The sequence below is a fragment of the Cenococcum geophilum genome (assembly GCF_001692895.1).
Source record: "Cenococcum geophilum 1.58 unplaced genomic scaffold K441scaffold_28, whole genome shotgun sequence".
In the NCBI taxonomy this organism is placed as follows: Eukaryota; Fungi; Ascomycota; class Dothideomycetes; order Gloniales; family Gloniaceae; genus Cenococcum; species Cenococcum geophilum.
This window is the reverse complement of record NW_027137586.1, coordinates 815988-877482: the sequence shown is the minus strand read 5'-3', so window position 1 is coordinate 877482 and position 61495 is coordinate 815988. Positions and strand designations below refer to the sequence as shown.

Here is a 61495-nt window from a genome sequence, read left to right as displayed (position 1 = left end):
AGGCTTACAACGCCACCGCGGCCCAACACCTTAGGAGTAAAGACATTAGAGTTACTCTAAAGGACTAATAGGTAAAGGAACGAGCTATAAGGGTAGGGGATAGGCTAGGAGAACGTATTAGTATAAAAGTACTCCGTAAGGATTACCTAGTTAAAGTCCTAGCGGTCCTTATAAGCCTTAGGGTAGAAAAGGGACGCTAGGTAGATAACATAGTAATTATATAGGAGATAGTAAGACAAACGGAACGCCTTATACTAGGACTTGAGATCACCTAAATCCAATGGCTTTAATAGGAAAATGTAAATTAAGTAAATAATAAGAATAATGAGAGGATATAAGGGTCGCTAAAGACTCGCTAGGGAGACGCTAGACAAACGTATAGCTCCCTTATTATTAGTATACATACACTAGAAATATAAAAACTTCTTATCTAAAAAGGAATAATTATAAACGGCCTTATATATAATACAACGCTCTATAACCACAGACTATGCCTAGAATAATACTATTACTGTATATAATGGGGACATACCTAATCTATATACGCAGTATAGGTATGCTGCGGCCACTATATAGGCCCCTACGATATAAGATACTGCTTAAATTAAGACTAAATAAAATGCGTAAACTGCCACCGAAGTATATATAAGGCGTAGGAAAAAGAAGACTGTATTAAATATAGGAGACGGAAGGTAAGGGCTTAATAGCTGCGGGAATAACTGCACGCGAGGTTATACGAATGAAAATAACAGGCAATAAGCTAGGGGGGCGTAGGTGCCTTTTTATCGTTTCCTACCTTTAATACTAGGGGGCTAGGCTAGCTATCCCAAGCCTTAACGGGCTAGAAGCAATGCCGCGTGATATTACTAGACTGTATAGGGATATAAGGGAGAGGACGCCCTATAGGAAGACCCTTATAGACAGCTATAGCAAGCTTAAGACCAGGATAATTAAGAATTAGACTTAACGCGGCAAATATAATATTTACAGCCGACTCTTAAAGGGCGTATAGCTAACTAGTAAGAATAGGGGAAGAACCGGAGATAATAACAGATTTAGATATAGAAGCGCTAGTAGGAATATAAGACATAGGAATAGAAAGCTCTATATAAAATAAGTAGTAACTAGGGTGTAGATATAAGAGATAGAAGTTCTAAATATCCTAGAGAAAGTGGAAATAGAAGAAGTAAGGAATAATAGAGAGGCGAAGGACCCTTACTAGGGGTCCACCATCTTTTCATTATATAGTATAACTATAGTAATATAAACTACTGTCTTGTAAGGCCCTTACTAGATAGTCTAGACCTAGAGAAATACTATATCCTTGCTATATAAGAGCCGTACTATAATACCTACATATAATCGATATACTACCCCTAAGGATTTTAGCTTCTATACGAACTAAAAGCAGCTATACGCGTGTGCTTTATAATTAGTAAGACTATTAGCCTATCCTTATAGTTATAGCAGGCAGTTAATCTAGATATTATAGTTATAATAATCTAGATATATAGAGGACTGGTATAAATTATTAATATATATAACCCTAGGGTTAAAGGGGTCCTATAAACAGAGAATATTATATTAGTAATAAGCTTACTTAAAACCGAAGGCATAGAGTTTATCCTATTAGGAGATATAAACCTCTACCACCTATAGTGGGGTGGTATTTACGTTGCTGCTAAATAATAGGTAGAGTGCCTACTAAAAGCTATAAACACCTAGGGCCTTAAGCTAACCACCCCCCCTAGAGCAATTATATAGTAATAAGGATCCGCTAAAAGTATAATTGACCTTATATTTATAGACGAAGGCCTATACTAGAGACTTAAAAGGTGTAACCCTAAAGAAGAATAAGCACTTACTTTAGACTATATCCCCATCCAGATATAGCTAGATTTGGATATTAAGGTATAACTAAATAGCAAAAGATACGCAATAAGGATGCTTAAGGTAGATAGCTTCCTTAATATAGTTAAATAATAACTTTAAGACCTAGAAGAAATCCACCCAATACTAAATAAGCGAGGCTTATTAGCTACCCCTAAGGAGATTAACCGAAGACTAGAAAGGATCTAGGTAGCAATTAAAAATAGGTTAAAAGAGTACTGCCCAGTCTTAAAACCGGGCCCCTACGCGCGATATATATAGTCCGTATAATACGCAGTTCTTATAGCTAGCCAACGACAAGCAAGAAGGAAATACTTAAGCAGCTACGACCCTAAAGATAAGAGACGATATAAAGACATAAGAAACTAGTTAAAGAATACCCTAAAAAAGAAGTAAGGAATAACTAGAGACAATTTATAAACAAGTATACTTCTAACCTAAGCCTCCCCTATAATAAGGGCCTGTGGGCTATAGTGAAATGGGTAAAGAAAAAGGTAGGGCGATTAGTAGAAGACCTACACTTACTACCCCTATGAAGAGTAGGGGAATTATAGGCCACTAATAATAATAATGAGAAGGTAAAGATCCTTATAGAAAGGTTCTTCCCCTAACTAGCTTTAGTAGACCTTAGTAATATTATAGGTGAAATACTGGTAACTTGCCTGCGGGTTAACAGCGATATAATAATAGAGGAAATGGCTAGAACTATTAGCCGCCTTTTAAACAATATAGCACTAGGACTAGATGGGATTCTAAATAAGGCCCTAAAGACCTATAGACCACTTATAGCACCCTAGCTTATAGATGTAGCTAAAGTATGCTTTACTATAGGCTACTACCCGCGACTTAGAAGATCTATAACAATAGTTGTCCTATAAAAAGAAGGCAAAGTAGATTACTTAATCCTAGGAAGCTACCGCCTTATTGCCTTAGAAAACACCCTTAGCAAGATCTTAGAAAAGGTAATAGCGGACCGTATAGTAGATATAGCTAAGGAATACGCCCTACTACTATAGAGCTAAATAGGGGCAAGAAAGAACCGCTTAATACTATTAGTACTTACGCTACTCGCTGCCACTATTAAATCCGCATAGGCGATGTAAAGGGACTTTATAATATTAATGCTTAGTCTAAATATTAGTGGCGCCTATAACAATATACCCTATAAGCGTCTTCTATATATCCTTAAGGTAAAAGGCTTCCTAGAATAGATTATATAATTTGTTTAAGGGTTTATAGGTTAGAAAGAAATATTACTAGTCTTTAGCGGATACCAGAGCCCCCCTATCGCAGTTGTAATAGGAATACTATAAGGATTACCCCTCTCGCCTATACTCTTCCTTTTCTTTATAAGCAATCTGCTTAACTTCTTTAAGGAAGGGGCGATCTAGGGGATAGGCTTCGTTAATAATATAAACCTAATTATATANGGGCCAACAGCCGTAGAGAATTGTAGAATACTAAAGAAAGCTTATAATACCTATATAGAATAGGCAAGACGATATAGAGTCTAATTCTTACCAGAGAAATACCAGCTAATTTATTTTATAAGAAAACGTAACTAATCTGCAGATCTTTAGCATATAATTCGCATTTAAGGCTTTAGGGGTTAACTAGTTTAGGGCCTAAGGGTACTAGGAGTATAGGTAGACAGTAAGCTCTAGTGGAGCGTATATGCGGCGTAAGCGGCCTATAAGGGCTAAGTATAGTATATTGTATTATCTAGGATTGTTAACTCTATATAGGGTCTATACTTTTAGAGGTTACGCCTACTACATATAGTAGTTGTCCAGCTAACCATAATGTATAGGTCTAGTATTTAGGCCATTGGAGAATCTAAGAAAGGCCCCCTAAAGTCGCTCCTTAAACTACTCTAAAAGGTCTAAATAGCCTGCCTTTAGAGTATAATAGGCGTATATAAGTGAACGGCTATAGTACTGCTTAAGAAGGAAGCTAATATTCCCCCCCTATAACTATATATTAAAGCCACTGTAATATAAAGGGCGTAAAATAAATATAACTCTAATGTTATAAAGTATATTAAGATACGCCTAAATAAACTATAGAGGGACCTTAGGGCGCCCTATAGGAGAATAAACTAATAACCCTAAAGTAGGGAAGATATATTGGAGAAATAAGTAAAGAAAGTAGAAGAAGAATAGTACTGCTTTAGGGCCCAGGCCTATATAGAGGAAGGGAGACGCGTAAGAGGCTAGTAAAGATAATAGTAAGAGAGAGAAAGGAGCTAAAGTAGAGTATAAAAGAATGCTAGGAAACCATCCACTATAATATAATACTAGTTAGACTAACGCTGAAGAGGTGTATAGGAGTTAAAGGTATAGAGGCTAACTAAGGTAAGAGGAACCTAAGCCGTAGCATGGTTAACGCTATAGGGGGTAAATACTTTAGGGCTCTAAGAAGGCCTAATAAAGGTAGAAAATATAATAGCAATACTCTTAAGAATAGGAATAATAGGACTAAAAGACTGGCTCTACTAGGTGGGTGTCCTAGTAGGTAGCCTAAGATGTAAATATGGCTGGCTAAGACAGACACTAAAACATATAATACTGTTATGCCCCTTACGCACTAACTAAGAAGTAATGCTCTTAGTAGCTGGCACAGAGAACTATAATATACTGCTTTTAATATAAAAAGGCCTTAAGGCGGTTACCTAGTGGCTTATTAGCTAAAATATACTAAACTAGTTTTAGGTTATAAGGGAAATAGTAATAAAGGGCGGGGGGGGGCGAGCAACGGGCGCCCCCTAATGACTCTACAGTAGTAGAGTAAAGTGTGCGATACTAGTGCGTCCGTAGGCTTGTTACGGCAGCAGTGGTTCCTAAGGAGGTCAAAAAGTAAGGTAGTAGAAGCACTATAGGTGACTTGCAGGCGCCCCGCAGGCGCCTTATAGGCGAGTCCTAAAAGGCAAGGAGATGGATTACGGGGTTTTCTCAAATAGAGTTTTCTCCCTATATGTACATAAGGAGTAGTCCGCGTGGGCCTAATAGGGATCCAAATCGGACGTTAAGCAATGAATTATTATTATTACCCTAATAGATTCTGTACTAGTGGAAGCGGTAACAGCAATAGTAGCACTTAGCGTGCTAGTAATTGGGAAAAAAGGTAGAGGAGTAGCGGCAGAGCGGGTGCCTCTATGGCTGTGTATACTACTATAAGTGGGAGTCTTAATAGGGGGGGGGGTCTTAGTGGGGGAAAGGCGTAGTGGTGTGGGCGGGGATGGTGTAAGTACGAAGCTATACGGATATTAACAATATCCGTATTATTAAGATGCGGATATTATACCTTCTTAGTAGGTATTCTAGCTGGACTACTAGTAGAAGCTAATTACGTATGTTTTTTGCGCTAAGGTATAACTAGCTCTAAATTTAGCAAGCTTTTTTATATACGTGTTAGCTAACAGAATAATAGTATACTATTAGCGTATACCATTCTATATAACCTACTACCAAAATAATATCTTAAGTACGTACCTCTAAAATAAGGCTTAGAGTTCTGCTTGTAAACGCGATATTTATAGATATGCTTCTTGCATAGAGCGTATAGCGGATTGCGCAGCTTACTAAAGCTACCCTTAATATTCTAAACGTGTGTCAATATCTACTAACGACTTTCCTTTATACTTTCCCAAACACTAGCTTTTAGGGTGTACTATTTATTTGCTAATAGTACTTAGATAGGAAGGCGCTTATTTATATTAGGAGTATTATAGAGATTATAAGGGCTGTGGAAATTATAAGGGCTGCGGAGATTATAAGAGTCAACGTTATTAAGGTCTTTATCTTTATTGATATTTAAAGATTTACTATCTAAAGGAACCTTATATATAGTGTTTGGGTTACTATAAAAGGTAAATTAGTAAACAAGACGCTAAAATAGTATAACTAATATATATAATTTAATAGCTATCTTAAGCTTTATATTTATATCAGCAGCCTTTTTAGCCTACTTTTTAAGAAAAGAAGATAAATAAGCCTTATTAAGCCTCTTTTTAGAAGTATTAGGCAGCGGTAGTAGGGAGGTAAATAGTGAAGTAGTAGATGGTAAAGTAGCCTATAGTAAAGATATAGGCAGTAGAAAGGCATCTAGTAAAAAGGTAAATGGGTTTTTAGCGGATTTCGCTTTATCCTTATTATTATCATCTACTAAACCTTATAAAGAGCGCTTTGGTATATATTTCCTAAAATTATATTAGCTATAGGTATAATTTAGTATTAAAAGGCTTACTCTTTAGAAATAGAATCTAAAGGCTTAGTAAGAGCAGCTATAGCGTGCTTAACAGTATTAAGCTCCTTATTATTAATATCGCGTATATTAAGTTCCTTAACTACTTAGTTACTGTTATTCGCATTAATATTATTTATAGATGTAAATACAGGCATTGTAGATAGTAGTATTTTAAAGGATAGTATATAAAATAACAATAATAAAGTTCGCGGTGCGGTGCTATAAGGTAGAAGGTTAGTAGATGAAGAAGAGGTAAAGAGGTGCTAAGGTTAATTAAAGGTGAATATCTACGCTACTAATTTTATTAAATTAGCTTACTAACGAATAATCGCTGCTATAGTGACTTACCTTAGTAAACATTAACGGTGCGGATATATAAATATCTCTATCTTAGCTTATATGGATATCCTTATCCTAGCCTATATAGATATTATAATATTAATTAAGTATATCTATTAAATATAAAGTAAAAACTTAATTCCTGTATACGCAGTAGCAGAGAGGTAAGAGCTACTATTTTATTACTCTAAACCTATAATAATAGCTAACCTATATTTACTTAAATTCTATATTTAGCAACCCAGTATTATATATAAGTGTAGTAATACTATGCATTATAAACGCAAGTTTATCCTTTATCTTACTTAGAAAATCTTTAAGCTTACTTAACTAGCGATCTATAGCCTAAGCATCTTTTGCTATTTTAGTTACCCGTTTATAAACTATATTAACGTATATAGAAATAGTAATTGCTAAATACGCCCTAATATTTTCTATAGTAGTAGGAGCGGTAGTAGTACTAGAGGCAGTACTATATGTGCTAAGAATTAGTAAAAGAGTAGAAGGAGTAGTAGCAGAATAGGTGCCTTTATGGCTGCGTATATTACTATAAGTAGGAGTTTTAGGGGAAGGGGAGGTCTTTAGAGGGGGGATAGTATGGGTATAAAGCTATGCGGATATTATACCTTTTTAGTAGGTATTTTAGCTAGACTACTAGCAGAAGCTAATTGCGTATTATTAGCGACTTAGTTAATTAAGGCATAAGTACGGTAAGAGGGACGCGTAAGCCTATATAATTAGTAGTTTATAAATAAAGATCTAAAGCTAAAGAAAGGAAAGGAGATAGAGGGCGGCGCTGCTTAACGTTATATACGATCCTCTAGTTACGTGACGGTAACTATCTATAACTGTATAAAACTATCTATAACTATTTGCGACTGTCCGCTATAATCTACCAATATCTATTAGCTATAATTTACCAGTTTCCACCAGTGCTATAATATTACCCCCCTCTCTAAAAAAGCCTGCCCTTAGGCTTTATACGTCTATATTATATCTATAGGATATTCTTATCTTTATACTTAATAGGCAGCTTATTATCTTTACTATTTTAGCACTCTATTTACTTATTAAGGTACTTTAGGGGTTTAGGTTTATTAGGGTAATAACTATAGAATTTCTAAAGCTTATAGGGACTACCTATAAAGTTCTATATAGGGTACTAAGTAGGGTCTAGGTTGTACCCTTTCTAACTAATATAATATTTTAACGTTCCCCTTATAAGCTTATAGGCTAGTATTTTTTTAATTTCCTATTTATCGTCGCTATTAACTTAAATTAGTAGGGGAGGTTTATTCTTTTATCTAGGTAATAGGTTATTTATAGCTTTCTGTAGTTTATCTGGAGAGAAAATAGGGTAAACTTTAATTAAATCTAGGAGCTTTACTGTTGGAATGTTAGTTATATGACGTGGTTATAAGACTACGAAGCGAGACTAGCTAATCTGACCTTGGAGCAAACCCCTATTTCTAGACATTATTAACTACCAACTTTAATACCGTATACGTACTACTATAAGTGATATTCGTGCACGTTAATAAAGCGAGTATACTAACACTAATTAGTAGACGTATAGATTAGGAAATATGTAATAGCAAAGCTCGAAACTACGTATTAGCTTAACTGCTAACGCGTTAAATCGCAGAGCTATCGCCCTATTTTAGTTAAAGGAGAAAACCATGTTACCCTTAAAGCTCGAGACCATGTATTAGCTTGCTGATGCGTTAGATCGCCTAGAGAATCATATCTTTACTTAGAGAGAGCTACGTTATCCTTAAAGCTCGAAACCACGTATTAGCTTAACTGTTAACGCGTTAGATCGCCTAGGGGACCCTTAAAGCTTAAAACTATGTATCAACTTAACTATTAACGCGTTAGATCGCCTAAAGGACCATATCTTTGCTAAGAATTATCTACATTTTCTAAGAACTGTAGATTTGTTAATAGGATACGTATATACCTTTACATCCTTACCTTAAACCTTAACTTCTTTGAACTGACGACTACCCTTATATATAAAGACACGACAATATAGAAATTGACTAGAAGGAAAGAATTACTAAATACGGCTACGGAATTGACTTAGAGACGGCTATGGATAATGACCTAATGGAGTATATGGAGACTAAGATGTACCTATATACACGATCTAACCTTATAGACTTTGTATTATGGATAGTATTTTAGGAAGACTTTAAGAACTTTATACCAGAGACCTTTAAATAAGTATAATCTAATACTAAAATGGGAATCCGTTAATACCTAGTTAAGAGAGGAGTATATTGTTAAGTAAGATAAGAGATACTCCCTTAGTAAGGTGCTAACGGACGTTGCTAATAAAGAGGAGTTTTATAAATGGACGGATAAGGAGCTTATTGCGGCCCTTGCAGAGGTAAAACTAATAATTATGATAACTCTGTAAGACTAACTTAATTCAACCTTAGATAAGCTTGCTATATCTTTAGCCCCACTATTAGCTACTCTACTAACTCCACTAGCTATCCTAGCTGCCGTACTACTAGCTACTCTGGTTGCTGCACCGCTAGCTACTCCGATTATTACCCCCGCTACCCCTACTACCCTTCTTGGTCCTTAATCCTCTAATTATAACTAAATTTACGCTTTTATTAACTAACTGCTATAGCTAAGAGAGTAGTAGCCGTAGTAGCTATATATATATATACTACCTAAACTAGCCGTGCCTAGTATAGAGTAAGGACCTAGATGTAGTAAGGAGGTAGCTATAATTATGAAGATCTATATAGACGACTAAAAGTACAATGGAGTTAATAATAGCTTTGACTTTAAGCTAACCATCTTCTATAATATCTGTAAGAGATCTGGCTTACTACTAGAAGGCTACATAGTGGCATTCCCTAGTATGCTAAAAGGGCTTGCTTAGGACCACTACTATAATAGTAACCTTAAGTTAAGACCTTTTACGGAAGCCTGTAATTACATATAATAGTTCTTTAAAGGGCTAGAATACTACTATAAGAACCTTATAGAGTGGAACAGTATAACCCTTTAAGGAGTTATGGACAAGAACCCTAATAAGTTAATTTATTAGAACTTCTAACTACTTATAGATAAATTGCTAAAGTAACGTTATAGACTATACCTAGACTTTTATACAAACCGTATTTTTATAAATAAGTTAGTTACCGCTTGCTAGGGAGTACTAGTATGCTATATTGCTATCTCTAACCCTTTAAAAGACCTCTCTTAGTTAATTAGTAAGCTATAATCCTCTATTATTGTGTAGGAAAAAGAACACCCCCTATAGGCCTTAATGAGATCGTCTTACTAAGCCTTTTTTATAGATTGACGTTACTATTGAAATAACTAAAATTGAGATCGAAACACTAATCGCTACGGTAGCAATCGCCCCTATAGAACTAACGGCAGACTAAAGGCTAAGTGCTACGTCTATAAGAAGGAGGACTGCCGTTTATAAAAATATATAGAGGAGGAGCGTAATTGATCTAGAGACGACTATAAGAGACGTTTTATTAATATTAAGGGCCGCAATAAGGGCAGCTTTAATAACTACTTTAAATAATACGTCGCCGCCTGTAAAAGAGATAAAGAGAATAACTTAGACTTTAAAGCCTATATATAAGACGCTAACGACTCTAGGAGTAATGCTAGAGAACCTAATAATAGTTCTGCTTATATTACCACCTTTAGAACACTTACTATAGAGGAAGTAACCTTTATAAGTGTAGAGCTAGCTAATAAGGCTTGTATATACCTACTTACGGCTTTAGAACTTACTACGGAGTCTGCTATAAAACCTTATATAGAGACTAACCCATTCGCCTATAATACGACTATAACTATAGCGTCACGATATACCTTAACGGTCTTTATGGGAATTATAATTGATATAGGTGTTTCGCGTAAGTCTATAGCTGGTTACGGCTAATTTTAAGCCCTATAGGCCGTAGATAAGTTTATAAGTCTTAACACGTTAACTAAGGGCTAAGTAACTATCTAATTTGGGATTGGAGCCTCTACGTCTATTAGAACTATAGACGTTAATAGCCCTATAGGTAAGGTATAATTCTATATTATTAAAGCAGATACTCCTTTCCTACTTTACTTAGTAGATATAGATAGACTTTATATTAAATACGATAACCTAAAGGATGTTATTATTACTTATACTAAAAAGGTGCTAGTAGTTAGATGATTTGGCTACCCGTTTCTTATATGGAGCTTTTCTTTATAGTCTTATCTAGTTAAGTCCTTTAACATAAACCCTTGCTACTTAACTAATATAGAGCTACGACGTCTATACCGTTAATTTAGTTACCCGTTAGTTAATAGACTGTAAAAGCTTCTTAATAAGACTGGCTACGGCTATAATACTAATAGATCCGCTATTAAAGAGCTAACTAGACTCTGCTACTACTGCTAGAAGTTTAGTAGATCTCTAAGTAGATTTCGCTTTACCTTATAAGACGACGTTAATTTTAACTACAATATTATTGTCGACATTATGTATATTAACGGCTCCCCCCTACTATATATAGTTGACGAAGTAACTCGATTTTAAACTGGTAGATAGCTATGAGATATTAGCGCTAAGTATACTTAGGACGTTCTACAAATATGCTAAATTAATAGCTATTTAGGACTACTAGACTTAATCACTACAGATGCTAGGAAGAACTTTATTAGTAAGGAGTTTAAGTACTACGCTGTTACTATAGGAGTAACTATAAAGTTAGCTCTAGTCGAATTACATAATTCTATTAGAATGGTAGAGCGCTACTATAGTCCACTACGACGAGCCTACCAAATTATTATATCTGAAATCCCTGAAATTAGTAAGGAGATAGCCTTATAAATGGCTTTTAAAGCTATTAATAATACGGCTAGCCTAGAAGGCCTAGTCCCTACACTCCTAGTCTTTAGAGCCTACCCCTAAATAGTTAAATTAGACGCACTATTACCTTTAGTTGTATAGCGAGCTGTAGCTATTAAGAAAGTAATGGTGGAAATCTAGAAGCTATAAGCTAAACGATAGATTGCTAATGCTCTTAATACGCGAAATGGATAACGAACTGACGCTATTTACGGCCTCCTACCTAGTTTACCTGTCTTAGTTTGGAGAGAAGGCAATACTGGCTAAAGCGGTTATTGGGACGGGCTATATATGCTACTTACCATTAACGGTAAGACCTATACCGTGAAGCTACTAAATGGGCCTACAACCTTCCGCTCTACGGTTGTAAAACCTTACCTATTAGACCTATAAGACTTAGTTAAACCATAAGAGTCTATTAAATTAGCTGAACTAGTACCTATACTAGCTAAACCTTAATTATTACCTAAAGCTAAATTATAGCTACCGCTAAAGCGAGGCAGAGGTCGCCCCCGTAAATACCTATTACTTACGGCTGTCGCAGATACGGCTGTTACGGACGCTATAATAGACATAAATGCCCTTACGGGTGATATTATAGATATAGCTAATATCGCTATCTACTTGTAGGATAACGATACCGCAGATATGGCTAACACTACTATTTACTTATAGAACGATGGTAATACCTAGTTCAGCGCTTTACGGCAAAAGGAGGTTATAGGCCTACTTAAGAAAGGCGTCTTTAAGATTATTAAGCTATATAATATGCTAAAGGGGGTTAGACTCTTTAATTTACGGTTTGTTAATAAGATTAAGAATAAGGGAACTAATAAAGCCTTTAAGAAATTATAACTTATTGTATAGGCCTATAATAATTTAAAGAAAGAGCTAGTTTTTACTTAGTTACTAATAATTTAACAAGTTAGCCAGCGGCTGATTCTCTATATCGCTGCTATATTACCATAGATATAACTCTACCTCCGAGATATCTTATAAGCCTATGTCTAGTCTACTATAAACCTAAACCGCGAGTTCTATGTATAACCACTATATAAGCTAAATAAATAATTGGGAACTAATAAGGACTCCGTTCTAAAGGTTATAAAGCTACTTTATAGAGTGCCTAAAGCTAGAAACTACTGGTTTAAGACCTACTATTTATACTACGTTAATTAGCTGCAAATGGGCCAGTCTACGTATAACCCTTACTTGCTTTATAGCAATAAACCTTTTAGAATCATCGGCTTATAGATTAATAATACGCTGTTCCTTATAGATGACACCTTTATAGAGGCTAAATAAAGCGAACTATATAAGGCTGAATTTATAGCTAAGGAGCGAGAGTAACTAACTACTAATATACCAGTTAAGTTTAATGGAGGACTTATTTAATTAGTATAAGACAAGAGTATTACGCTGACGTAAAAGCGCTAGTATAAGAACCTTAGTGTGGTTAATACTACGCTGGTAGATAGTACTAGCTCTAGAGGAATTACGCGCGGCCTACTTACGCTAAAGGACTAGTATATTGCTTAACGCGCTAGAGGAGCCTATATTGCCTTAGTCTATTAACTAGAGGCTTTATTTAACTTATTCTTTACTACCTAAGTAACTAATCCTAAAGAGGTAGACGTAAAGGAGTTAAATAAGCGCCTAAGTTAGTAGATTTAGAACTTATATAGAGGTCTTAAGTTTATTAAATTAGAGGCTAAGACCCTATAGCTCTTAGTCTTTATGGACGCTTCCTTTACCAATAATAAGGACCTCTCTTTATAAATTGGCTACGTTATTATACTAGCTAACGCAACTAAGAAGGCCAATATTATCTATTGGAGCTTAATTAAGTGTAAAAGAGTTACTAGAAGCGTTCTGGCTTCTAAACTCTACAGAATAGCTTATAGCTTTAATATCACCGTCGCTATTAAGTCTATGGTAGATAAGGTCCTATAGATTAACCTCCCGCTTATACTTTATACCGATTCTAAGTCGCTATATAACTATCTTATATAACTCGAAACCACATAAGAGAAGCGATTAATAATTAATGTAATGTGCCTACGATAAGCTTATAAATATTAGTAGATTACGGAGGTTAAATAGATTAATAGTGAAGCTAACCCTGCGGACGCGATGACTAAGGGGAAGCCTTATATCGCCCTATAGTAACTTATTAATACGAACTAAGTTAATATATAGGCTGTAGGTTGGGTAGAGCGTAAGGAGTAATAGAAGGTGGTTTTTGGGTCGTAACGGTGCTAGGGTACGCTACCCGCTATATTCTACGGACCCTAAATTTAACTAGCTAATTAGGATTTTCTATCCCTAGGATAGAAAATTGCTATTAGCTCGCTTACTACTAGCGCCTTAGCGGCCCTCGCAATATGTTAACTTGCTACCCCTAACAATTCTTCCCCTTCTTTTTCTTAGCTTAGTGTCCCCGTAATATAGTATTCTACAAGCTTTAGTTTAGAGGTATTAGTATAAGCCATAATACTGGTTATATAATTACGGACCTATAAGAGGAGCGTGGAAACTATTACGTATTAATTAGATCTTTAGCTATTACATATATACTACAAATAGTCTAGAAATAGACTTAGCTTTAGAGTATAGATTAGCCTTCTTCTTAGAGTTGCTTTAGTGTCGGAATGTTAGTTATGTAATATGGTTATAAGACCACGAAGTAAGACTAGCTAATCTAACCTTGGAGTAAACCCCTATTTCTAGACATTATTAACTACCAACTTTAACACCGCATACGTACCACTACAAGTGATATTCGTGCACGTTAATAAAGCGAGTATACCGACATTTACTTTATACGCATTGCCTATCTTTTTAAGAACCTTATATGGTCCTACTATTTAATAGTTTAGCTTATAGCTAGGTTGTTCTATCTTTTGGTTCTTTATTATAACCTAAACTATATCTCCTACGGCAAAGTTAAGCTCTCGCCTATACTTATTTGCCTACTATTATATTAAATTTTAGGCCTTTTCTAGATTTGTACGGGCTACCGTCTAGGCTTCTTTTAAGCACTTGGCGTACTACTAGGCTTCCTTATAAAATAGTTTTTCGCGTATAGTCTAGGGTCCTTCTAGTCTTTCCCAGCCAAAGCTTATATAGGGTAAGTAGCCCATTTCTAGCTAAATAGGGGCAAATCCTATAGAGCTATAAGGTAGGGTCGCTTGTGCGTAGTCTATTAGAGGTAATAGTTTAGCTTAGTTATCTTAGAAGTAGTTAATAAAGGGCCGAAGTCTCTAGTCTAAGTATTAATTTATAATTTCCGTCTAACTATCTATCTGGGGGTAGTATACTATAAAAAGCTTTAGCTTAATACCTAAGATCTAGGTAAACTTATTCTAGAAAGCCGAAATAAATTACGGCCTATAATTAGATATAATAGTATCTAGTAATCTGTAAATTTAGTAAACGTAATAGATATATAGTTAGGCCGCCTCTTTAGTATTAATATTTTTATAATAGGGGATTAAGAACAGGCGCTTGCTAAAGTAATTAACTAGGATTATAACTATATCGTATCCGTTACGGTCCGTAGGTAGTTTATAAAAGTCTATAAAGATATACTGCTAGGGGCGTTCTAGTATTAGGAGTGGTTTTAATAGTCCTGGGGTCTTATCTTATAGAATTATAGATCTATAGTAGTCGTTACAGTTCTGTATATAGCGGTCAATATCTATAACTATTTTAGGCTAGTAGTAGCGGTCGCCAATAATCTTATAGGTCTTACTTTTTCTAGGGTAGGCCGTAGAGACCTAGGTATAAGCTTCGGTAATAAGCTAGGTCCGTAAGTTCTATTCCTTAGCTACTACTAGCCATTCCTAGTGCTTAAGTAGTCCGTTTTTAAGGGACTATAGGCTAGTAATATTCTTTGCCTTTTTACAGTACTCCTATAGAGAGGGGGTTATTTAATTAGCCTATAGTAGTTTATTAATAAGGTTAAGTTTAGAGGAGTTAATAAAATATATCTCGGCGCCTAAGGAGTCTATACTTAGTTTTACCCATATTTAGGGGTTAAGGTATTCTAGTTATAGTAGCGTCTAAATCTATAATAAGATCTTTATAGCCGTTTAGTTATCTAGGTCTTACTTACGCCTTATAAAAGTGTCCGTACGGTTTATAGCGCCTAGTCTATATATAATTAAGAAGTTAAACTAAGATAGGGTATTTGTTTAGCGTACCTACCGGGCTATAAGGGCCTTAGTTATTATAAAGTATTCTAGGGCCTTATAATCTAAAACTACCTTAATCGGCTTAGGGGTCCCTTTTAGCTATATACGCTAGTGCTAAAAGCTAGAAATAATAGCCACTATTTCTTTATTATAGATATAGTAGTTTAGCTTAGCATCTATTATAGTCTTTAAATAGTATATAATAGGGTGCCACTTTCCGTCCGGTTACTTCTGGGGGAAAACACTAGCTATTACGCTATTTAAGGCATTAGTTTTTAGCATTAAGGGCCGTTCTAGGTTAAAATAGGCAAGTAGGGGAGCCAATACTAGCTATTTCTTAAGCTTATTAAAGGCCTGCCTATATATAGCGTTAAAGTAGAAGGGCTAGTCTTTTCTAGTAAGATAGTTAAGAGGCTAGGTAATCCTACTATAGTTTTTAATAAAGCGTTAGTAGAAGTTATAAAAACCTAAAAATAATTATACCCCCTCTATAGTCTATAGGGGTGCCTACTAGTTAATTACGGCCGTCTTCTCTAGGTTAGTTTTAATTCCGTTTATACTAATAATAAAACCTAGGTATTTTATATACTTAATACTAAACTCTAACTTCTTAATATTAACCTAGAGGCTAGCCTTGCGGAGCCGTTATAGGACTTTATAGACGTACTCCTTATATTTTAGCTTATTCTTAGAGTAGATTATAATATTATCTAAATAGGCCGTATAGAAGTTATTAAGGTAGTTAAAGAGTATATTGTTTATATACCGCTAGTACATAGCTAGTCCATTAGTTAGTCTAAAAGGGAGTACCTTATATTTATACGTTCCGTAATAGGTCCGAAATATAATAAAATCTTTAAACCTAGAGTTTATCCTAATTTAGTAAAAGGCTTAGTGAATATTAAGCTTTATAAAGACCTTAGCTCTACTTATTCGGGCTAAAGTCTTATTAAGTAGGGGCAGCGGATAGCGGTCCTTGCGGGTTATATTATTTAGCTTATAGTAGTTAATATAGAAGCAGAGTTCTTTATTTAGCTTTTTAATAAAGAAAATAGGCAAGGTAAAAGGGGCTTAGCTAGGTTTAATAAAGCCCTTATTTAGGTTATTAATAAAATACTACTTTATAGCCTACAATTTAGTAATAAACTACTTATAGAGGGGGCTAAAGCTAAGGGTATTTTCCTTACCCTGCTTAATCTTAATCTTATAGTTACATAATTAGTAAGGTAAAAGTATATTAGACGCTGCTTTAAAAAATACGTTCTTAAATTTCTAGTATTAATAGGGCAGCTTTTATTTTACTAGTTCCTTATCTATAAGCTCGCTTTCTTATCCACTAAGCTTGCTTCCCTTTTCCTTAATTATTTAATTAATTTCGTATAAGCTTATTATAAAGGTAATGATATTAGACTAAACTAAGTTCTAGTAGAATCCTACGGCACTAATATAGTAGATATTAACTAGTAGGAGGTCCGCTGGTTTCCTTATAGCTATTTTCTAGACCGTATTTTATAGTTTAGGGTTTATAATCTTTCTTAGCTCCTATTCTATTTTTTATAGATTATCCCTCTAATTTATTAGTTTAGTATAATGTTTAACATCCCTTACTATTTTTTAAGGCTATATAGGGCCTAAGCTCTCTATAGGGGGCTTTTTTAGGTCACTACTAACTTTCTAGGTCTTTAATGTGGGTAGCGTAATATAGGTAGTCTGGGGGCGACGTAATATATAGATCCGTTATAAATTAAGCTATATATTTTTCTTAAAGGCCTAGTCTTTATATACAGTATCGGCCTAGTAAATAGTATTAATCTAGGGCTATATAAGGTTTTCTATTATAATACTAATTTCTTTTATAAAGGAAGGGGTTAGGGGTAGGGTTTTAGGCTAAATAAGCCGTCTACTTTATACGTCGAGCTGTAAGCCTAAATAGGCTAGCTATTTTCGCCTTAAGATTATATTATAGCTACCTAGGTCCGTAATAAGGAGGGGGATATTATACTACCTTCGTCTATTAATATAGAGGTAAATCCGTAAGATAGTTATAATGGGTAGCCCTATTTGCCTATTATACCCACGAATAGGAATTAGTTTAGGCAGTTCTTTAATAGGTGTATTTAAAAAGTTAGCCAGCTTTATAGTATACTAGGTGTCTATTAAGGCAAAGGCATTTACTTTAGAGTTAGCTAAAGTAGATATCACGGAACCCCACCGCAGGGGCCTCCATAGGAGAGCCCCGTGCTCTCGCGTACACCTCGCGTACAGCTTATGTCAGCTACGCGTAGGTATATCACCTCCTTACGCCCTCGACCCTTACGATCGATCGCGTAACGTCTTGTAGACTCCTTNAATACATACGTCTTNTAGCCACTGCCCCGTCCCNTGACATTACGTTGCGCCTTTTTACCACCGACACCTAGCCTACGACCAATTCTACGTCTCTGTAATACTATAGGCGCTGCTAGAAGCAGCGTGCCTATAAGTTACCTTACTTTATACTTCTAAGGAACCCATAATAGTAAGATAATATTTCTTACTAGCTACTATATTAAACCTAAAGAACAATCCAATACCTATACTTAACCTACAACGCCAATTAATCCTAGGAGAATTTAATTTATTAGCCCTAGCCTTAACCCCTAAGGAGATGGACACTAATAATATCTTATCTTTTATTAACTATATAACTACGGATAAGCAAGCGGAAGGGCTACTACCTATTAAAATTGAAATACGAGACGCTAAGACGTTTATAAAAATGGTAGCATAAGAACCTAATAAATACTACCGCCTTCTATAGAACTACTACCTAAAGCTTATATAAGCCGAGATGCGTACTACCTAAGATTGCGATATTATCTAAGACCTATAAGCTTATAAGGCGCTCGCCGATAACACGTGTTAAGAAACTAAAGATAACCTCTATGTATCTAAACGCAACATCTAACAGTTAAAGAAGGCTAAGATTATACTTATTGCTACGGTCACTAAAAGAGAAGGCATAATTAAATACCTATAATCTTAGCTTAATAAGCATATTTGTAATAACGCTAGATACCTCTCTACTATATATAACGCCACTTAAGTCTCTACGCCCCTGGCAACTTTACCTACTTAACACTTAATAGAGAGTTAGCGCTAAGTAGCCTTACCTAATAGAAACCCCTACTAAAGCAACGACGAAAGCTATAACGACCAAATTTAAGCTACTACCGTAGGGTCTAATGCACGTTACCCTAATCCCCTAGTTTTTTAGGGAGACTGTAAAGAATATAGCCACTAAAAGATGTAAATCCGCAAGAAACTAACTTAGAGCGCCTGTCTTTTTCCTACGGAAGATACTAAGATTAGCTATATTATTAGGCGAATAAAGGGTATACTATTTAATAGACTCTTCGCCTAATAGGAGACTAATAGCCCCTAGAAGTAGTAGTCCCACTAAGAAGTCCTTAATAATCTTAACCTAATATACCGCGACCATAACCTACTAGCCACCAACTAAGCTAAACTACGTGCCCTAAAGATAAGCCCTACTAAATTATTTAACGAGTTCTATATTAAATTCCAGGAATATACTAGAGCCCTCGCCCGAGACGATACTAAAGACTAAAAAGATCTCCTTAAAAAAGTCACTTATCGCCTTAGTTACGCAGCCGCCAGCTATAACTATAATAATGTTTATAATATAGTAGTAGCTATATAGAAGATTAAACGACGACTAAATTAGATCGCTACTATAAACCCTTACCCAAAGACCTCCCTATAGAAGCCCTTCGGACCTACTAAACCACTAACACCTACTACCCTAAGCAACACTACTGGTCCTAATATCGACCTTTCTATACTAACCTTCCCGCAGAAGCTACTAGACGGAGAACGCGAGCTACTCTAGAAGCTAAAGCGTTGCTATAGATGTTGTTAAGAAGGCTATTATAGCTATAGCCTAAACTGCCTAATAGCTAGGTTTAGCAGCTGCCGCCTAATACCTAACCTAGTACCTTAAACACTAAATACGTCGCTATATGCCACTACCGTATAAGACGAAGACGTAGCAATAGCGGTAGAGTTAGATACGGAAACGGAAAACGCCAAGTCCTAGCCCTAAGTCGTAGGTTAGGACACCCTAATAATAAGGGGATCTATATATCGGCCTGCTTAATAGATAACTTAGTAAAGATAAATAGACGGAAATAGATAGTTTTACCCGTAATAGGAACTACTACTAAAAAATAATATAAAAGCCGTTCTATAATTAATTGCGGAGCTATTAATAAATTTATAGATACCTAATTTATACGCACTTATAACCTACTTACCTTACCCCTTACTAAAGCCCGCGCCCTATAACTCGCTAACAGTAGTTATACCGTATAGAAGATTACCTATATAGCATAACTCTACCTAGATATAAATAGGCACCAGGAAGAACTCTAGGCTTATATTACACTACTTACTAACTACCCTATTATCCTTAGAATAAACTAGCTCGAATAATATAACCCCACCATTAACTGGAAAAAGAGAGAAGTAACCTTTAACTCTAAATACTATAGAGAGACCTACCTAGGACATGGCCTAGCCGCCTCTATCTACTCCCCAGAATACCAACCTAAGGAACCCCTTATTACCCTACCTATAACCAACTGCCACTATATAAGTGCCGCGGCCTTTTACCGCATAGCATATAGGAAAGGCTAGACCATTACTATAGCCTTCTAATTACGACTATATAAGCTTAATAAAGAACAGGACTACGTCCTCTATAGTAATAGAATAGATATAGTTAACCTTTTAGAAAACAATGCCCCCGCAGAACTCTACGGACTTTCACCTTTAGACTTTAAGAAGTTTATAAAGCTTAAAAAAGGACTTACTAATAAGGAACTCCGCAAGCTCCTCCCTAAGAGGTACTATAACTTTATTAACGTGTGCTTATAAAAGAGCGTAGATATACTCCCCTTACATTAACCTAATAACCATGCCATTAATATCAAATAAGGAAAAACGCCACCCTATAAAAGACCCTACCTAATATCAAAAGATAAACTTCTAGTTATTAAAAAGTATATCAACAAACACCTCGATAAAGGGTTTATTCGCCCTAGCATATCCCTAGCAGCCGCCCCTATTCTCCTTACTAAGAAGCTAAGAGGAGGTATTTAATTCTACATTAACTATAGAGGACTTAACGCTATCACGATTAAGAATTAATACCCCATACCACTTATACATAAGACTCTTAAGCGGCTTAGCTAAGTCAAAATCTATACCAAGCTTAATATTATCGCCGCCTTTAACCGCCTTTAAATACAAGAAGGTAACGAATAAAAAACTATATTCGCATCGCGCTTTAGCTAATTTAAATATACTGTTATGCCCTTTAGCGTATATAATGGCCCAGGCAGCTTCTAAAGCTATATTAATAACGCCTTATAGGACTACCTCGATAACTTCTACTCTGCGTACCTAGACGATATACTTATTTATAGTAATAACCCTTCTAAGCATACCGAGCATATTTAAAAGGTCCTATAGCGCCTTAGGGACGTAAGACTTTATATTAATTTAAAGAAGTGCGAATTCTTAGTTATAGAAGTAAAATACCTTAAACTAATCGTTACTACTAAGGGTGTCCGTATAGACCCTAAGAAGGTACACATAATTACCGAATAGCAAACCCCTAACTGCATTAAAGACGTATAAGCTTTCCTCAGTTTCGCTAACTTCTATCAAAAATTTATATACAACTTCTCGGGTGTTATAGTACTACTTATAGTAATAATGCGAACGAAGGGCCTTTCCGTAAAAGGAAGAAAAATATATTTACGTTTTATCTAGACGCCTAAATGTAAGAAGGCGTTCTAAGACCTTAAAGATGCTTTTACTAAAGCATCTATCCTAGCTTACTTTATACTAGGACAACAACTCTATCTTAAGACTAACTCCTTAGACCACGTTAACGCAGGCGTTCTTTCCTAGATGGGTAATAACAGTCTCCTCTACCTAGTTGTATTCTATTTATCTAAGCTTATACTATAAGAATATAACTACAAGATCTATAATAAGGAACTTCTCGCGATTATATAAGTGTTTAAGGAATTCTAACCGGAACTCTTCTTAGCAGAACCTAACTAGCCAACTAAAGTCCTTACGGATCATTGCAACCTTAAGTACTTTATAACTATAAAATAGCTAAACTAACGCTAAGTACGCTAGAACGAGTTCCTCTCTAGTTTTAACTTTAAAATTGTATATAGGCTAGGAGTATAAGGTACTAAGCCTAATAGCCTAATACGCCGCTTATAAGACCTTCCTTAGTCTAAAGATAACCCCCGTAACTAGTTCCAACAATAAACAATCCTAAAAGCATGGAATTTGGCCCTAGGTATGCTACCTATAATAGAGCTAACTATACCTTAGCTCTANACTATAGAACTAGAATTACCTCCCAAAATTAACGAGCTTATTACTACGGCATATAACACCTCTATTGACCTATTACTGCATTAACTTATTACCATAAAGACTGTCGGCGCTCATACGCTGCTAACTAAACTCCGAAGCTTAGGCTAGATTAATATAACAGCCTTAGAAGTAAAAGAGAATAGGCTCTATTATAGAGGCTATTTATTTGTCCCTAACTTAAAAAATCTATAACGGTAACTAATCTAAATAGCCCACGACCTCTAATTAAGCGGCTACTTAGGCAGAGGAGGAACCTATAAGCTTCTTAGCCGATACTACTTCTGGCCTAAAATAATAGACTTAGTTAAACGCTTTATAGGCGCCTGCTACGGTTATAAGCGCGCTAAGGCCTTTAATATAAAGTACTAAGGACTACTATACCCTCTACTAGTACCTATATAACGATGGGCAGATATTACTATAGATTTCGTTATTAACCTACTACCCTATAAGCGATATAGCTATACCTATAAGAATATCTTTATAATAATATACCGACTTATAAAAGAGCGCCACTACGTCCTAACTAAAGGTGTAGCCGTTAGCGACGTTACTAATGCCTTCCTTCGCGAAATCTACCGATTATATAGGTTACCTAACTTAATTACGTCCGATTAAGGCATATAGTTTGGCTCTAATATATAGAGATAAATCTGCTAACGCCTTGGCATCTTTATTAAGATGTCTATATCCTTTTACTATAAAACTGCTAGGTAACCAGAAAACGCTAATGCTAGTATAAAAGCGTACCTACGACAGGTAGTTGCCTATAGTTAAGATAACTAGGTAGATTACCTCCTATTAGGTAAATTCGCAGCAAATAACTATGTCTTAACTACTATAGGACTTACCCCGTTCTTTGTGAATAAGGGATATTACCCCCGATCCGGTATAGAACCACTAGAACCTATTAATAAGAAACTGCTATATAGAAAACGCCTTAAGATACTACTTGCCGACTAGTATACAGACTATATAAAAAATCTACTTAACTACTATAAGGGAGAAATGGCCTGGGCTTAAGTAAAGTAGGCCTACTTCGCCGACTGTTATAGAACGCCACCACCAGAGATGCGTATTGGCGACTGGGTATAGCTAAATATATATAATATCTCTACGCAGAGGCCTATAAAGTCACTTAATTATAAGAACCTCGGCCCCTATTTAATTAAATAAGTTATTAATAGGGGAGCCGTATATAAGCTAGAGCTCCCACTTACCCTAGCCACCCGTGGGATATAGCCTATATTTCATCTATAGCTACTATACCTTTACTAGCCTAACCCCTTACTGGGGTAGATATAGCCTAAACCCCTACTAGTACTAATCTAAGATAAGAACAAAGATAAGAACTATAAGGAGTGGACTATTAAACGAATTATTAACTCTAAATACTTTGGTAAAGGTAGAGGACGACGGCTCTACTATAGAGCTATATATATAGGATTCGATATAGACTAGCCAGAATGGCAACTATAGGAAGACTTTAAAAATGTAAAGGATCTAATTAGCGACTTTTATTACGCAAACCTATAGAAACCGGGCCTAAGTAGAGATTTTATACCTAATCCTCTATAGAAGCCCTTATAGAGTTAAACCGTTATATATTACTACGTAAGGGTAAATTGCCGTTAAATTGCCGTTAGATTGCGGTAAAGTGTAATTACGTAACCGGAATATTATTAAGATGTCTAGGAACTTTAACCGGCAGTTAAAGTTGTCTAATTAGTTGAATTTTTAAATGCCAAGCCTTATTATATAACGTTGTTTTAAGCCTTTAGTAATACCCCCCTTTTCTTCTTTTTTATACCCTAAGTGTCCCTTCTATATGTATATAGTAACTATAGTGTCGCCGGAGCTCCGCCTCTATAGGAGGGGGGGTAGTGTTACGGAACCCTACCGCAGGGGCCTCCATAGGAGAGCCCCGTGCTCTTGCGTATACCTCGCGTACAGCTTATGTTAGCTACGCGTAGGTATATCACCTCCTTACGCCCTCGACCCTTACGATCGATCGCGTAACGTCTTGTAGACTCCTTGAATACATACGTCTTATAGCCACTGCCCCGTCCCGTGACAGTAGAGGTTAAAACTTAGTATCTATTGCGGAATAAAGTATAAGGGATAGTGCAGTTTCTTTTACTAACTAGCCGACCTAAATTAATATCTAATATATTGATCCCTTTTAACCCTAAAGAAAAGTCTTTCTTTAAGGTTCCTCTTTTCTAACTCCGCGCTATCCTCCTAGATTAACAAAACCTTATCCGCTTTTACGCCTGTTAGGTAATCCTTTATATAGTAACCTTTCTAACTATAAGAGAAGCAAGCTCCTTAATTACTAAGGGCCTATATATAGGGGTTGCTATATATAGGCCGAGCATTCGCTAGACCTATAGTAGGACTAGCCGCACGGCTAGTTGCTAAATTGGTAGCGGGCTATACGGGCGGTGCTGCGGGGGTTGCTAATTGTGCTAGTGGCGTAAGGAGGCTGGTAAGCCAGCCTCTTAATATTATACTATATAGCTACCAGCCTTCCCTAGATAGATAAATCAAGTCAAGCATTACATTTTTATAGTCGACTTACCAGAGTAAGTGGCGCCATATGGGATCGCCGGACCGGTGGTCGTGTTCATAGCTACAATGCTGGCAAGTTCCGGCGTAGCAATCTGGATGCCTGTGGCCAGCATCTGGAACGGCGTATCGCCGTCGTCTGGCACGACGAGTCCGTTGAGGCCAGGACGTGCAATTCCATCCATAGGGTCTTAGGTGAGGTAGTCTTCTCCATATAGGAAGGTCGCTGTGAAGCTAGGTTCGAACTAGTCGGCGCAGTGCGTTAGTCTAGCTCTATGTACAGATAAACGCCGAACTTGACCGAAGTTAGTCTGCCGGATGGCATAGCAACTTTGCACAATGAGCTTGGATTGGTACTTCTTGCTGATGCATCACGCGGAATTGTTTGGAGAGTGGACACTCAACCGTGGCTATTCAGTAGCGATATAAGATAAAAAATTCCTGCCAGTGAGTTCGGGAATCCCGCTAGGAGTGGATAGTATTCACATCCCCAATGGTATCTTGTATTATGCCAACCCCAGGAAAGGCATTCTCGGTCGAGTTCCTATAACTGTCAATGGGAGTGCCCGTGGCCTAGCCCAACTGTTTGCAAACATGACTGACCCTGACAATTTTGTTCTGGCGGAGGATGGCATAGCATATGTGGCAGGGGCCAATACCCTCTATCGGGTGAACCAAAATGAGTCTGAGAATATTCTTGTGACATTGCGCTCGAAGGGGCTACGTCCACTCAGTTTGGAAGAACCCGGATGGACCATGGCGTGTCGTATGTTGGCACAAATGGAGGTATACTGGCACCTGTAAATGGCGAAATCCACGGAGGGCAACTTATAGCCACAAATGTTGGTCTCTTCCGGTAGAACAATGAGTCGCGAATGCCACTTCGTTCTGGTGGGCTTGACTTGAGCGCCTACAGTTTCTTAGCTGGCTAGTACAGCCAGAAGTCTCAATCAAGGCTTGCAAATCTCAGGACAGCTCAAAGGTTGTGTTGTAGGTCATATAGCCATGTNCCTACTAGCTATGCATTCATTCAATGTGCGAAATCAGGGTGCTGCCAGCGGAGGCATGTTGGTCTTCAAGACATCAAACAAGTAGACCTAGAAAAGCCAATGTGAAAAAAAGGTATTGGGAAGATAAAGTTGGCCTTGGGTTGGTACCTAAATGTATGTTCTACGAACTGCTTGAAGCTTGAGTTCTCTCATCCCCGCTCGGCCCGAAATCCTCCTTTTGATCTTAACGCCGTTATGATGAAAAGCGCTGGCAGAAGGGGAAGCATGCAGAACACCCTGCTCGAGGAAATTGAAAAATGATATCGATAGCTGTCCATGTTTCTATATTGGCTGTATATGCCAAGAGCTATCTTAACCAGCTCTAAGAACGATCTTTAATCTCAGCATCACATTCCCTGTCAAGATGAACACGATATGTTCAACGCCAGCAAATGCACCTGATATCAAACGCCCACAATGCCATCATTCGCACCCCAAATCATTCCGTACCAACTTACTCTCTCACCCCGTTTCATCCCACAATCTCGTACCAGTCAGGTGTAACAACAAACTTTCCCCTAACCTGCCCAAACCCTAGCACTTCGCCCTCGTCGCCAGGCCCCACTCGCTCCTCAGGCGGCGTGATCCTTGTAACAACCGTGTCCTGCAGGAAATGCGGACTCATGCCCATGCATAGCTCCAGGCTCGTGCCGCCCCAGCTCAGCGTTGCGCGGCCCGATTCATGGACGCGGAGCTTACCTACGCGACCTGACGCCAGGCTGGGCTCCGAAGAGGTTGACAGCGGATCTTTAAGGGTGGGCTTGGCTTCACCGTCCTCGATTTTGACGGGAGTCTGGTCAGTTGCTGTGATTATGGGATCGGCTTCGTCCGGCAGCTCTTTCTTGACGGTTGGAAGTAGTAGGTCTGGCACGATGGGCGGGAGTTGGAATAGGTAGACGCGGTCGGCCTTCATGTCGACTGTCTGTGGTTGGCCTTCTTTCATGGCTGTGTCGCCATCTGCGTCTTCTGTGGCTGTAGTGGGTGCAGCGACCGTAGGAGTGTCGGTTTGGCCGAGCTCGCGTCTGATCTCGCTCAGGTCGAATTGATGGCGCGCCCATTCCTGTCGCTCTTCTTCGGTTTGGAGAGAAGGAGTTGAGTCGCGCATGCTCGATCTGCGGCGCTGTCGGCCTTTCCCTTTGTGGAGGCTCTTCTTTCCAGGTTCTGCGGAAGAAAGAGGTTGTTTTAAGGCCTCATTCTGGGTGGAGTCTCCCGCACCAACAGCGACTTCCTCGGGAACCGTGATTGCGCCGTCTTCATCAACCGGCTCATCTTTGATCTTAACCACTCCCTCCTGATCATCTGTCTCCTGCCACATACCCTTGTAAGGCCGACGGACTTCTGTGATCTCGATATCCTTAATCTTTGCCTTGCCTTTGCGAGTGACAGCCTCAACCGCTTCGGCTGTTGAAGAACCTCCATTCTTTTCGGCTTGTTTCAATATCTTGGCAGATGCTGCGGAACTGGCTTCCGTATTGATACCGATGACACGGTCATGGTGCTCTCTTCGAGAAATGCGAATAGGAATCAGTGCAGGCGGATTCCGTTCTTTTTGCCTACTTGCAGAGCCTTCTTCAGCATCGTCATCGTCGTCAGAAATCTCAAGTATGTTGTCGACATCTTTCCGCGGCCCTAACGTGACCTCGTCTTCGTCAGAAGAGATGTAACCTCCGTCTTGCACCTCCTTCTTGACGTAAATCCCTAAAGACCTATTCAAGTCGTCATCTTCATCTCGTTTGGTATTTGGCTCCTTCTTAACCCGCGCTCCCCCAGATCCTGATCCGCCCCCAGAGAAAATAGATTGACTTTGATTTGTTCGTCTCGTAGGATCTAGGCACAAAATGTCAGTAATGTAGTTTTAATCAGAATCTTTACCAAGCAAACATACCATTCGTGACCTTCCCAAGTGAGAACGGCCCGCTAACCGGCACATCTCCCATATACCCACCCCTCCCTCTCCCGCCCCGATCCCCTCTCCCCCTTCCTCCCGCGCCTCTATAAAGCCCTCTATTCGTCTTTCGGATCTCCGCCTCCCGCTCTGCTCTCCGCTCTCGCTCCCGCTCCAGCGCTTCCTGCTGCAGCGCATCCCGCTCCTCCTTGCTCCGCCGTCCTTTAAACACCGGCTGGCGCGACAGCGGCTTCCGGCCGCGCGCAGCCGCAGCTCCACGCGTTGCTGGCGATTCCGAGCGCGAGCTGGGCGCTGAGGTGCCCTTCAGGGAATCCAGGCGCTGGACAGCGGGTCTGGTGGAGGTGGAGGCGGAGGCGGAAGCAGAGGTAGCGAGCGGCTGGTCCGCTTGCCCGGCAGAAGCCTGTAGCTGCGCGTCAGGCATGTCATGGTCTGCGTTCAAAGACTCATTGCCCTGCTTGGGGTCTGCTGCGGAAGCAGCGTCTGGGACTGCTTCTGGGTTTTCTGCGGGAGGGGCAGACAGCTCTGACTCCGCTGCTTTTTGGGCCTGGCGCTCAGGAGCCTTCGCGCCACCTCGGCCGCTTCCTCTTGGTCGTCCTCTGGGGGCCATGGTGGTAGTAATCACCTCTCGTGTTATCGGTTTGGAATGTAAGGCTCGGCCATTGCAGTGGACGGGGTTGCATATCAATTTGTCGACCTCTGAATTTCTCTTATCGATAACCCTGGCGATTAATCGGCATTTCGGAGAAATTATTTCTCCAGACATCACTGTCGGTAGACTATGCATGAACTGGTGGTGGAGGGGTAGTGGATAGTTATTGAAACATGAAGTAATTCATTCTAGTTTAATTACCAAAGTAACTAACGACTGAGACCTAGATATCCCAGTCTCCATCCAATTCAGCCTAAGAATATAATCTGATCATCAAGACCAGTCCCACCAAAGTCAATTCGAAATGTGGTATGCCGCCAATAAAGGGAATCCCGCACCGCCCATGCTCGCTGTAACGTACGTAGGAAATGCAGGCTTTGCTCCGAAAACGCCAGCCACCCAAGACTCGTAACAAGCAGCATGACATGATGGAGGGATACCTGGCCTCGAAGGGAAAAGAGACAAACACTATGAAAGAACAAAAATAAGACAGGAGGGTAATAGGCGGGTAATAGGCGGGTAGAGGAAAATCATAGATGACAGGGCCGCCGATTTTAGTTGGGTTAGGGGGGTTTAATAGGCGGAGGCTGTCTTGCTCAGCCTTCCACGAGAGTTTTGGGGTTCTTCCCCAGAATCTCTAGACAACGACGAGCTAGACTTACTACCTCGCCTTCGCCATTGTCTTCGTCATCGGATTCTATGTTACGGTCTGCGATGTCCGTGACCATTTGCACAATCTCCTCTGATTTTGAAATTAGACTCAATAGCCGGGAGTCTTCAGACTCGAGCAGTTGTAGCAGCGTCCAAATGGCAATGTGTTGAAACGTAGGGTCACCACTTGCTAAAAAGCGTCTGAGATAGCCGTGGATGCCACCTGATGGTTCTGTCCAGTTTTGGAGGAAAATGGTGTAATCATTCACTAGTCAACGTTAGAGCCACCCTGGCCTAGCAAACGGGACGTTCTTACCTTTCGATGACAGATTACCTAATGCCGCTGCACTGTTCCCTTGCACCTCAATACTGTCCGACTCTGTGAGAGGGATCAAAACGTCGAACACCCCAAGGTTGAGGAGGTGAGGTTTCAATTCGTCGCTCAATGCAAGGACAGCAATTGCGGCTGTCATCTCTGACTGAACCGGCAGCCGTACGTTCAAAACGAGCTGCTTGCATTTTTGCACCGCTCCGGCTTCCAGAACTAGCTGTTTGTTCCGGTCAGAGCTTGCAGCTAGATTCCTGAGGGTGGAAATTGCGTGGCATTGGATCTCGTCGTTCTCGGTCGAACCTAATAAGTCAACTAAAGGGCGAAGAAATCCGGCGTCGATGATTGGAGATTCGTTTGCGGGATGAATAGAAATATTTCGGATGCAGGCGACTGCGGAAAGTATAAGAGGAAGGTATGACGATTGTAATAGTCGAAGAAGAGACGGCAACCCTCGAGCACGGACAATTTCGAGCTGGTATCGTTCGTCGGAGGCTAAGTTCCTTAACGCTAAGGCAGCCTGGCATTGTACTTTTGGTGAGGATGAATCCATCAAATGAACAAGTGATGTAACGAGGCGTCCTTCCGTTTGAGCCAACTTTGTGCGGTTACTAGCATCGACAGCGATATTGCTAAGCGCAGTGGTGCAATAGTACTGTACATCAACATCAGGAGATGTGAGCAGCTGAACAAGAACCGGAATGGCTCCAGCGTTGACAAGTTGCTGTCGGTTATCATCTACAAGGCCTATCAGTAAAACGCAGCCTAGTCACAAGGAGTTATTTTGGGTCGTACCGGAGTGCGTCATATTCAGTAGCGCCCCGGTTGCGTTCCTTTGTACCCGCATGTCCTTTGATTTTGCTAGCCTAGTCAACGGGAGCAATGCTCCTGATCTGGCGATCTTGGCCTTGTTGTCTTCGTGTGTTGCAAGATTGGTGATACACCCAACCGCATTGCATTGTACTTCGACATTCGGCGAATTCATTTGTTTGATGAGGGGGTTGAGACCCCCCAATGCGACGATGGCAACCTTGTTTTCCGCTGCAAGAAGTCAGTAGAGTTTCCTGGGCTTCCACATTGTTCACATACTATTGACTGCTAGGTTGCCGAGTGCCGCGCAGGCAGCCCGCTGTACCTCGATATCCGGATTTTGCAGAAGGAACAAGATCGGTTCAAGGGTATCTCGGTCGACTTCTCTCACATCTAAAGTATTGGGCCAATTAGTGGTGGAAAGTATTTCTTGGAGACGGGGTGGCTTACCTCTCTCGGTGATTTCGGCAAACGTCAAGCTAGCGCTGCGTTGTAAATCGATGTTGTCCGAGTATACTAATGTGCTCAATGCTCGAAGAGGTTCTCCAGAGAAAAAGTCGGTCTCAGCCCTCTGGAAAGGTATGTGAGTTCTGTTTGTTCATGTAGCAGATGTGGTTGGGGGCCATACGTTCTCCAGGAACCCTAACAGGTCTGCAACAGCTTCCCGCTCGCTGTCTGCAAGCACCGGATCGTACAAACTATCTTTTGAGCGACCTGTCGACACCAGAGTTAGTCCTGAATGGAGAATCAGTAGGAAGGCTCATACTGCCACAGCAGGACGCAAAAAGTCTTGAGCAAAGGCCTGCGAAGCCCATCCTGGGACGTCAAGGCCTACCGGCCACCCGAACTTGGAGCTCTGGCGGTCAAGAGCAGAGGCCGAGGGTGGATACGGTAAAGGAGACGATATTGGCGTGACCAGAGGATCCGGGATCGCAACGGTATGGATACAGGGTTGGGGTGGTGATAAAATGCGATGTCGTGGCCAACAGAGACGGCGAGTGCTGCATCACTTTGGAGACGGTATCTTGGCGGGAAGCTCGACTCTGAAGTCAATCCGGTTCCGGCATAGCGCCGTCACCGAAAACTCGAGCTCTCTGGAACGGGCAGTCACGGGCAGTCACGGGAGAGTCGCTCGACAACGTAAGGATGGGCTCACCGATGCAACAAGCTGCTACTGCGCCTTGCGACAAGGAATTGAGAGGGAGTTCCTGGCGCAGCGCGTGCGTAGGTACCTAGTAGGCCATGTACACAGCCATGTACACAGGTATATGACATATTCACGCCCTTGGACAGTGGACCACGGTACGGCACGGCGCGCGCTGTTCTGTCGGTTGTTGTTCAAGCAAAACGCCATGCAGGCTTGCAGCTGCCTCGCTGTCGGCTCTGCTTTCCTACCAAATAAGACGCAGATGATGCAGCTCCGTTCGACCTTGACGCGACTAGGGATTCCTTCTTCTCTTTGCGCGGAGGATCGAGTCGTTTTGTCTTGTCTCGCAGTCCCTCAGACCGAGATCTCCTGACCCTGCATAAGGTGCATAACGGTGAAAGTGGATAGCAGGATGGCAAGTCATGCTGGCCTGGGCAGGGCACATTGGAGATGGCCACCAGCGCTTATCATCTGGCAGTCATCACCCCACCTGGCCTGAAAATTGGGCCAAGTCGCATACGGGGGGGAGCCCTGGAGGGAAGAGATATAGGCAGGTGGCCGGCAGTTGCAAGCCTCATCTGCTCTGTCTGGCCCTTCTACGTGCATGTACCTTTGCAAAGCCTTCCTACTTGTACAAAATGCCTGCGTCCACGTCGCCGTCCCTTACGTCAGGCCCGGAGCGAAGCGCCTCCTCCACCAGGGCGCTGATTCGCCTGCAGGGCCCTAGGTGCACTCGTGCTATTGGTTATGGCGAGGGCTTGATAGGCTGTCAACGAGCCCGCCAGAAAGCAAAGTTGGGCAAACTGGGCAAATTGGCAGAGTTTTTCTTCCATACGTGCATCGCTAAAATATAGGCTTTCTCCACACCCTGCAGCCCACCTTGCGCGTGGGGGAAGGCGTCAGCGTGCATCCATCGCCTACGTTTTAATCAAAAGGACCCTTGATCCACTCCGATCACACTCCCCGCCCAATATCCAGCTTGCATCGTCATTCATCTTCCCTCCACATATGCAATTCGTCCCCAGCACTCACCGCCACTGACTGTCCACTCGAGAGGGCTGCGGCCAAGCAGCCGCTGCGCTGGTTACCCAGCGTTCCAACTTCCACGATTCCATTACCCTCTCCGCTTACGCACATACCCCACGGCGCGACCAGAAGAAAAGCCTAGTTGCCAGCACCTTGAGCTCCGCAACTATCGTGAACTCCCCTAACCGGTCATATGGCCCCATCCACCGAGTCCCCTCATGTGTTCCAGAAACTTAAGCTCAACACCAGAACGCCACACAAGCCCGTTTCCTCGAGCTTTGCTTCGATACCACGCTGTGAATTTCAGCGGGAGGGGGATTCTTCCTCGGCTTTGACCACGCCTGAGCTTGCCGAGTCCCATTCACTCAACCACAGTCAAAATAGCAGATACGGAAAGCATGGGAATGGAGAGGAAGCTGTGGAGGGACAGCAGCAGGCGCAGTCCTATGGCTCTGCTGCTGCCTCCAGTTTCAACGACATCGAGAATACTTTTCGCAAACGCCGACCCTCCATAAGCTTCGACCAGAAAGTTACACTCGACTGTGGAAACCGTCACTCTATCGAAGAACCTTTACCAAAATCAGGAGTGCCACCAACTCTACCTGAAATAGATGGCGAAGATTATTCGGACAACGGTTCATATTTCGTACAGGCTCTTGATCGAAGGAAAGAGGCTACACACCGCGTTGGAGCATCTCGTTATTCGTTGTTACGAACTACCGTCGATGGACCAGCCGCAGATCCAAGCTACGGCGACCACGAAAACGTTGCTTCCTTGACTTCTGGGGCCACTGCTTCTCCTCCACTAGAAGAAGTTCGAACACCACTGGAAGCATCTGCGGATTATCTACTCTCCCCACTACCAGCATCTTCGCCTATAGAGTTCCCTTCCTCGCTATTTCGACGGAACGGCTCCCAGCGATCTAAAGGCTTCCGTGAGTTAAGCAGCGACGGGAGTGTGCGAAAGATGAGCCGCCGGTCCTCTGCCCGTTCTGGACGTTCTCTCTCATCCATGTCTCCTGCCAGTGCCTTCCTCTCTCATTTCAATTCCCGAGATGAAGCAACCAAACCTGTGGAGCCGGATGACGAGGGACAAGAAATCGGCGACCACAGCCAGTATATTATTGGCAAGCAAATAGGCTATGGGGGATTCAGTGTTGTAAAAGAGGCATCCACGTTCGAAAATAATGTGAAGGTTACGTACGCAGTCAAAATTGTGCGGAAGGAGCTAGCAGGGAAGCAGGAAATTGAGAACGAGGCGCTGCAAACTCAATTTGAGCATGAGGTCGAGGTGTGGCGGTATCTCAAACATCCGTACATTCTTCCGCTTTTGCGAGTGTACAATACCGACTTTGCCACCTTTTGCATAACAAAGCTGAACGCTGGTGGTACTCTCTTCGACGTCGTTCGCAATGCTCGCCAAGCAAAACTAAAGGGAGTTGCGCCACGCCTTGCCAAACGCTATGTGTACCAGCTTGCGTCGGCGGTTCGCTATCTTCATAACGATATTACTCTTGTCCATCGCGATATCAAGCTCGAAAACTGTCTAGTGGACATGTCCGGGCCAAACGCCAAGACTGAAGGGGGTAACATCCTGCTCTGCGATTTCGGTATGGCAGATTACATTGTCAGTGACCATCGCGATACCCCTGAACCACATTCTGGAGGACCAAATCAGAACATTGGTCCGTCAGACACCAGCACGTGCATTGCAGGAAGTTTGCAATATGCTGCGCCTGAGCTTTTCAACACTGCAGGTTCTATCTTTTCCACCGCAGCAGATATCTGGGCATTTGGTGTTGTTGTTTACGCTATTATTACAGGAGAACTTCCATTCAACGCTGGGCTTGATTCGAAGACCACCAGGAAAATCCTCGAAGGTGACTGGGATGTTGGGCTGCTCCGTAAAGGACAGGCCGCCAGAGAAAGCCCAGACGATGTAGTTGACCTCGTCAGAGGTTGTCTCGCAATGGATCCAGCAAGGCGCTGGACCATCACTGAGATTCTTAAGTGCCGATGGCTGGAAGGTTGTCAGGAACTCTACGAACATATTGAGCGTCCATGGATTTCTTAAACGTTTTTGAATACCCGGCGCCCGGGCGAACTAATTCTTCTTCTGACTTGTTTGATTTATTCATTTCCGGGAGCGTTCGCTGGCGAGATCCGGTAATTTTGTTTGGCATCTGTGAGACTCGTTCGTTGAATGTGTTTCTTGCGAATACCTTTCTCCCCTGTCTCACACGGTTAAGTCTATTGCGTTGGAGTTTTCATGAAATCTGAGCGCATTTTCAGTCACGATCTAACGCTGTATCATAAGTCAAAGTCCAGCCTTTATCTCATTAGCAAATAACTTCCAATTTCCTTCATCTATTCCATGGGTTTAACGCGGGCAATCCTCTCTCCCTTATGAGTGTCTTTTCTTTTTTTAACCAGAGGGTGTATTAATAGAATCTCCATCAAAAGATCGATACCGATATACTAAATATCGTAATTCATAGTATAACCAGGTAATTTACCGAACCTCGTGTGCTTCATGAGTAGTACTTCGTTAATCGGCATGATATATCTAAGCTTAACGGCCGCAGCGCAAAATGGCTCCAAAGACCCGGGCGACGACTGCAGAAAGGAAGGAAGGGAAGAGAAAGAAAAAGAAACAGACCTCTTTTACGGACGACCCGAATCCTTTCTCTCCGCTATCACAGCCTCCTTTGCAGCCTCCTTTACACCATCATTCTCCAACTCTACACCCCCCTGAATCGCCGCTCCCGCCATGCCAGCTGCATCTCCTTTACTAATACCTTCGCCATCGCCATCGCCATCGCCATCGCCTTTATCATCGCCACCGTCCTCCAGCTTTAGAACGATATCCTCCCGCATAAGCTCGTATACAGATACCAACTAGCCCCATTAATATCTCTCCCCAACGAAACTCACCGCCGCCAGCTTTCACCGTCTAGTCTTAAGTAACTCCAAGGATATTACAGAGTGCGCTTTCTATAGGGTACGGGTATCAACTAGGATGACAGAGACTACCCCATTAAGGAGTTAATAGGGGACTATATGGGCGACTGCTTGTGGTTAGAACTTGGAGCCGACTTCTATAACTATCTTATACTATTCGCACCCCTAAGCACCCCTTAGCCTAAGCCTAAGCCTACGCCTACGCCAGATACCTCAAATACCTCAGAAACTGTTTCCGAGCCGCATACCTCGGCCATCGCCGAAACGTAAACCACCACTTCAATTACCTCAATCGCTTCAATCGCCTTACCTACCACCCATCTCTACAACCACGTACATACGCCTCAGTACTAGCATCATCCCCCCTACAACCGGTTCGACCTCGACCTCGCCGGAAACTACTAGGTCTAGTACTTACAGTTCAAGACCTTATGGCACGATTTCGTGGTAAACCGTCTCCATTCCAACAACTACAACCACACCACTACCACTACTAGCAGCCTAGTCGGTTGCACAATTCCTATTATATGTACTACTAGCGTTTATAGATAGGATAGGGATAGCTACTAGAGGGTAGCTAATAGTAGAAGATATATATTAGTGAGCAAAAGGATAGAAATAAATGGTAAATAGGATAAGAATGGGCGTTAGAATTTCGTTTTCCTACTGCTACTACTTCCTAATAGTTATAGTAACCTAGTATTCCACTAGGGAGCTGTAAACCCCTAGCGTAGAGGTTTATAAACTAATAGGATATAGCCACTAGTACATGTTAAGCTGCCTAGGAAGGGTTCATGTAAATAGAACTGTAGTGCCATAGCCTAGAGGCTCATGCGCAGTATTGTATGTAGTATAATACAACGGATATAAAATAAAAACAATAAAATATCTAAGCTTAATCCGCCAAGCCTTAAATCTTACTCTCTTCAGTTGTGTTTTCAACAGGGGCTATATTATGATCCCGAATAAGCATAGCATTCGGAAAGTCGGACGATCAGGAGCTTATGGTGGAACTTAGACGTGGCAAACTAGCTGGACGGCTGCTGGTGGGCTGCCAGTGGCTGCCGGATGGCTGACATGGATGGGGTGCACTGACCGCCTCCAAGGGCCAAAAGTCCGAGAAAGGACACTGCTAGGAAACGACGTGACAGCCACCATCAGCTGTTCGCGTTGGACTGCATGCACCCCAAACCCTCGACGCCTTATGGACCACCCCTAATTTAGCTCCACAGACGGTGTCGCTTATCTTTTTCGCCAGGCTCCTTCAGGAACAACAACCTCGAAGATCTTCTGCAGAGCATCCGTCCTTGGTCTGCTTGCTTCCACTACGATATCGGCTGCACCGTAAGAGCTCAGCCTCGGTCTCCCAGGCTTCTAAGTGGTCACGTGGCCCATGGCATATTGGCATATTGGTATGTTGACTTGTATGCCTCAGCTGGCCCTCTACGATCCTACTTGATGAAATCACAGAGCCCGATCACACGCTGGGACAACACATCACCCCCAGATTCTGGTCAGAGCCCTTCCGATGAAGAGAAATCCATGAATCAGAATAAGACTACATCGTTTGCGGCTACATGCTATGGCATATTGAAAATGGTGAAGTTGGATCTCATCAGTACTCAATTTCGCTTCCAATTATACAGCTTAGAATGAAATTTTCGTCTTCTGCTTCCTCAACCCTAACAAAAACTACTCTGAGACATTTCTGTAAAAGGACCTGACATCCTTTCCGCCCCTGCCAATACTTATACTCCGTCTACGGGCCATTTCATGCCGTCAATGATAATCGAGACGGTGTCTCATCGACCCCCTCATTTTAATTTGAGAAATACTTCGCTGATTTCACCCATGGCGATGCTTGCGCTCATGTGGGTTAGAATAGATATGTCCAAGTAAAGGCTCAGAAACCTCTCTGATGAGCCCACTTGCCAGCTATCGGATGCAGAGCAAGGTTTTCACCCCATGCTAAGCTTACCCCAATACCGCAATGCACCATGCTACAGCGTGCCTGCGCCATGTGGCAGCCGCAAGAGTGAATTCTTGCAGTGAACCCTTGAAATTTTGTGGAAATACTATAGATTCTACCTTCGTGCTGCCATCAGGTGGCCCATTCACTCATTCAGCTCGGCACTCCGATAGTCCCAGAATGCATTCACCCAAATACCACCCAAGTAAGATCGGCATATGTATAAAGTTCACCTGCCCAGGTTTGTGGATACGGTCAATCTATCCTCCAATTTTTTGCAATCCACCCTGATTAATCATGGAGCTCCCTTACTTTAGTTTCCTGGTCGTCTTTCTTATTACCCTATGTAGGGCTACATCAACCTTCTCACCTGCTCGGCCTCCGTCTCTCCCGTTGGCGGTTAAATCTCCATACTTGAGCACCTGGCTAGCTGCTGGCAGTGACGGGGGCAATGGAGGCTATTTGCCCGGACAGTGGCCTGTCTTCTGGACGTGTGCATATTCGTTGTTCAAATTACTTTGGCCATTTACTAAATTACAGACAGAAACCAAATTACAGGATGGACAGGAATGATCCGCGTCGATGGCACCACCTATACCTGGATGGGAGCCCCTACAGGACCAGCGACAGCCAATCAGGTCGCTTACGAGTATTCATCGACCAAAAGCGTCTTTACGATCGACGTAGCCGGGAAGGTGACCCTGAACATCACGTTTCTTTCACCAATCACACCCGATGACATGAAACGTCAATCCCTGGTATTTTCTTACATGAACGTAGAGGTAACATCTGTAGATGGTGCTACACACGACGTGCAACTTTATTCGGATATTTCAGCAGGTTAGGAATTTTCCATTTGTCTCGGTACCCAGTTACTCATCTCATGTGCTAGAATTTGTTTCCGGAGACCGCAGTGACATTGCGCAGTGGAACTATGGCACGACCGATGGTATTGCTTACCACCAAGTCTTCAAGCAAACTCAGCTATTGTTTTCCGAAAAAAGTGATCAAGGTGAATGGGGCAACTGGTACTACGTTACCGATGCTGTAGATGGCATGACGTATCAATCTGGCACAGACAACGACGTTCGTGGTGCATTCACGAGCAATGGCAAGCTTACAAATTCGAAAGATACAAACTATCGCGCCATCAACAGCAACTGGCCCGTCTTTGGCTTTGCAATCGACCTTGGGTCTGTTGGCTCGTCAGCTGTCAACACACTTTTCTCTCTTGGTCTATGCCAGAACGATGCAATCCAATTTGATGGCAAGGATGGAGTAGTTTCTTTGCCATCCCTGTGGACTAGCTACTTTAGCGATGACCTTGCTGCGGTAGGTTCTATATTATGGATTGAATCTATAGTCAAGATCTGATTAGCTGCAGCTCTCCTTTTTCCACAAGGATTATCTCACATCAAGCGTGATGTCCACAGATTTAGACAACAAAATCGCAAGTGATTCGACAGTAGCAGCGGGCCAGAACTATCTTACCATCACGTCCCTCTCCGCTCGCCAAGCTTTCGGAGCAACCCAGCTTGTCGGGACCACCAATGAGCTGTACCTCTTCCTAAAGGAGATTTCATCGGACGGAAATGTGCAGACTGTTGATGTTGTATTCCCCGCACATCCAATTTTCCTCTACACAAACCCGACGCTCTTGAAACTCCTACTTGATCCGCTGTTCGAAAACCAGGAAGCAGGCCAGTACCCGAATACGTATTCGATGCATGACCTAGGATCCAGTTATCCCAACGCCACTGGGCACCCTCTTGGAAACGACGAAGAGATGCCGCTCGAGGAGTGTGGAAATATGCTTATCATGACTTTGGCTTATGCACAGCGAGCAAATGATAACAATTATCTGCGTCAACACTACGACAAGCTTAAGCAGTGGACATCGTATCTCGTAGCCGAAGCACTCTACCCAGCGAATCAAATCTCCACCGACGACTTTGCTGGCTCCCTTGCGTAAGTCCATCCAGATAGTAACCAAGCTGTGCCACTAACGCAGACCGCAGCAACCAGACCAACCTAGCACTCAAAGGCGTGATTGGCATTGAAGCGATGGCTGTCATCGCAAAACTGACTGGCAATACCGCGGATGCATCTAACTACACCAGCATAGCACACAATTACATCGCCGCATGGCAAGACCTTGGCATCAACAAAGGCGCTAGTCCACCCCACACAACTCTCAGCTACGGCGCTGACGATACCCACGGTAACTCCCCTCCCCTCCCCTTCACATCAATCCCATTAACAACCCCACAGGTCTCCTTTACAATCTCTACTCGGACGCCGAGCTCAGGCTCAACCTCGTCCCGCAATCCGTCTACGACATGCAATCCGCCTTCTACCCAACAGTAGCCGAGACCTACGGCGTGCCGCTCGACACACGGCACGGGTACACGAAGGGCGACTGGGAACTATTCGTAGCTGCGGTCGCGAGCTCTAGCACCCGCGATATGTTTATCAAAGACCTTGCGACCTGGATTAACAATACCCCGACGGATCGGCCGCTGACGGATCTGTATGATGCCGCGAGTGGCGATTATCCGGGGATCACGTTTGCGAATCGCCCGGTCATGGGGGGTGCGTTTGCATTGCTGGCGTTGCCATAAATGCCGTGGGGGGAATAGGGCTGGAGGGGGAGGAGTAGTGTGGGAGGGAGAAGATTAACGTTCTTGTGCATATGTTTAGAACGGGGTTTGTTGAAGATTGCAGTTCTGCTTCTTGTATACGTTTTTGGAGACGGGCGACTGGGGCGGCGGACGTTATATACCGGTTTGTTGAATTCTTACTTTCATGGCTGATATGTCTTGATACAGTATGATCGATTCTTGCCGTATATTGGAGCATTTCAGGGCTTGAGATAGTCATCCAAGTGTTTTTGCAACATGTTGTCACTTTTCAGATTATCCATATCCCTGGAAAAGTCTCATCACTCGCTTTGTTAGATGGTACTTCTACGGAGGAGGAAATCAAGATTAACTGTTAGTTCATTCAAGTTCTATTTTGTTTTATGGTTTCTAATGTTAATTTGGACATTCACTTCATAACTCATGACATTCTCAACTCACTCAACTTCACTTTTACCTCTCATCTTACCTGACCAAAAAGGCATCACGCGTAAACATAAACACACAGATGAAACCTCATTCCCTTTACAACCTTCCCTTTAAGCTGATGACTTACTCTTATTGCGGCCCTCGCTCAACTATTGGCTCCGTTACTCCCGCGCGAGCGTAACTGCACCTTATTACTCTTCAGCATCTCACCGATCAGTTTACCTGTCTGACTACTCATTTTACTACGCTTCTGCATCGCCGACTTCAGTGGAGAGGTCGTTATCGCTGTGAGAAGCATCCGGTATCCATGAATTTTCGAGCTAGTGTACTAACTTCTTGCATCTCAAGTCAGATTCTTAGCGCTCGAAAAGTTCAGGGCATATTACAAACGATATACGGGCTGGAAACGACCGCTGCTTGAAGGGCTCAAATACTCTCTTCATCAACTCTAACATCTCGACGAAGTCAGCCGCCTACATACCAGTCAACCGTAGAAGACCAACAAGATGACTGAGTGTGAGGACCAAAAAGCCGTCATAGCTCGGATGGAAGAATCTCTAAACACACTTCACAGTGCAAATGAATGCTTGAGATCGAAGAATCGTTCCTTGATAGATAAGAATGAGGTCCAAAGAGTCGAGATCGAAACCTTAGAGATGGAAAAAATCCATGTTCAAGTGGAAGTTCAGGATCTGAAGATTACGCTGGAAAAATTCGAGGCCCTAGGCCGGGATTCGCATAATGCACTCACACGCGAGAAAGAAGATCATAAACAGACCAAATACCAACTCGTAAGAGAAGAACAAATGGTCGAAAACTTACAAAACAAGCTACATTATGAGGAAAGCTGCTGTCGAGAGTCAAATCAGGATTTGGCTCGCCAGATGGAGAACGTGCGCCGCTTAGAATCTGAGCTCCGCAGGAGGCAGACCAGGGCCGGGGACTCGGAGCGCTTTCCATTCCCTGGTTTCCCCTTAGACATCCGTGTATCTTCGGACTTGACGTGGGAGGATTATGATGCTTGTGAGGAGTGTTTTGCTTGGGATGAGGAACAAGAGAGCATCGAACCATCACCAACGCACTATCATAAATATAACCAACAGGAATTGACAGAGCAGCCTTCACATACCTACCAGTTCTGGGACCTCGAGGCCGAGGCACCCCGTCAGAGTGGATCTGGACGTGGAAACTCTCAGCCTCCGAAGGTATGTTTCTTAATTGGTAGCCAATTTAGAAATGCTGACCGGTATTTCAGATCGACTACCTACCCGCACCTGCCCCACCTCTTCCGGGGCCATCAACATATTGCCAGGTTGCGTCCCTGAATGAACAGCAAAGACGTGGTGTGGTTATTGTCGGACACGATATGACCATGACCCCCCGTGAAATCGATGTTACGGGCACCGGCTGGGAGACCAACCGCAATCGCCGAGGTCGACGTGACCTCCGCAACCAAGGAAATAGATACCTTCGTGAGTACAACGGTTATTGAGGTGGAATTCTGGGGCTTTAGGTTAAATCTCGCAAGTAGGACGGCTTGTCGTACAGTTCTTGTGAGAAGGGAAGCACGCACGGCTTTTGTGGACATGTACGACTGGGTACAAGTGGACGGTTGCAGTGTAATGTTCCTCCTGTGACCGTGAAAATGGTGCTAGTGGTTGTCAAGTGCGAGTATCACAGCTAGGATGGTCCTGTTCGTGTTCCGTGCACATGTTATGGTTTAATGTCACCTTCTTTCAGTGGCAAATTAGGGCCAACTACTCTTCCGTTCGTCCTGAGGGAAATAGAGAAAACACTAAGTAACATCGAGAGCCTCATGCTGACGTTCACTTAGTTCATCTTTCGTAACATAATTTTATGCAGGTGGTGCATCGGTTGAGTTTGTCTCGAACTTGTCTCGAAGTTGTCTCGACTAGTTATACAATTTCTGCTGGTTTACGATTAACGTCCAAAAGACGCTCAAAAGCTTTCAGAAAGTACCACCATAATGGATTCGCTTATTGTTTCTTTGTTTTCCTTCACACGACACTATTGTTTATTGTATGAACTACTTTTTCCAGCTCAAACCAAATCACCCAATCAATAAGGGAATTGCGTCTAGCTAATATTTCACAAGCGGTGGATGTTCCCATTGTGCAAACACAATGTTCAGCACTCGCCGAGTACTTATAGTTCATGCACGTCTCATATGACTTCCACCCAATCTCTCTTCCATAACGACTTCGCAGGTTTTAAGTCTCAAAAATTCTTAATACCCACGCACAGAAAAGGTTCCAAAGGTGAGTTAAAAATGGACTCATTCGAATCTCAGAGTTTCCCCAGCCTAGTCGAGTTGCTAAGGCCATTGGCCCTTCACCCCTACGATGCTGGAGTAGTCCTAGGTGTCGTAGATACGATGGCGATGCTGGCCATGCGCAAGATGTTTACCGAACACTCCGGCCTGCAGCAAACGGCGCGGGACTTCCTCAACGATGGTACAGAGCAAAATTCCATAACAGCCGGGATAGCAGATAGAATCGGCACCGATGAGTTAGTCGCGGTGGTCGGCGGCGTGATTGTAGCAACGTATGGCTATCCTCCAGCGCTGAACGGTCGCACGTTCTCCTTGGCGGTTGCTGAGCTCGAGGCTAATATCTCGACCAAGCTATTTCAGATCGCGTGGCAGATCGTCCAGCTGGATACGGTGGAGGAGACGCGGCTTTTCTCGGCAGGGTTTACGGCCTTGCATCCTGGGGAGGTGCTTGGACGTGACAATGCGCTCCGTGATGTCGAGCTTCAGGCTACTGGCGAGCCGATCAATGTGTTCGAGGTCACAACGCCGTGTGAAGAGCCCCTGCCGGAGGGGACGGTCTGTACGATTTGTCAATACGAATTTGGAGCTGCCGGCGCAGAGGCAGAAGAGTTAGAGGAAGGGGAATTGTCGGGTACTGGCCCGGTTAAGGCACGTTGCGAGCATGTGTTCCATGCCGATTGCTTGGACCAGTGGGTGAATTCTGTGATGGGCAACAGTAATTTGTGTCCAGTTTGTAGGATGGCACTCTGTGTACAAAGGCCGCGGGAGCCGGCTGAACCCGTGGAAGGGGGCATTATGGGGGAGGTTCCTGACTCGGGGTGGGATAGATAAGTCATGCCGTGTATGACCCAGAGCGCTCTCGAGGGAAACAAATAAAGCACCGACTTACCACCGAACTTGATTTTAGGGGTCCTTTGGTTCCGTTTTTGAATAGTTTGCTCACTGTTTTAGGTTGCCCCTGCAACAAGGGCTATGGCCGGAACAAAGCATGATATTATCAGGCATGGCAGTAAGTCTTCCAATTAAGCCCGAATTAATTTGAATTGATTATAAATCAATTCAAATCGATACAATTCACGAAGCGGCGTTGGGCGATAATTCTAGTGCAGAGGGGTGGGGCGGCTTGAATTAATTAAATAAAATAGGTAAGGTTTTTGGTTAGAATACCTCTAAGGTGCTGCCGAAGGGCCTGGTAAGTACTGTAGTTTGCTTATCTTCTGCAAATTCGCTTGATAAGAGCCGCCCACATCACAATGCGCATCAAAAAATACACCCCCTATCGCCCCACTGAATATAGCTCTATATTTTATATATAGAGGCCTATTTTATAGCTCTATTCTAGGGCTATAAAATAAGCCCTTATTTATGTCAGCCAGGTAGGTATCACGAATGACATATAGCTAGCTGATTGTATAGAGACACAGAATTGAAGGAGCGATCTGTCTTATTCAAGGTGGCTCTAAGAGCCCTAATATACATAAGAGAATTGACCCCCTACAGGGGTCCCTAGAGAGTGATGATACACGTTGAAACTGAAATGACACCGATGTCGAACAGCACCCGTCGCACCTCTGTAGTAAGGCTACCTCCGTGGCCAACAATTTATATAATTTAGGGCTGTTTTTGTAGAGTTACGGGGGGTGCTTATTGATAGGAATGGAGGAGGGTCGCGATCGCGCAGAGCCTCAATTCAAGTTTTACAGCTACCCCCTATAGCCCCACTAATACAGCTCTATATTTTATAAATAGAGGCCCATTTTATAGCTCTATTCTAGGGCTATAAAATAAGCCATTATTTAATAAATTAGACTAATATTAGTGGAATTATATGCCGAAAAACTTAAATTAAGGCTCTGCGCTGACTAATCTAGGAACCACTTTGCCTCCAAAACAAGCACCCCCTATAGCCCCACTAATACAGCTCTATATTTTATAAATAGAGGCCCATTTTATAGCTCTATTCTAGGGCTATAAAATAAGCCATTATTTATATAAATTAGACTAATATTAGTGGAATTATATGCCGAAAAACTTAAATTAAGGCTCTGCGCTGACTAATCTAGGAACCACTTTGCCTCCAAAACAAGCACCCCCTATAGCCCCACTAATACAGCTCTATATTTTATANATAGAGGCCNATTTTATAGCTCTATTCTAGGGCTATAAAATAAGCCATTATTTATATAAATTGGACTAATATTGGTGGAATTATATGGGGTGCTTTGCAACAGCTGTAAAACTTAATTGAGGCTCTGCGCTGTCTAATCTAGGAACCACTTTACCTATCAATAAGCACCCCCCGCAACTCTACAAAAACAGCCCTAAATTATATAAATAAGGGCTTATTTTATAGCCCTAGAATAGAGCTATAAAATAGGCCTCTATATATAAAATATAGAGCTATATTCAGTGGGGCGATAGGGGGTGTATTTTTTGATGCGCATTGTGATGTGGGCGGCTCTTATCAAGCGAATTTGTAGAAGATAAGTAAACTACAGTAAGCGCTCGGTTACTTTTCTTAGGACCCATACTAGTATTCGGCAACTTCCGCTTATCCTACAGGTCCTTTCTAGGCACATTAGAGGAATATTTAAGCTACTAAGCTCGCCAAAGTTATGGAGTGTACACCCGCCAAAGGTCCTTTTAAAATTTATTATTTATCCACCAATTAACACTAGTATCTATTTCCATCTATATAGACGTAGAAACTACTTCGTTTATACTCTCTACGGCTTTTAGTGAATTATAGGTACCTACAAAGCTTTAGAAAACTAATAACTTTAATAGTTGCGCCACTAATATAGACCTAGTGGGGGACTTGGCGAATTTAGAAGCAGACATATATAAAGGCCTTAACTGGAAGCTATTTCCTAGCAGTGTGTCCAACAGTCAGCTTAGCTGCGAGCTTGAGGAAAATAGCTGACTGACTGCGTCAATTGGATCGCTCGCTGTCCGCTCGCTGTTGGACAACGTAAGCTGACTGTTAAGCTGTCAGCTAGCTGTCCCAATTAGGAAATTTGTATAGACTTTATAGTGTTTTATTTCAGATTTTTGGTAGCACCTCTCTATATACAAATATTAATATTGCCCAATTAAAATTCAGCCCTAATTTACCCAATACAGTATCCAAGTATAGCCAAATTCGTCCCGCACCCATAGAGGCTTAAAAGGTAGGTAGAATAGTCGGTAGTAAGGACTCCGGAGGCTCTATTTCTATATCAGATTTAGTTAAATATAAAGCTCTATTAAGTACCTTACCAAGCTAGCTTTTCTACCTCTATAGTTGGCTTATAGCCAGTAAGATTAATATTTAAGCTCGTTAACTAGGGTGTAGTTAAAGCTCTATTAGAGTTAATATAGTCGATTAAACTGCTTAATAAAAGGCCTTTAATTAACTACCACTTCTAACATTAATCTGCTTTAATCGTGTCGGCTAAGAGTCTATTACACTTATTAGTAATAATCTTTTTAGCTTAACTAAAGGCTTATTTATATATAGAGCTTATCGCTAGTATAGAGAATATATTAAGAGCAATCTTAGTAAGTATTAGATAAAGGATTTGACCGATTTTAAGCCACTAGTTAAGAGGATTAGGAATAACGTTGTTCCGCTTATTACCGTTGTTAGAACGGATCTTAATAAACTTAAGGCCTGTATTGTAGTAGCGGTTAAGCTCACTAGCGAGCTTAATACGCTTTTAATTGCGCTTTAAGGAAGTAAGGCTCTTATCTATAACTAAGGACTATACATATTTATTAGCTAAATTGTTATTAGATTTATAAGGAACCTTCCTATATTATAGCTTAGCTAGTTCCTTATCTTCCTTATCTATTTACTTATTAATATAGTCATTAAATAGAGTCTCTATGCACCGCTTGGCGTGCTTCTACTACTAGGGCCACCGTTTCTACTTATTATAAAAGTAGGCGCGTTTAAGAGACGGATAAAGGATTACTACGGTAAAATAGTAAGGGCTCTCGGCCTTTATTTTATTAAAGTATTTAATAATCTTTTTAATAGCTATATTAACGCCCAATTTAAAAAAGGAGTCGCATTTATTCTTAAGGCTTAGCTAAGTCCGCTAGAGGATTTAATAAAGGAGCTCTATATTAGTAATTAACTCCTATAAAGCGCTATATAAGCCTTTAATACCAAGACTATTAGCGTCGCCTTCTATACGCTTAGTAGCTAATATAAAAGGCTTTAGGATCTTAATAAGCTGCTCTACCTACTACTAATCTTTGTTAGTAAGCATATCCTAAAATAGATCGTAGCTATTATTAGCGGGCTTTCTCTAAGCTAGTAGATATTTATTAATTGCTTTATAAAGAAGTAATATATAGCGGAGTATAAAATAGGTAGAATTCTACTAAATACCTCCGTCCTTAATAAGCAGAAGCTCTACTTAATTAAAAAGATTATCCTTAATATAGGCCTTAGTCTGGTTCTTAGCAAAGTCCTTATAGCGTTTTATTAATCGCATAATATATTTAATAATATTATAAAGCTTACCTATAAAGCCTCTCTGCCGTATAAGATTAAATTTAACGTAGTCGCTTACGCTAATTATTAAGCGTTTGAGCTTGCTTACGCCTTTGCCGTATATTAAAGCCTTAACAATAAGGTTAATAATATAGCCAACGCACCAAAGCCGCTCCTTTTTAGCCACTAAGAGGCTTTATAAGAGGTAGTCGTAGAGCTTATTATTATTACTAGCGTTATTAGTTATTAAGGAGCCAAGCTTATAATTAAATTAATACTTTTAAATCACTAACACTAGGGCCGTTGCTATATTCTTAGTAGAGTGTAATCCTTATAGTCGCGGAAGGCCTAAAAGCACTAATTAAAGCCTTCTACCTTTGTTAATGAAATGAGCCACTATACCAAGCAGTAATATTCCGTTTATAGATATTTAGATATTATAGGTAAGATTAATTTTACTAAGTGCGGTAAGGAGGAGGTCTTTAATATTAACGCGTTACTATTTAAATACGGTTTTAATCTAATTGCTTAGTAATATAGGCGCCTTTATAAGATAGTCTTAGATCTAAGGACGGTTAAATATTAGCAGAGCGTGCGTAAAAGGACTTATAGCTTAATAAAAGGTAATATCTTATAGAATTGTCTAATTAACATAGGCTTAAACGTAGCTAGCTGCCTAGAATAGCTAGCATTTATAACTGTTAGCGGAAGTAAAAGCTAAAGCTTCTATAGCTAGTAGTTATATTCTACTACTGTAACTTTTAGGGTTAATAGTAAGGTCGTGCTTTAATTTCAAATAGCCGTTAATATAATTATTGCCGTTAATTATAAGTAAAGTACCTAGTCTTTAAGCTAGATGGCAGAGCTTATATAGCTAAAGCCTTTTTTTACCTAAAGGGCTGTCCTAAAAAAGGTCTGCCCTATACTTCCATATTAGTAATATAGGAGCTTTACTTAATAGTAACCGCTTATTAGTAACTCGGTATCCATATTTACCAGTAAGCTTACTATATATTATTAAGTAGAGATTGCCCTAATTAATAGAAAAGATATAGCTGTAGTTCTAGTTAGCTAGAGGAGGCTCTTGCGATATAGAATTATCTTAATCGCCTAATTTGGTATTATTATTAATTAAAAGAGGGGAGGAAGCAGTTAATCCACAAACCCTACGCGGTGCTAGAGTTAAGTAACGCGTAGATTGTGGATTTAATAAAGAAGTAGAGGAAGAAGCTCTACTGCCTAGTTAACGCGTAAAATGTAATATACGTTGCATTTTATATAGGTGGTATAGGGGAACGGGCTCACAGCGCGCAGTAGAGATATTAGGGAAAATGCTTTATTTACTATAGCTAAGCAAGAGATTCCCATGGGTTTCTTATTACTTAGCGTATAATCTTAGTCGAAGATTTAAATATCCTTAACTTCTACTAAAAGCTTTAACTTACTACTAAATCTTACCACTAAGGCAGCGAGCTGTTAGCTAGCTGCAGTCCTATAGCTAACTGACTGTTATAACTCTATAAGCTCGCTAACTGCTTATATTATCAGCCTCTTGGCAGTGACGTTGGCAGCGACGTTAACTTTTAGATATACTGTTTCCTAGCTTTTAAATTCCTCTACTATCTAAACGAGACTAACGATCGTATATTTAGTAATACTGCTATAAGATTTACTAGACGGAAATATAGAAAATCTCTATAGTATATAAAGCTTATAATAAGAAAACAAAAATAAAATACGCTATTAGCTATTGCTAGCTTAATAGTTTAACTAGTAGATACGTAGAGCACCTTAAAAAGCATAATATTAGTAAAGATAGAATAATTAAGCTGCTAGAATAAGGTCCTAATACGCTTATTAGTATAATAAATAGAACTCTAAATAAACAAGATGCTATTAATAGTTAATAGAGGGCGTTTAATAAAGCTTAATTTAAGAAGCTTCTAACTAGGTAGATTATTTAGGACTAGATTGCATTTAATTAAGTTAATAGTAACTACTTTTAAGACCTTATTTTCTACCTTAATACTAATACTAAATACGTCCTTCCTACCCGGAATATATTACGCGAATAAATATATAAGGATTTTAAGTAGTATAAAGGCGTAGTAATAGAGTTGCTTAAGCGCGCGTATAGTAGAATTTATATTTCTATAGATATATAGACCTCTTAAAGTTTACTAAGTCTCTATAGAATTATTATTTACTTTATTAACGATACTAGGTAATATTAGAGCTTCTTACTTAGTATTTTAGACCTTGTTAGCTAATATACTAGGGTTAATATTGTTAATAGCGTGGCCGCGATCCTTACTAAGTTTAATATTAGTAATAAGCTGGGCTACTTTATACTGGATAATGCGTTAAACAATAACACCTATATAAAAGCTTTAGGGGAGGAGCTCTAGTTTAACTAAAAAGAACGTTAACTATGGTATATAGGCTATATTATTAATCTCGTGGCTTAAGCAATTCTTTATAGAAAGGATATAAATATATTATAAACTAAACTTAAGGAGGCCAAAGATAAGATTAAGTAGCTAAAGCTCTAGAGGAAATAAGGCCCTATTAAAAAGCTTTATAATATTGTTATTTATATTAGCTTAACTTCCTTATAGCGCAAATAGCAATTTAAAGAGTTTTAGCAAATCTTTAGCACCTTTATACCGTTAGCTATTAAAGATAGCACTATATAAACTAGCTAGAAGCTTATCCTTAATATTAATACACGCTAGAACTCCATATATATTAATAGGGCAATCTACCTAATATTAGCTATTAATATATTTATTAAAAAGAAAGAGTAGGAGTAAAAGGCCTACTATAAGCGCGCTATAAAGAACGGGACGAGGCCTTATCTAGCTAAAGGTAAGAAGAAGCCGTTAATTATAGATAACGCGTTAAGCCGTAAGGATTGGGACGTGTTAAAAGAGTATATACGGATCCTAAAGCCGCTTAAAGAAACCACTAAGCTTCTAAAAGGTAGGACTGCTTAAAGTAAGCTTCTTTAGTAGAGTTTACTAGCTTTCTGCTAACTACTATTATTAGGTAAAAACGGCGCTCTATAGGAGGTCCTCCCCTTAATATTCTACCTAATTAGAAGGCTTAACGAATTTGTATATTAATATAAGGACGATTCTAAGTTTTATTTCTATACTAGCCTTTAGTTTAAATAGGAGAAGCTTAATAAGTATATAAGCTTACTAATAACTGCGCCGCCTATATTACTTTAGTTGCCCTTTATCTATAATATAAATAGAAGTATATTAAAGATAAATAGGCTAGTAGGCAGGAGTGAATTAATACTATAAAGGAATACGTTAAAGGGTAGTGGGCTATATATAAGAATATAAAGCTACCTATAGATAAAGAAGCTTGGCTAGCCAAGCGCTAGCAGTATAAGGAGGACGGCTTAAGAGCCTTCCTAAATAAAGGCTTTAGTAACGACTTTAATAAAGATAAGACTCGCGATAAGTACGAGGATTAGATAAAAAACAATCCGTATAGGGGAAAGAAGGTCTTAAACCTAATTAAGTACTAGTAGGCTCTTTATATTAACTATCTACGCCTTTTATACTTTACAATTAATTAATTTAGCGTACTAGGAATAAGCGATAAGCTAGAATAAGTGTTTGGTATTACTAGAAATATAGTATAGCTAAATAGGGCGAGGCTTAAAGCTAACGTAATTAGTGCTGCTATATATTTAGGGCAATAGAATAAGAACGCCGTTATTAATATTAGCCGGTAAGGTTAGTAAGTAGATATAAAATAGCTTAAGCAGTAAATAGGCGACTAATAAATAGCAGATAATAACGACCCGATCCTATTACCGAAGCCCTTAACACTATACTAATAATATATTATATTATAAATTTCCTCTTATAGTCGGCGGCGCTATATAGAGGAGCTTATACGAAGGCTCTACGGGTAAGATTCTAGCGAATTAGGTAACTTTTTATTACTATACTATGCTAAGACTTTTTATAGAGACTATATATACTATCTTAATAATTTAAGCCTTTTAAATCTTCCGGAACTAGCCCGAGTTAATGTAATTTAATAATTTTAGAGCGCTAAGCAATTAATTTAAGTCCGAGGTTATTAAAATACTTAAAAGACTTACTGCTATATCCAGATATTATACCTCTCTTTATAAAACTTTCTACCTTATATTTTTATTAAGAGTTACTTATAAAGTACAGTCCAATAATATTATATTTAAAATATAGGTATTTTATTTACAACTCTATTGTAATAGGATAGCTATATAAGCTGTTAGTAATAGAGTAAATAAGATAAGTGGTTATATTATCTAGGCTTAACTTAAAACTATATTCTACCTCCTGCTATTTATACGCAACCTCTATTAACTTATTGCTAGTATCTAATTTATTTTATATAGCTCCGTTAGGCATTTTATATTTATTAGTACCTTACTATATAATATAATACTAGGCTTCTTTTGGCCTTCTACTCCACTATTTATATTACTTAACGATTTCTACTACTTATATACTCTGGGCATTTAATTCCTTATATAAACTCCTACTATAGAAATAATGGTTAAGATCTAGACTCTAGGGACTCTCTACTCTTAGAAGAAGTTAATTAATTTTAGTATTTTAGATAAACCTAACCTTTTTTAGCGTAATATAATATATTTATATCTGTTATCTTACCGGATTTATAGTTACCCTTTAAAAGGTGTTACTAATACCAACCTCTAGCTAAATGTGTTTTAGGTTAGTAGACCTTCTATAATAAATGAACAATTATATAAAGCTATTATAAAGGTCTTTATAAAGTCTATATAAACGAATTAAAGATCCGTAGCTCTATAAAACGAGGGTTAAAGGGGTATTCCCCTTAAAGCTCTATATAAAGCTCTCCGTAAGGCTTTATATACGGCTTTATATACGGCTTTATAAGAGCTATACACGGAACTAGGTATATTTAAGAAATTATACTACTATCGGGCTAGTAACTACACGAATTATCGATTTAACTATAGTAGAAATTCCGGTTCCTATATATAACTAAGCGGTAAACCATATAACAATCGCCTTAGGTAGTATTTGGGAGATATATTAGCACCCTAACGCTAATAAGCGGTCTTATTTTATCCATAGCCTTAAATTAAAGTTCTTGCCAGCAGCTCTAAATATATTTACTTAAACTAATATAAACTAGGTACTCGTGTTATAATATTTACTTCTTATTAAACGGATAAGTCACTTATAAGAACTCTATTAATTAAAGCTGGCTTTAGAAGCTCTCTATATATATAAGGTTGGGGCAAAGGACTAACAACGACGCTAACGACGATTCTGGAGCTATTTGTTAGCGACTCAGTTAATTAAGGCATAGGCACGGCAAAAGGGACGCGCGAGCCTATACGATTGGATTGTCTATAAACGAGAATCTAAAGCTAGGGAAAGGAAAGGAGAAGAAAAGTAGCGCCGTTCGGTGTTTTATAAGATCTTCGCGTCACGTAATCGCAATATACGGCAATCTGTGGCAACTTGCCGGTGTAAAGCTCTGCCAAGTTCTGCCAAGTTCTACCAGTGCTGTAATATTACCCCCCCCTCCAAAAAAGCCTACCCTTAGGCTTTATTGCTAAAAGTCTTAGCAAGAGAATCTAACTAATTAGATAACTTTAACCACCGGTTAAAGTTCTTAGATATCTTAACACCTTACATAACTAAGAAATTTCTAGGGTGTTTTTATCCTTATATTCTTCTAGTAGCTTATTATCTTTATTATATTAGTATTCTATCCACTTATCTAGGTACTTTAGCGGTCTGGGTTTATTAGGGTAATAGCTATAGAACTCCTAGAGCTTATAGGGACTACCTATAAAGTTCTATATAGGGTACTAAGTAGGGTCTAGGTTATATCCTTTCTAACTAATATAATACTTTAACGTTCCCTTTATAAGTTTATAGGCTAGTATTTCTTTAATTTCCTATTTATTATCGCCATTAACTTAAATTAGCAGGGGAGGTTCATTCTTTTATCCAGGTAGTAGGTTATTTATAGCTTTCCGTAGCTTATCCAGTAAGAAGATAGGGTAAACTTTAATTAAGTCTAGGAGCTTAACCTTATACGAGTTGCCTACTTTATTAAGAATCTTATACGGTCCTGCTATCTTATAGTCTAGCTTACGGCTAGGCCGTTCTATCTTTTAGTTCTTTATTATAACCTAGACCATATCGCCTATAGTAAAGTTAGGCTTATGCCTATGCTTATTCGCCTACTGTTTTATTAATTTTTAGGCCTTTTTTAGGTTCGTATGGGCTACTTTCCAGGCTTCTTCTAAGCGCTTAGCGTACTGCTAGGCTTCCTTATAAGATAGTTTTTTGCGTATAGTCTGGGGCCCTTCTAGTCTTTTCTAGTTAAAGCTTATGCAAGGTAGGTAACCCATTTCTAGTTAAATAGGGGCAAATCCGGTAGAGTTATAGGGTAGGGCTACTTAGGCGTAGTCTATTAAGGGTAATAGTTCGGCCTAGTTATCCTAAAAGTAGTTAATAAAAGGCCGGAGTCTCTAGTCCAAGTATTAATTTATAATCTCCGTTTAACCGTCTATCTGGGGGTAATATACCGTAAAAAGCTTTAGCTTAATACCTAGGATCTAGGTAAACTTATTCTAAAAGGCTAATATAAACTGCGGCCTATAGTCGGATATAATAGTATCTAGTAGTCCATAAATTCGGTAGACGTAGTAGATATATAGTTAGGCTACCTTTTTAGCATTAATATTCTTATAATAGGGAATTAAGAACAGGCGCTTGCCGAAGTAGTTAACTAGGATTATAACTATATCATATCCATTACGGTCTGGAGGTAGCTTATAAAAGTCTATAAAGATATATTACCAGGGGCGGTTAGGTATTAGAAGGGGTTTTAATAGTCCTAGGGTCTTATCTCGTGGAATTATGGACCTATAGCAGTTATTGCAGTTCCGTATATAGCGGTTAATATCTATAATTATTCCGGGCTAGTAGTAGCGGTCACCAATAATCCTACGGGTCTTATTTTTTTTAGGGTGGGCTATAGAGACCTGGGTATATACTTCGGCAATAAGCCAAATCCGTAAGTTCTGTTCCTCTACTACCGCTAGCCATTCGCGGTGCTTAAGTAGTCCACTTTTAAGGGACTATAGGCTAGAAACGTTCTTTACCTTTTCGCGGTACTCCTATAGAGAAGGGGCCGTATAGTTTGCCTATAGTAGTTTATTAATAAGGTCCAATTCCATAGAGTTAATAGGGCATATCTCGGCATCTAAAGAGTCTGTATTTAGTTCTGCCTATATCTAGGAGTTAAGGTGCTCTAGTCATAGTAGCGCTTAGGTCCGTAATAAGATCTTTATAGCTATCTGGTTATTTATATCCTATTTACGCCTTATAAGAGCGTCTATACGGTTAGTAGCGCCTAGCCTATATATAATTAGGAAGTTAAACTAAGATAGGGTATCTGCCTAGCGCGCCTATCGGGCTATAAGGGCCTTTATTATCATAAAATATTCTAAGGCCTTATAATCGGAAACTACCTAGATAGACTTAGGGGTACCTTCTAGTTAGGCTTACCAGTGCTAAAAGCTAGAGATAATAGCCAGCATTTCTTTATCGTAAATTAGGTAGTTTAGCTTAGTATCTACTATAGTCTTTAAATAGTAAGTAATAGGGTGCCATTCTCCGTTTATCTACTTTTGGGAGTAAACGCCAGCTATAATACCATTTAAGGCATCGGTTTCTAGCATTAAGGGCTATTCTAGGTTAAAGTGGGCGAGTAAGGGAGTAGAGACTAGTCGTTTCTTAAGCTCGTCAAAGGCCTGCCTATATACGGTGTTAAAGTAAAAGGGCCAGTCCTTATAGGTAAGTAGGCTTAGTAGCTAGGTAATCCTACTATAGTTCTTAATAAAGCGTCGGTAGAAGTTATAGAACCCTAAGAATAACTATATCCCCTTTACGGTCCTTAGGGGTACCTATTAGTTAATTACGGCCGTCTTTTCTGGGTCTGCCTTAATCCCGTTTATACTAATAATAAACCCTAACTACTTTATACGCTTAACACTAAATTTTAACTTCTTAATATCGGCTTAGAGGCCAGCTTCCTAAAGCCGTTATAGAACTTTATAGATATACTCTTTATATTCTAGTTCGTTTTTAGAGTAGATTATAATATTATCTAGGTATGCTGTATAGAAGTCATTAAGGTAGTTAAATAGTACATTATTTATATATTGTTGGTATATAGCCAGTCCGTTAGTTAGTCTAAAAAGTAGTACTTTATATTTATACGTTCCGTAACGGGTCCGAAACGTAGTAAGGTTTTTTAATTTAGGGTTTATCCTAATTCGGTAAAAAGCCTAGCAGATATTAAGCTTTGTAAAGATCTTAGCTCTACTTATTTAGGCCAAAGTCTTATTAAGTAAAGGCAGTGGGTAGCCGGTCTTTAAGGGTTAAATTATTAAGCTTATGGTAGTTAATACAGAAACAAAGCTTTTTAGTAAAGAGAATAGGTAAGTTAAAAGGGGCTTAACTAGGCTTAATAAAGCCCTTATCTAGGTTATTAATAAGATATTACTTTATAGCCTATAATTCGGTAGTAGATTACTATCAGAGGGGGCTATAGCTAAGGGTAACTACCTTATCCGGTTTAATTTTAATCTTATAGTTATACGGTCGGTAAGGCGGGAGTACATTAGACGCTGCTTTAGAGAAGGTGTCTTTAAATTTCTAATATTAATAGGGCAGTTTCTGTTCTACTAGCTCCTCATCCATAAGCTTACCTTTCTCTTAGGCTAGGGCTTTTTTCTCTTTAATTATTTAATTAATTTCGTATAAGCTAGTTATAAAGGCAACGGTATTAGGCTAAACTAGGTTTTAGTAGAATCCTATAGTGCTAATATAGCAGATATTAACTAGCGGGAGGTTTATAGGTTTCTTTACAGATGTTTATTAGGCCGTATTTTGCGGTATAGGGTTTATAGTCTTCCTTAGCTTACGTTCTATTTTCCGCAAGTTGTCCTTCCGGTCTATTAGTTTAGTATATTATCTAATATCCCTAGCCTTTCTTTATGGCTACGTAGGGCCTAAGTTCTCTATTAGGGACTTAGCTAGGCCACTACTAACTTCCTAAGTCTTTAGTGCGGGTGGTGTAACATAGGCAGTCTAGGGGCGGCGTAGTATACAGATCTGTTGCGGATTAAGCTATATATCCTTCTTAAAAGCCTAGTCCCTACGCGTCGCATTGGCCTAGTAAANNGTNTTTATCTACGGCTNTATAAGGTTTTCTATTATAATACTAATCTCTTTTATAAAGGAAGGCGTTAGGGGTATAGTTTTGGGCTAAATAAGCTGCCTATTCCGTANGTTAAGCTATAAGCCTAAATAGGCTAGCNATTTTCTCCCTAAGATTATATTATAGCTTCTAAGGTCCGTAATAAGGAAGGGGATATTATACTACCTTCGTCCGTTAACGCGGAGGTAAATCCGCAAGATAGTTATAATAGGTAGTCCTATCTATCCGTTATAGCTATAAATAGGGACTAGTTTAGGCAGTTCTTTAAGGGGTGCATTTAAAAAGTTAGCTAGTTTTACAGCGTACTTTATATTAATTAAGGTAAAGGCATTTGCTCCTAAGTTAGCTAAAGCAAAGGTTAAAACTTAATATCTATTACGAAATAAAGTATAAGGGATAGTATAGCTTCTTCTACTAACTAGCCAACCCAGATTAATATATGACATATTAATCCCTTTTAACCCTAGAGAGGAGTCTTCCTTTAGGGTTCCTCTTTTTCCGGCTCTATACTATCCTCCTAAATTAATAAGACCTTATTTATCTTTGCCTTTATTAGGCAGTTCCTTATAGGGTAGCCTATTTAACCGTATAAGAAGCAAGCTTCTTAATCACTAAGGGCCTATATACGGGGGTCGCTATATATAGGCTAGGTATACACTAGGCCTATAGCAGAGGTAGCTGCGCGGCTAGCTACTAGGTTAACTGTAGGAGTTACTAATTATACTAGGGTACTACAGGCCGTACTTATAGTACTTATGGCCTAGTTTATAGGGTTTCTAGTTTTTAGCTAGTTAGCGCGTGCCTTAATTTAATAGAGGCCTTAGTTAATAGCTAGGCAATAGTCNATAAGTTCCTTTAANNTCTATACNATAGTATAAGCTAGTAATACGGCCCGCTATAGGTCTAGGGTAAGCTTATTAAAGAGGTCTAGTAGTAGGTCTTCCTAGGGGATCTAGGCCTATCCGGCTAGGTATAAAAAGTAGGTTTAGAAGGCTAAAAAGGTCTCCGTAGTTTTTATATTTAGGCTTTTATAGCTAAGGCGGGCGTTTTATACTTTAAAAGGGTCTTTATAAATAGAAGACAAGTATTTAATTATTTCTTCTTTAGAGATAAAGGGGTCTACTAAGTCTTTAGTGTATCGCGGGCGTAAATGCGTCTAGGTATCTCCGCTAGTACAGCCGAAAACATAGGCTATTCTGGCTCGGGCGTTAGGGAAGTAGTCTATATTAACTTTAAGCTTATCTCGCAATTATTAAATATAGGGGGCCGTCGAAATCGGACTCTGCACCTATACGTGGTGACGGCTACAAACCTAGGTCTTCGAAGTTCAGACTCAGAGCCAACGCAGAGACGTCGCACAGCGCGTACTGGTGGGCCTGGTGGTGGTTATATACGTCGTAGGGCGTAGTGAAAAGTTTTTACATGGGATAGTAAGATCTTAAAAACCACTATAGACGGTACCCCTTCACAATACAGCCATTACTGTTCCCCTACTAAGCACCTATACGATCTAACATAGATGCACAGCATTCAATAGCATCCCCCGACCCTCAATAGAAAGCATCAACGACCTCTTATATTAATAAACGAGCGAATGCGAACGAGCAACGAGCAAATATACGGCCCCTCCTAACCCCTAGGGCGATCGCCCGCGAAGCATGCGGTCACTCGCCATTAACTATTAAATACTACCTAGCAGCTTAGACAACACCGTACGGTTTTCCTATCTCCTCTTAAGGAGTGGTGACCCTTGGCGAGGGCCTAGCAACTAGGGCCTAGGCGTAAAAGATACCTAGGCATATATATACGTCCCGCTCGCCTTTTAGTATAGTAGTAGTTTATAAATAAATCCCCCTTACGCCTTTAATAGGCCCTAAGGGGGGGGAGGCATAGCATATATAATAATAGTTAAACAAGAGATAGCATATAGGGGATGGCTAAGATATAGGAAACAACAGTACAGCAATTAATTAGCAAGGCCTAGCTGGGACGTAGTAAACCCTAGCTAAGATAAGCTAGAGAAGGAAGCAGTGGTTCCTAAGGAGTTTAAATATCTAAGGAGGACAGGACGTAGCCGTAGGCCCGTAGGGCCGCCGCTATAGACAAACATGGCAAACCGGGGTTTTTTATCCTACTAAGGTGGCTTATAGGGTTTTTCCTCCCCCAACTATAGGGTTTTTCTTCCTGTAAATTATAAGTTTTTCCCCTATGACGGAGTAGTCTGCGTGGGCCGCGTAGGATCCGTATCAGACGTTAAGCAATGAAAATATTATTATTATTATTAAATATAGGGTTAGTTCCGTTTATAAGTAGCAGGGGATCTACAACCTTTACTAACCGCCTTAGTGCTATATAGGCCTCGGTGGGTCCACTAAGGCGCTAAAATAGGGCCTTTTTTATTTTTATTTTTATTTTTATCCGTTGTATTATACTACGTACAATACTACACATGCAGCCTTTTGGCTATGGCGCTATAGTTCTATATACATAAATCCTTTTCTTAGGCAGCTTAATATATACTAGTAGCTATGTCCTAGTAGTTTATAAACCCCTAAATTAGGAGTTTATAGTTTCCTAGTAAAATACTAAGATATTACAACTACTAGGGAATGAGAAAATGGTAAGAAAAACTATAAGAAATCCTAACCCCTATCCCTATCCTTTTGCAATTTATTTCTNTCCTTTTACTCTCTACTACCTTTTACCCAGAAGCTTAGTAGGAGTTACCTCCTTCTAGACTCCTATTAATTTTATTCTTCCATAGAATCTTCTACGCTAGTACTATGTACTAGTTTAGCTGCTCTAAGATTCTCGCAGTCTTTACTATTAGCAAAGTGTTTTTCTTTACAATTAATGCAAAGAGGGGTGGTATGCTTGCAAGGCCTGCCGCTTATTAAGCAGGTAGGACAGCAGTGGTCTTTAGATAGATGTGCAGCCGCACAATATCTACAGGCCCTATTAGAGCATCTGTCTCCTATATAGCCAAATTTTTAGAAGCTATTACACTGCGTAGTAGGAGAGACTTCGAGGTATTTTACTACCTTAGTAGCTGTACCTGCAATTGATATCTCTTTTTGCTTAAGGATTTCTTGTCTTTTTTCTTCGTTCTCTATAGTAAAAACTATAGAGCTAAATCTAGTCTGTAGATCGTGTCTTTTTACACTAGATAAGATCCATCTAGGTAGTCCTTGTATCCTTATAGGATTAAAAGTCTCAATTTCTTCTTTTAGAAGCTTAGAGCCTCCTTCTCCTAAGAAAGGTAGGGTAGGAACAAGCGTGGCCGTTCAACGGTGTCTAACGCATATACGGCTAATGCACGCGCTTCTAGATATTTTGGGCTTGCCGCGACGAAGAGAGGAAAGGAAAGGGATCGAAATCTAAGAGCAAATATCTGTTAGGTTGGCATATCGAGCGCGCAGGGAAAACGGCACAGATACGCAGCTAATTGGACTCACGATTATAATTAGATTTCGAATGAAATGAGAAAGAAGGATTCATTCTCCTTGAATTTAATATGATATCTTTGTGTCTATCTGGGATTCCTATAATGATCCTTGGTAGTTTTATCCTGGCATTTTCTATTTCTTATTTGGGATTCGCTTCCTGGATATTCGTTGCGTATCTGATCTTGGGTTATTTCTTTAATGGATTTATGCATGCTTTGGGGATGGATACGATGCTTGATATTTACATCATTCATTAGGCTGGGCGCCGGTCGACATCCTGGTAATTTATTGAAATCTATTTCTTTATTAATTACAAAATGGGGGATCCGCCTCGATGCACGACATATATTTAATTTACTGACATTCTTCGACGAATTTCGATCTCTATGGGATATAGCATTATTATTCAATAACTAATCTATTAATTTCTGAATGATATCAGAAATCCGGGAAAATTTGGAATGGTGTGCACGTTGGGAATGGTTTTCCATCGCGGTGTGAGTTTTGAAATGCTATGGGTAGAATGGTAATTTTGTTAGTTATAAAGGATGAAAATTCTGGATTAAGGATTGACTGGATCGCTCGATCTCCCTAAATAAACAGCAAAACGCGCGGGCGGAGGCGCAAGAGAGGGTTATCCTTTTAAAAAAGAGATTCCCACCGGGATTACAAGGGCCGGTCAGATGATTCGCCCCGTGCCTGTCCTTGGTCGGTTGTTGATGAGTGATGAGACTCGAATGGTTAGTGGAGTACTGGTTTTTGAATGTTTTATCCCCGAAATCAAGAGAATGGAAAGAGTATCCCGGATCTAGAGGGGTGGGTCTTTAAGACAGATCAATCCTAATACATACCTTTCTTTCCCATATTTCCTATCAATTTTTGATCCGTTTTTTTTTTTTTTTTTTTTTTATGGGGAGATAATCTGTGTTTTACGGTTCCGGCGCATCCGATTTTTTTGGAGGTTATACTTTATTACTACTAATTACTCAAGATATATAGATGTAAGTAGGAAAAAGACCGGGAAGAGGAAGAGGACCGAGATAAACCCATGTTCCCTCATTTATTTGCTCCTGTAGGGAATCAGAAGATGGCTTTCTTTTGGTTTTGGACGGTTTTGTTCTGTTGATTTGGACTTCATTGAAAATGCCGACCATTATGGATCATAATAGAAAGAGATGGGAGAAGAAGGTCTTGTTGTGGATAATTTTCCGAAATCTATCCGGATTGGGTCCGGATATTTCCCCGATCTTCTCTCTCTTCTTCTTCTTCTATTTTTCCTTATTCAATTTGTCGATCTCCCTGATATTGTGCACACCAGGATCGTCCTCTTTTGGGAAAATAATTTTCCTTTTCTTTTCTGTTTTCTACAGGATTTTCCTGATCAACTCTTCATGCTCGAGAGGCATTCCTCCATCGGGGATGATTTCTTTGTATGCGTCTCTCCGATTTCTTCCTGGAGATGGAAGCAGGAGAGATGGGGATGAGCAATGATGATAAAGGATGAGGAAGATGAAGATGATCTTCATTCTTTTTCGTCGATATTCTTTCTTTCGATCAGGATTAATGTCTGATTTTCCTAATTGGAAATCTATGGAAGAGATTATGCTTGTTTCAGTTAATTGATAAACGTAAATTTTGACGTTCATCTTTTGGCCGAAATCGTAGATATCGATCTTGATTTCCTTTTATTTTATAAGAGGAAATACTGATACCTTCTCATATTATATCTAAAGGATCAATTTATATTGCCTTTAGACCGTATTGACGAAATGAAAGATTTCTCTTGTTTTGATCCTTGTATACCCAAATTTAATATCGGGGTACCCC

General features: G+C 40.2%; 5 protein-coding genes across 5 annotated transcripts; 3 read left to right on the top strand and 2 right to left on the bottom strand.

Moving 5' to 3' along the window:
- Positions 1–25703: 25703 nt before the first annotated feature.
- K441DRAFT_697335 (uncharacterized protein) lies at positions 25704–28196 on the bottom strand. Its single transcript, XM_067652965.1, has 2 exons — positions 27511–28196; positions 25704–27452 (listed from the first exon to the last, which is right to left on the bottom strand). The coding sequence occupies exons 1-2, from the start codon at positions 28136–28138 to the stop codon at positions 26098–26100; spliced, it is 1983 nt and encodes a 660-aa protein (XP_067502666.1). The 5' UTR covers positions 28139–28196; the 3' UTR covers positions 25704–26097.
- A 134-nt stretch (positions 28197–28330) lies between these two features.
- K441DRAFT_661930 (ARM repeat-containing protein) lies at positions 28331–30970 on the bottom strand. The gene is made up of 7 exons (XM_067648965.1): positions 30736–30970; positions 30598–30683; positions 30420–30540; positions 30249–30362; positions 29955–30200; positions 29148–29897; positions 28331–29099 (listed from the first exon to the last, which is right to left on the bottom strand). Exons 1-7 carry the CDS (start codon positions 30782–30784, stop codon positions 28777–28779), a joined length of 1689 nt encoding a protein of 562 aa, XP_067502665.1. The 5' UTR covers positions 30785–30970; the 3' UTR covers positions 28331–28776.
- Positions 30971–31222: 252 nt separating this feature from the next.
- K441DRAFT_661929 (uncharacterized protein) lies at positions 31223–31510 on the top strand. Its single transcript, XM_067648964.1, has one exon. The coding sequence runs from the start codon at positions 31322–31324 to the stop codon at positions 31487–31489; it is 168 nt and encodes a 55-aa protein (XP_067502664.1). The 5' UTR covers positions 31223–31321; the 3' UTR covers positions 31490–31510.
- Positions 31511–32335: 825 nt separating this feature from the next.
- On the top strand, positions 32336–34216 carry K441DRAFT_566671 (kinase-like protein; the record flags this gene model as incomplete). Its single annotated transcript, XM_067643757.1, has 1 exon — positions 32336–34216. One exon carries the CDS (start codon positions 32336–32338, stop codon positions 34214–34216), a length of 1881 nt encoding a protein of 626 aa, XP_067502663.1.
- Positions 34217–36954: 2738 nt separating this feature from the next.
- Positions 36955–40139, top strand: K441DRAFT_706301 (DUF1793-domain-containing protein; the record flags this gene model as incomplete). Its single annotated transcript, XM_067653650.1, has 7 exons — positions 36955–36974; positions 37390–37563; positions 37617–37912; positions 37965–38404; positions 38457–39040; positions 39091–39293; positions 39344–40139. The coding sequence occupies 7 exons, from the start codon at positions 36955–36957 to the stop codon at positions 39691–39693; spliced, it is 2067 nt and encodes a 688-aa protein (XP_067502662.1). The 3' UTR covers positions 39694–40139.
- Positions 40140–61495: the final 21356 nt, after the last annotated feature.

Bases quoted from the DNA above. Each gene is read 5' to 3' on its own strand.
- K441DRAFT_697335 (XM_067652965.1), bottom strand. From the start codon at position 28,138: ATGGCCCCCAGAGGACGACCAAGAGGAAGCGGCCGAGGTGGCGCGAAG. The intron at 27,453-27,510 runs GTATGTTTGCTT...TTTTGTGCCTAG, and splicing joins ACTTGGGAAGGTCACGAATG to ATCCTACGAGACGAACAAAT.
- K441DRAFT_661930 (XM_067648965.1), bottom strand. From the start codon at position 30,784: ATGGGCTTCGCAGGCCTTTGCTCAAGACTTTTTGCGTCCTGCTGTGGC. The intron at 30,363-30,419 runs GTAAGCCACCCC...CCAATACTTTAG, and splicing joins TGCCGAAATCACCGAGAGAG to ATGTGAGAGAAGTCGACCGA. The intron at 30,201-30,248 runs GTATGTGAACAA...GACTTCTTGCAG, and splicing joins CGGCAACCTAGCAGTCAATA to CGGAAAACAAGGTTGCCATC.
- K441DRAFT_661929 (XM_067648964.1), top strand. From the start codon at position 31,322: ATGCAGGCTTGCAGCTGCCTCGCTGTCGGCTCTGCTTTCCTACCAAAT.